General features: G+C 31.7%; 5 protein-coding genes across 6 annotated transcripts; 4 read left to right on the plus strand and 1 right to left on the minus strand.

The window, feature by feature from the left end:
• The first annotated feature begins 3,030 nt into the window (after nt 1-3,030).
• Nucleotides 3,031-3,725, plus strand: LOC108325251 (40S ribosomal protein S17-like). The gene has a single exon (XM_017558289.2). The coding sequence runs from the start codon at nt 3,130-3,132 to the stop codon at nt 3,550-3,552; it is 423 nt and encodes a 140-aa protein (XP_017413778.1). The 5' UTR covers nt 3,031-3,129; the 3' UTR covers nt 3,553-3,725.
• A 5,637-nt stretch (nt 3,726-9,362) lies between these two features.
• LOC108324500 (uncharacterized) lies at nt 9,363-13,339 on the plus strand. Its single transcript, XM_017557446.1, has 4 exons — nt 9,363-10,029; nt 11,399-11,680; nt 11,799-12,448; nt 12,503-13,339. The coding sequence occupies exons 1-4, from the start codon at nt 9,363-9,365 to the stop codon at nt 13,337-13,339; spliced, it is 2,436 nt and encodes an 811-aa protein (XP_017412935.1).
• A 23,765-nt stretch (nt 13,340-37,104) lies between these two features.
• Nucleotides 37,105-37,844, minus strand: LOC108325099 (40S ribosomal protein S17). Its single transcript, XM_017558104.2, has one exon. The coding sequence runs from the start codon at nt 37,729-37,731 to the stop codon at nt 37,309-37,311; it is 423 nt and encodes a 140-aa protein (XP_017413593.1). The 5' UTR covers nt 37,732-37,844; the 3' UTR covers nt 37,105-37,308.
• A 5,140-nt stretch (nt 37,845-42,984) lies between these two features.
• Nucleotides 42,985-44,936, plus strand: LOC108324923 (40S ribosomal protein S3-3). The gene is made up of 6 exons (XM_017557875.2): nt 42,985-43,138; nt 43,258-43,405; nt 43,493-43,664; nt 44,180-44,234; nt 44,320-44,451; nt 44,561-44,936. Exons 1-6 carry the CDS (start codon nt 43,109-43,111, stop codon nt 44,729-44,731), a joined length of 708 nt encoding a protein of 235 aa, XP_017413364.1. The 5' UTR covers nt 42,985-43,108; the 3' UTR covers nt 44,732-44,936.
• A 19,219-nt stretch (nt 44,937-64,155) lies between these two features.
• On the plus strand, nt 64,156-66,301 carry LOC108325181 (plasmodesmata-located protein 2). 2 transcript variants are annotated; one of them, XM_017558204.2, is made up of 3 exons: nt 64,159-65,268; nt 65,751-65,858; nt 65,995-66,301. In XM_017558204.2, the coding sequence occupies exons 1-3, from the start codon at nt 64,494-64,496 to the stop codon at nt 66,000-66,002; spliced, it is 891 nt and encodes a 296-aa protein (XP_017413693.1). In that variant the 5' UTR covers nt 64,159-64,493; the 3' UTR covers nt 66,003-66,301. The 2 variants fall into 2 exon arrangements, with proteins under 2 accessions (XP_017413692.1, XP_017413693.1); XM_017558203.2 differs by lacking the exon at nt 65,995-66,301 and having other exon boundaries at nt 64,156-65,268; nt 65,751-65,881.
• The last annotated feature ends 5,788 nt before the right edge of the window (nt 66,302-72,089 follow it).

The raw sequence follows: 72,089 nt of genomic DNA on the forward strand, positions 1-72,089 counted from the left end.
TTAATTAGTCTATTGGTGTATAAAAGTTACAAATTAAATTGCTTCAATTTTAGTTTCCCGTGACTTAAAATTCTAATGTGAAATATTGTACATATATAATTAAAATAAAAAAGTTATTAACCTTCAAAAATTTCAAAATTAATAGCATTTCAGAAAATTACACGGATTTAAATAATACATAAATTTTTACTACAATTTATAATTTTATGCAACTTGAATTTATTTTGTTAATATTTGTTTTAAAAGGAAATAAAATCAAAATCATTAATATCAAATTAGCATTTTAACCTCACTAGTTTTGGTATTGATTATTTTGGATACTTGTACTTCAGTTTAACAATAAAAATATATTCAAAATATAATATGCTGGAGTTATGGGAGAACCAAAGCATGAAACCATGAATAAATAGTAGAACATTAACAAACAATTAGGCTTCAATTATTTTAGATCAAAGCATAAAGTCATAAATAAATAATGAAAAATGAAAAAAAAAAGATTCAGTTTCAGTTTTCATAATAACTGAAATCTAATCCTTTTTTAATTTAAAAAAATTGTTTAATTTTAAGAGTATTAGGTATCAGTTATTATCAAAATTCAAGCCAACTCATGTCTAATAACCATAAAATTAAATAATATTTTTAATGAAAAAGGGATTAGGCATTGGTTATTGTCAAAACTAAAGTCAGATATCCTTTTATACTTTGGTTTTTGTTATAACTCAAGCCTAATGTAGGCATTTTTTTAAACAATTATTTGTTATTCTTTCTGCCTACGTATTAAACCTACACATAATCAAACATAATTAGCACATCATATGTATCACATCTAGAATCAGTCAGAATCTAGATACAACCATATGTTATTCTTAGAACAAGTAAATGTGCTAAATATTAATGTACAATTGTATTAGATTTTGCACAAGCTATCCTAACATACTTTATGCATTTCTCGTGAATTGGGGCAAGACTATTGAATTTCTACATAAAAGAAAATAATTTCAATTAGTATTAAAAAGGACAAAGTTGCAAAGTATTCGTTTCAATGTAATTATTAAATTTTCCCAACTAGTTGTAATACGAGTACAAATAATGATTGTCATCCATTGCATTACATAGTAATCACACTCATATGAATCGATTTGTTTATTACACTACACTATATCAACACAAATAATTGAGGAAGAAAAGGAATATAAACCAAAATAGAAAACTTGGAGGACAACCATGCAACTTTTTTTTACATTAATAGTTGATATCCCTGACATGTTGTGTGCAACAAATGAAATATGAAAAATAGAATGTTTTAGGATGCATTTATAACACAAAGAAATTTCTTAACATTGAGGTTTTTACCAATCTATTACTTGTTTGAGATGGTTGAGAGATACTTGTGCAAATGAACAAAATCACACACAACAATGTTGTCTTTCAAGGAAACCACAAGTAGCTTCCAATGACACCTGAATTAAAAATAACTTTATTATTATACCTTAAAATTATTGATTATAATTACAAGTCAACAAACTACACTTCTTGACAATATATGAGACAAAATATATTTGTTTACCGTTCAAAACATTTGGTGATGTATGCTTGGATGTCATCAAAATTATTGTCTTCATGAGTGAGTTGGGGGTCTATGAATCCATATACATTCCTAAACTCCATATTGTTACTAACACCAAATATATATCTGAACAAAAAAACATTTATTTGATATAAGTAACTACATAAATCAATTAAATATAAAGAATGGTTCAGAGACTTACATATTCAATAACTAAATAAGGGTAATATTCAATTCTTATGTGTTCGATGCAAACTCTAAAACATCTAGCTTATGTAAGTATAATGGGATATCAACAAGTTGGTGTAATCAAAAGGATCATCCACAGATAAAGGAATCTTCTTGGATTTAAGACTTTCCTCTCGATGCGACTGCAATTACATGGAAAAATATTTAAGTATGAACACAAATAACATGTAAACTTAAAAATAGAATAGTGCATGTTAGGTTTAAAAGTTTCTACCGAAGGGTCAGAAAAGGAACCAACCAAATCTCTAGGCCACGCGAGGAAAAATTAAAATTTTTGTGTTTATGAGTTTACGGGTCTTTGAACTCATTTGTATCCGATGTGAGAATTTGGACTCACCTTAAACTCCTACCAATCTCACCGTCTATTTTTTTTTCTTCTCTTTTGACCATTTTAACTCATTCAACCCCTCTTCTTGTTTCTTTTCTTCCACAACTACAAACATCACAATTCCAACTTCATCACTACTCAACTTATACTAACCAATTAATCTATCCCTAAATGTAATTTTATTTAATTTATAAAAAATTAATGTAACTTAATCGACAATTATATAAAATAATTTTGGGTACAATTTCAAACACCTGGGAGTGTGTCACATAAGTTACTCTCAAACTCTCCTAGAAAGTTGTTTTTTAAAAAAACAACAAAATCAGAACAATATATCTTAATATCATACACACAAAATTTAGAATTTAATACAAATATTTCTATATATAAGAAAACATTTCAGTAGAGTAGAAATGAAATGAAATCAAGGTAAAATCTATGTGTGTACCTTTAGTAGAAAAAAATAGAAATGTCTCGGAAAATAAGGTGAAAAAAACGAATATGAAGTGTATTTAATAGGATTTAAGGTTTCCCCTACCAGTATATTTGATAATAAAAGTCAGAAAGTTAAATAACTTTTTTATATCTTCAAAATCAATATATATATTAAAAAATATTTAAAAAAAAACTCTACTTTAACTATCTAACATGTAATAAATACCCTAATATTACATGTCAATACATAAGTAAAAACGTTGCTATGATAACCAAATCAATATATTTATTAAATGTTGGATAATCAGGAGTAAATTTTGAATTACCGAAAATGGCTTATTAAAAAAAATGAAATAAAGGAAATGGGTCTGTTGGTCAAAAATGGGCTTGGGCTGGTTACACGAAAGGCCCATGATTAGGATAGGATTTACAAAACCCTAATTTGCCTCCATTGGCGCTACATCAGTTCTTGCCTCTCTCTCTCTCTCTCTGCTGCGTCTGTGTGTGTAGCGTTGTGTGGTTGACTGAGAGAAGCAGTTGAATTAGCAGAATGGGGCGTGTTAGGACGAAGACAGTGAAGAAGTCGTCAAGGCAAGTGATAGAGAGGTATTACTCTCGCATGACGCTGGACTTCCACACCAACAAGAAGGTTCTGGAAGAGGTGGCCATCATTCCGTCAAAGAGGCTCCGTAACAAAATCGCCGGCTTCTCCACCCACCTTATGAAGCGCATCCAGAAGGGACCAGTGCGCGGCATCTCCCTCAAGCTGCAGGAGGAGGAGCGCGAGCGCCGCATGGACTTCGTCCCTGAAGTCTCTGCCATCCGGACCGACCAGATCGAGGTCGACAAGGAGACCATCGACATGCTCGCCGCCCTCGGAATGTCCGATGTCCCCGGCGTCGTAAAGGTCGATCCGGTTGCCGTTCAAGCACCGCCCGCATTCGGTCGCGGCGCCGGCGGAAGGAGGTATTAACCACCGCCGCCTTGTTTTCGGTTTTGGTCATGTTGTTAATCAGAGGACTAATTGTTATGTTTTGTGATTTGGATTATTATATATCTTAGGGATTACATTGCTTTGGCTCAGTTTTGGATGGTCAGATTTGTTAAACTGGTTAATGAAATTTATTTGGTGTTGCTTATGATTTATATGTTTATAATGTTACTCTGTGTGAAGTGGTGTGCTAATTACACAGTTTGATTACTGCACTAAAACTAAAACTAAAACCATGTTAGTTAGATTTTTTCATATTAATTTATTGATTGTCTGAGCTTATGAGTTGCTCTTAGTCGGATTTTGATTCTCTTGTGATGGTCAGCTGTTCTACTGCTATATCAGGGTTTGAACTTTCTACTAGTTCTCCAAAATTAACTTCCTAACATCCCTAACATATCAATAGAGAACTGCTGGGTTTTTCTTACGTAATAATATGTAACTATGTGGTTGCATTTTCTAATGGAGTGTAAAATAGTTTGAGCATTTCCCTTCTAGTTAGGAATGTTCTATATGTGTTATTCTACAACTTGAACTATATAAAAAGTAATTATTTTACCAATATTAGTCACGTTAATTATATTCTCATTACCTCTGTTGGTTGGTTACTAATGGGATTTCGTAGCATTTCATATTTCTAACTTGAAGAGGTGATCTATTCAAGTTACTTATACCACCTAGATTTATATTTTGGAGTCCTATAATTAACCTAAAGATTAATACCTGAAATATTTTCTCCATTTGAAGTATTATCTTCATTTACAACATGAAAATTTTTATACAGCTATATTTGCATAATTTTATGCCATATTTAACAGAAGTTTAACATGAATAATTATTGGACATGATCAGGATGATACAGATGACAATAAAATCTAAATTATTTTTGGAGTAGATCTGTTTCTGCTATTTGATTTCTAATAGTCATAAATTTGAGAAGAAAATAAGAATTTATAAATTAAAGATAATTCATGCATTAAAATTGTTTTTCTATTGAAATACTCACAAAAGAAGAGTGAATAATGAAGAAAATAATGATTAAATTACACATGTTTGTATAAATTATAATTTTATTGTTATTTAACAATTTTAATTTTATTATTATATTTTTATGATTATTTTGACTTTGTAAAGGTTAGACTCATTTTCTGAATCTGAATTTGAAGCTTACTGTGGGAGAGTTGATTTGAAGGAAAAATTTGTAAAAATTAATGTAGGATTTTATTGATTATATATATGAAAAAATAGTTTAATTAATAAATATTAAAAATTATTAAAATATCTTTAGTTGTAAAAGTAATATAAAGAGATAATTGTTAATATTATATATAATTGTAAAAATTATTAAAGAAATGAAAATTACTTTTTAAAATGGAAAAAGTTACATTTAAATAAAATGAAATAATTATTTTTAAAATATAATATTTTCTGAATATAAATTACTGTTAAGTGGTATAATTTTTTGTTATTGAAGTAAAATTGGATATTTATGATGATACAGATAATTAAATCTAATTACAATATTACATGACCTAAAAAATATCCTAAGGTTCAACATATTTATCATAGTTTATATGTTTAATTATTTTTGTGATCTTTATTTATATTGTGTTTTCTTAAATATGTCTCTTATTTTGTTTCAGTTGAGTTTCTAAAATTGAAAAATTGAAGTATTCTCTATTTTTAAATTGGGTTAACGGGTTAACTTTGAGATGACTTGTTAGTGTGAGGTGAAATATTTTAATAATCTGTAGCCTCTTAAGTGAAAAATGTGTAATTAAAAAGAAATATCATCTTCCATTCTTGCATCAAATCATTCAAAACACTAATGCGCCACCACATATCTCATCACCGCTAGCCTAATCTTCATCACGTGAACTTCACCTGTGTCCTTCAATCGCAACATCCTCGTCTAAACACCATTAACCTCGTGCAATTAAGCACCACCAGAAATCTTCTTTCTTATGCATCAAGCCTACAAAAAGGAAATCCAAAAATCAACTCCAAATTACGACGAATCGCGTCTCAACAGATTTGTAGAGAAATTCCAAATTTCACAAACTTGGGAACCTTAATCGTAATTTGGCCCAAATTGCTTAATTCAAACCTTATTGGCCACCATTGCAAAACCTAGATGCGAGTCACTTGCGATTTGCCCAACAGAAAACCTAAATTCACCACAATGTGTGTTGTTGTGTGAGACAAGTTAGGGTTTCTCCGTCACAGTTGTGTGATTTGAGATTCCTCTTTTGATGGAGCGATTAGAGCCGATGAAGGGGTTTCTCCAATGGTTCTTCTGTTTTGTTTCACAATTTTAGCTCAGTTCGAGATTCTGCTTTGATTGGGTTGATGTTCACTACATCTAGTTTCTTCGTTTTCCTCTTTGCAAGTTTGTTAGTGGTTGGCCGAAAGTTGGGTTCGAATATGGTGGAGGAGGCACATCTTAAGGTTTCTGGAAATTTGGGGATTTAGGGTTTGCTTGTGGTGGTTGGTCCTAGTTTTGTGAATTTGGGTTTCTCCAAGTTGCAATTCGAGTTTTTGCGATGGACAACGGTGGAGATGATCGATGATGAAAGTTGAATGAAGGCGTGGAGCTTCATTGTTGAGATTGGAGAACGAAGGATGTGACGCGATGAAGATGGTTCACAATGAGGAAGCGTTGTAAAACCTAAAATAAATACGATAAGATGTTTCCATTTTTATGTTGCTTCGTAAGTAATGTAAAATTCTGTGTGAATACCGTTAATGAAAAACATATGTGCTTGTTATATAGCTATACATATTTGAATTTATTTGTTAATATTGTTAATAAAAAAACTATGTTGTTATTTTGGATCTGTAAATAAGAAATTTGTTAAAAAAAACTAGTTGAGGAACACTTTGGCCAGGAAAGACTTAGTACTTAAGTTGTCCGTTGTGACTCACCTCTCTTTCCTAAAAGTCTACTCAATGAATTTTTAACCAAATTCTTATCAGACAGATTAGGTTCTGTTAAATTAATTTGTACTATATTCAATTGTATGATTTCTATGATGAATGTATTTTATTATGTTGGATATAAAATTATGCATAGTATGAATATTTGGAAATTTTTTTGTAGTGGTTCAATACATAGAAATGAGTTTGGTATAATAGTATATTTTTCCAGATAAACAAAAATAGTAAGAAAAATTAAAATTTGATGATAGAAAATTATAGAATTTTTAGAAGAGGTTCAAAAATTTTGAGAACATATTTTAGAAGATTTTGTTAAAAAAGTGAATAGTAAAAAAAAGTAAATAGTAAAAAAAATATGAATAGTGGAAGGGATACGTGTTCCATGTTACATTAGGTCATGAATGATCAGATTTTATCAACTTATGATTAAAATATTAATTTTTTGAATAGTAAAATGAAGGCTTAATACCCTATTTTATCCCCAGTTTCGCTCGAAAATGTCAAATTAGTTCATCCTTTAAAAAGTGCGTCAATTACGTCCTTACTTAATAAAATTTATATAAATGAAATCCCTTCCGTTAAATCCGTACAAACGGCGTTAATTATTTTTCTCTCTCTTCTACTTTAATTATTAACGCCGTTTGTACGGATTTAACGGAAGGGATTTCATTGATATAAATTTTATTAAGTAAGGACATAATTGACGCACTTTTTAAAGGATGGACTAATTTGACATTTTCGAGCGAAACTGGGGACAAAATAGGGTATTAAGCCTAAAATGAATTGTAAAAATGAATAGTAAATTTTTTTTTGGCTATAAATAGCCCAGGGGAGGGAAATTTTGTTCCAAGAAGGAGAAAATAAGGAGAGAGAAATTTTAGAAAAGAGAGAAGAAAGAGTTGGGAAGAAAGTTTTGGTTGCAAATAGAGTAGAGATTCTGGAAGATTTTCGTGGGAACTACTTATGAGCAAGAGAAAAATTCTGGAAAAGAGGTAAAGGGAGCTAACCTTGAGTCTTTTGTTTTTGTGTGATCTGAAATCTTGAATATGTTTAGAATTTTGATTCTCTTTATGGATTTAGAATGATATTCTACTTCTGTTGCATCTTTTTGGAAGGATAAGAAGATGTCTAACTGGCTATGCCATATTCAACTTTTTGGTTCCCCAGAATGTTTATTCTTTTTCTTTTTCTCTTACATCTTTCTGGAAGGATAAGAATGTGTCTAACATGCTATGTTAGATTCAACTTCTTGGTTCCCCAGAACGTTTATTGTATTTTTCTTCTTCTTCTTTTTCTCTTGTGCCTTAGTGTGGAAGGATAAGAAGATGTCTAACTGGCTTTGCCAGATTCAACTTCTTGGTTCTCTAGAACATTTATATTAAGGTTATTTTTGTTATTGTAGGATAGAGGAATCTTAAAAACCGGCGTTGGTACATCCCTGATCATAGACGAGCCCTGGTCTGATCCAGTAAGTTGTGACTAGTCATATGTGCTGGCGTTTATAGTGAGTTTGATTCGTCAAACATTTGATTCTTCTCCGATGACCATTTATAGTGATATATTATTAGCGTATACGTTGATGTTGAGGGTCCTGTTGGGATTCGATATAATAATCTTTGATGATTCTCTAGTATTATCATGTATAAAAAGAAATATTTATGTTTTATCTCGGTAATTAAAATGATACTTCCTTTTGCCTGTGTAAGGCGATAGATGGATTCAAGTCCTGTCATTTTCCTCTTTCGAGGGAATATAGATATCTCGCCGTAGGTTTCTGACTCGTGCTAGGTATGGTGCTTGGCGAACAGTTGTTACTCATCAATGTTTTTAGTGATAAGACCTTGGAGAACATGAGAGATATGTCTGAAGCTGAGTGTGGAGGCTGACTCTTATTTGTGGTCCATATGAGGGACTGGTTTTAATATATGTTTATCAAATGTATGAGTATGATAGAACCGAGATAGGTGCAATAGCTACGTGTGAAGGACAAAAATCGATAAATCTAATATCTAAGTGTAAGGGATGGAAAACGAAGGGAGACTCATGTTCATTTATTTTGATTATCTAGTGTTACCCGATACATTATCAGAGAATAAAAGGAACTTCAATTCATTTAAGAATTTAATTTTCAAAATAGACTAACTAATTACACTTATAGTCTTAGATTGTTTTCATTAGAGGTAATACAACCTGGTTGGCAGTTAATGTTACTGATAAATGATTGAAATGTGTAAGTAAATTTATTGTACCTTATTTCTTCTTTGTATTTGGTAACTCACCCTACTTGTATGACTACGACGATCGTATAACTCGTGTCGTTATACGGGAGTAGATGATGTTTCAGGTGATGCTAGAGAAGTTTAGAGCGAGGATGCATTGGAAAAAAAAACTCTATGGGATTTTCAAATATGTAATTTTAAGTTGGGAAATGTTTTAGCTTGTAACTTTAAACAGATTTTTAAGATTCGGTCTGTATTTTAATTATTACTCTTGACAACTGTGATGCATTATTGCGAAATAAAAATAAACATTGTGTCCTTAAATGTAAGTGAATAATTTTTTTAACCCTCTAAAAAAGGGGCGTTACACTTATTGGTATCAGAGCAAAGATCTTAAAAAAATGTCTTGGGGTTGGGTAGTGTGAAATTCTATCATGCATTCTTGTGTATTTATTGTTTGTTTATGAAATTGATTTGGTTATTATTATACGTGTATAGAACATCATGTCTAGGGAACTGAGAACGACAATTCTCACTTTATGACTGAAAAGAATCGAAAGAATTGTTGGCGCTATCGAGAGGGTAGTTGATATCCTGCACCACAATGTTGCGAATGGGCCGAAAGATCAATCTAGTATGACCCATTTCATGCGCCACAATCCCTCTAAGTTTGATGGGAGTGCAACTCCTAATGAAGCAGAGTATTGGATCCATGAGATTGAGAAAGTCTTCAAGGCTATCTTTTGTTCAAAAGACAAGAAGGTGGTTTTTGTGACCTTTCTACTGATCGGAGAAGCGGAATACTGGTGGAGAGGAGTTAAGCGACTGATGGAGGCTAACAAGGAAACTATCACCTGGGAGAATTTCAAAGTCAAATTCCTGGAGAAATATTTTCCTAGCAGTGCGAAGTTTGCGAAGGAGCTTGAATTTCTGAGTTTAAGCCAGGGAAGGATGTCGGTACATGAGTATGCGGTAAGCTTTGACCAGCTTTCAAGGTACTACTTGCAATCCCTTCCAAATGAATGGAAGTGTCAGAAGTTTGAAGAGGGTCTACGGCATGACCTGAAGAAGGCAGTTATACCACTGAAAATCCGACAATTTTTTACTATGATTGAGACTGCTAAGTGGGTGGAGATGCTAGAGACAGACCCAGATAGGGTAGTGAGGCCTCAGAAAGGAAGTTCATTCAGGGTAGGATTTCAAAAGAAGCCTTATTTGAAACGTCAGCAACCTGTTCCAGGATCTGTGAAGTGTTATGAGTGCAGGGGTGCGCACTACAGAAGAGAATGCCCAAAACTCTTGGGTAAGCAGAATAATGTGAAGAAGTGTTTTTCCTACAATAAGCTAGGACATTTTGATATTAAAAACACCCTTTTTGACTTAGAAGCTTGCTTGAACTCATGTTTTTGCTTGAGTTTTGTGAATAAGAGAATTGAAGGTGAATTTAATGGTTTTGTGCTAGATTCCCTTGATTTTGTAGGCTATTGGAATGATTTGAAAGAAGAGTTAAAGTACCGAATGCTTGGAATGCAGAAAAGTGAACCAGAATGCAGAAAAGTGAACCAGAGTGTAGAAAAGTCAATCAGAATGCAGAAAAGTCAACCAGTCAACCAGTCAACTAGAATGCAGAAAAGTCAACCAGAGTGTAGAAAAAGTTGCGTTGAGCGCCAGTTTTGAGTGTCGCAGCTACCGCTGAGCGCCATTTTGGAGCTGAGCGTCGATGATGTGAGCTTGGACCTATTTTCTGTTATTTTTATTTTCTATTTAAGGACTTGCACGTCCTAGGGATTGTATCTTTTGATGGCTTGAGCATAGAAACACATTTTTCACCCCTTGGGGGTAGATTTGGAGATGGTGATGGCTCTCATCTTCTCTTTCTAGGGTTTTTCTATCTCTTCCATTCTTTCATTCCATTATTCATCTAGTTCTTCCATGACGATGGAGAACTAAACCTTATTTGTTGTTGGGAAAGATGTAACCTCTTAAACTCTCATGTATTGAATTGATTCTTGATTATATATGCTTTACTTCATTAATTGTTAGGGTTTTTTCTCTACACTCTATGCATGCTTTGTTTAACTCATTCAATTGCATGATCTTTGATTTTGTCGATATGGACACATACGGAGAAATATAGAACTGTGGAAATTATCCCGGAAGCAATATTACCTAGACATAGGAATAGGAGGATCGGTTGCCTTTAAGCTTCTGTGCGAATGTAATGCATGATTAATTGCTAGGGAGACAAGACATTGTGAACTAGTAATTAGAAGTAGGCTTTCTTCACCGAGACATCTGGTTTAAGATAAATTAAAAAGTGACATTAACATTAATGAAGAAGATGAATTCATATATGCATGAGAGTAAATTAGGTGAAATCTAAACCCAACAACAATATCATCAACTTCATCCATTCATTCTTGTGTTTAGCCTCAATTGATCAAATTGCATTCATGTTTATTTTATTGCATTTGCATTAAAAAACCCCAAAATTTGTTCTTTAGAGTCTTAATTAGTTGAGTAATCACATAACATTTTAGTGTCGTGAGTCTCTTGGGAAATGATACTTGGTCTTACCATTTATTATTACTTGATACTATTCAGTACACTTGCCGAGGTCTTAACAAGTTTTTGACTTCGTTTTTGGAGATTAAAAATTTGTTTATCAGCAGGATTTCAAAAGAAACCTTATTTGAAACGTCAACAACCTGTTCCAGGATCTGTGAAGTGTTATGAGTGCGGTGGTGCGCACTACAGAAGAGAATGCCCAAAACTCTTGGGTAAGCAGAATAATGTGAAGAAGTGTTTTTCCTACAATAAGCGAGGACATTTTGCTTTCAACTGTCTTGAAAATAATGTAAAGATTGGACCACAACAGCCCAGTCCTTTTGGAGAAAAGCCCAAGGCAACGGGAAGGGTTTTTGCCATCACTGGAGAAGAAGCAGCAAAGCCAGGTAACCTTATCTTAGACACGTGCCTATTGTTTGGAAAATGTATGCGTATTTTGTTTGATTTCGGAGCTACACACTCCTGTGAGTGACCTTGGGTGTGTTCTAATGGTTTCTACAACAGCATCGAGTCAGATCTCGACCAGTTTAGTCTGTGTCGGATGCCCGATTATAGAAGCAAGACGCAAGTTCAAAGTGAATTTGATCTCTTTGCCTTTAAGAGATCTTGATATCATTCTAGGGATGGATTGGTTATCCACCAATCACATCCTAATTGACTATGGACAACACAAGTTGATTTTCCAAGAAATAGACGGTTTAGAGTTTGTCTCAACTAAAGAACTTTTAAAGGATTTTAAAGGCGGTGCTACATGTTTCATGGTTATAGCTCATGATAAGACGAAAGGTTCTGAACAACATACAATGGTTATTTCAGTGGTGGAAGAATACGCTGATGTTTTTCTAGATGAGATACCTGGGTTACCACCAACGAGAGAAGTTGAGTTCTCCATCGACTTGATTCCTGGTGCAGGACCAATATTTATAGCTCCTTACAGCATGACTCCTGTAGAGTTGGCAGAACTAAAGAAGCAGATAGAAGAATTGTTAGAGAAACAGTTTATCAGACCTAGTGTATCACCATGGGGAGTTCCAGTGTTACTTGTGAAAAAGAAAGACGGAAGTTCGAGGTTGTGTGTTGACTACCGGCAGTTGAACAAACTGACAATAAAGAATAAGTATCCACTGTCAAGGATTGAGGACCTATTGGATCAGGTACGAGGAGCAAGTATATTCTCTAACATTGATTTGAGATCTGGTTATCACTAGATTTTAGTCAAACTTGAGGATGTTCAGAAGACAGCTTTTAGATCACGCTATGGGCACTATGAGTATGTAGTGATGCCATTTGGAGTTTCAAATGCTCCTGCAATTTTTATGGACTATATGAATCGAATTTTTAGATCCTACCTAGATAAGTTTGTCGTTGTGTTTATTGATGACATTCTCATCTATTCTAAAAGTCGAGAAGAACATGCAGGACATTTTAGACTAGTGTTGGATATTTTGAGGGAACGTCAATTGTATGGGAAGTTGTCTAAGTGTGAGTTTTGGTTAGATGAAAATCAATTTTTGGATCACGTGATTTCGTCACAAGGGATTATTGTCGATCTAGCGAAAGTTGAAGCAGTGCTTAAGTGGGAACGCCCAAAGAGTATGACTGAAGTAAGAATTTTTGTGGGCTTTGTCGGTTATTACAGAAGATTTGTAGAAGGTTTCTCCAAGATTGTAGGTCCTTTAACCCAGTTAACTCGTAAAGACCAACCTTTCTCATGGACGAACAAGTGCAAAGCAAGTTTTGAGGAAATGAAGAGAAGATTGACGAGTGCTCTAGTCCTGGCCATTCCGGATACTACTAAGAGTTTGGAAGTGTTCTATGACGCTTCATACCAAGGACTTGGATGTGTGTTAATCAATCAAAGGACATCCTTGGATAAGTTGGCAGAACTTTATGTCAGAGAAGTTGTCAAATTGCATGGTGTACCATCAAATATCATTTCTGATCGTGATCCAAGATTTACGTCAAGATTTTGGAAGAAATTACAAGAGGCTTTCGGTACGAAGCTTAGGATGAGTTCAGAATCTCATCCTCACACGGATGGATAGTCCAAAAGGACTATTCAATCTCTCGAAGACTTGTTGAGGACGTGTGTTTTTTATCATATGGGAAGTTGGAGCGAAATTCTATCTTTGGTAGAATTCACTTACAACAACAACTTTCATTCCAGCATAGGGATGGCGCCATATGAAGCCTTGTATGGGAGAAGATGTAGGACACCTCTATGTTGGTACCAAGATGGAGAAGCAGTTGCGTTAGGTCCCGAGATGTTACAACAAACGACAAACAAAGTTAAGTTGATACAAGAGAGAATGTGTGCAACTCAAAGCAGACAGAAGTCTTATGCAGATAAGAGAAGAAGACCTCTTGAGTTCGAAGTAGGAGACCATGTGTTCCTTCGTGTGTCTTAGATGACAAGCATAAGAAGAGCTATCAAATCGAAGAAGTTGTCTCCCAAGTTTCTTGGACCATTTGAAATCATCAAGAGGATCGGGCCAGTAGCATATAAAATCGCGTTGCCTCCATAATTAGAGAATTTACACGACATGTTTCATGTATCAAACCTAAGAAAGTACGTTTCAAGACCAGATCATGTGCTTGAGATGGATGAGATTCAAGTCAAAGGAGATTTATCTTTAAACGTCAAACCTGCGAATTTTGGATCATCAAACTAAACAACTCAGAGGAAAGAGCATCCACACGGTGAAAGAGCTGTGGAATGAGAGCACACAAGAGATGACTTGGGAATTAGAAGAGGATATGAGAAACACCTACCCTTATCTATTCTCATGATAACCATAATTTTCGAGGACAAAAAATTTTGTGAATGGGGAGAATGTAAGACTAAAATAAATACGATAAGATGTTTCCATTTTTTTGTTGCTTCGCAAGTAATGTAAAATTTTGTGTGAATACCATTAATGAAAAACATATGTGCTTGTTGTATAACTATACATATTTGAATTTATGTGTTAATATTGTTAATAAAAAAAACTATATTGCTATTTTGGATCTGTAAATAAGAAATTTGTTAAAAAAAACTAGTTGAGGAACACTTTGGCTAGGAAAGACTTGGTAGTTAAGTTGTCCATTGTGACGCATCTCTCATTCCTGGAAGTCTACTCAATGAATTTTTAACCAAATTCTTATCAGACCGATTATGTACTGTTAAACTAATTTGTAATATATTCAATTGTATGTTGGATATAAAATTATGCATAGTATGAATATTTGGAGAAAACTTTGTAGTGGTTCAATACATAGAAAGGAGTTTAGTACAATAGTATATTTTTCCAGATAAATAAAAATAGTAAGAAAAATTAAAATTTGATGATAGAAAATTATAGAATTTTTGGAAAGAGGGGTTCAAAATTTTGAGAACATATTTTAGAAGATTTTGTTAAAAAAAAGTGAATAGTAAACAAAATGAAAAGTGGAAGGGATAAGTCCATGTTGCATTGAGTCATGAGGGGTCAGATTTTATCAACTTGTGATTAAAATATTATTTTTAAATAGTAAAATGAAAAGTAAATTTTTTTCTGCTATAAAAAGCCAAGGGGAGGGAAATTTTGTTCCAAGAAGGAGGAAATAAGGAGAGAGAAATTTTAGAAAAGAGAGAAAAAAGAGTTAGGAAGAAAGTTTTGGTTGTAAAGAGAGTAGAGATTCTGGAAGACTTTCGGGGGAACTACTTCTGAGCAAGAGAAAAATTCTTGAAAGAGGTAAGGGGAGCTAACCTTGAGTCTTTTATTTTTGTATGATCGAAAATCTTGAATATGTTTAGAATTTTGATTCTCTTTACTGATTTAGAATTATATTCTACTTCTTTTGCATCTTTCTGGAAGGATAAGAAGATGTCTAACCGGCTATGTCAGATTCAACTTTTTGGTTCCCCATAATGTTTATTGTTTTTCTTCTTCTCTTGTAACTTTCTGGAAAGATAAGAAGGTGTGTAATCGGCTATGCCAGATTCAACTTCTTGGTTCCCCAGAACGTTTATTGTATTTTTCTTCTTCTTTTTCTCTTGTGTATTTCTGGAAGGATAAGAAGGTGTCTAATGGGCTTTGCCAGATTCAACTTCTTGGTTCCCCAAAACATTTATATTAAGGTTATTTTTTTGATGGTAGGATAAAGGAATGTTAAAAACCGGAGTTGGTACATCCATGATCATAGAGCAGCCCTGGTATGATCCAGTAAGTTGTGACTAGTCATATGTACTGGCGTTTATGGTGAGTTTGATTCGTCAAACATTTGATTCTTCTCCGGTGACCATTTATAGTGATATATTATTAGTGTATACGTTGATGTTGAGGGTCCTGTTGGGATTCAATAGAATAGTCTTTGGTGATTCTTTAGTATTATCATGTATAAACGGAAAGATTTATGTTTTATCTTGGTAGTTAAAATGATAATTCCTTTTGTCTGTGTAAGGCGATAGATGGATTCAAGTCCTGTCATTTTCCTCTATCGAGGGAATATAGATATCTCGGTGTAGGTTTTTGACTCGTGCTGAGTATGGTGCTTGGTGAACGGATGTTACTCACCAATGTTTTTACTCATAAGACCTTAGATAACAAGGGAGATATGTCTAGAGGTGAGTGTGGAGGACGACTCTTATCTGTGGTCCATATGAGGGACTGGTTTTGATATATGTTTATCAAATGTATGAGTATGATAGAACCGAGATAGGGACAATAGCTGTGTGTGAAGGATCAGTGTCCAGTAGCTGCGTGTGAAGGACACAAATCGATAAATCTAATATCTAAGTGTGAGGGATGGAAAACAAAGGGAGACTCATGTTCATTTATTTTGATTATATAGTTTACCTGATACATTATCAGAGAATAAAATGAACTTCAATTCATTTAAGAATTTAATTTTCATAATAGACTAACTAATTACAGTTATAGTCTTAGATTGTTTTCGTTAGAGGTAATACAGCCTGGTTGGCAGTTAATGTTACTGATGAATGACTGAATTGTGTAAGTAAATTTATTGTAGCAACTTATTTCTTCTATATATTTGGTTAGCTCACCTTACTTGTATGAGTACGATGATCGCATAACTCGTGTCGTTATACGGGAATAGATGATGTTTCAGGTGATGCTGGAGAAGTTTAGAGCAAGGATGCATTGGGGAAAAAAACTCTATGGGATTTTCAAATGTGTAATTTTAAGTTGTGAAATGTTTTGGCTTGTAACTCTAAACAAATTTTTAAGATTCAATCTGTATTTTAATTATTAATCTTGACAATTGTGATGTATTAATGTGAAATAAAAATAAATATTGTGTCCTTAAATATAAGTGAATGATTTTTTTTAACCCTCAAAAAAGGGGGCATTACAAGCGCGATTGCTTCGCTCACGGTGGTGGATGGAAGAGAGCGTGGTGGCTGCCATGGTTGTGTGAGGAAAGGCATTCACATTTCAGAAACACTATTTTTTTAATTTTTTAATTACACATTTTTCACGTAAGAGGCTCTGTATATGTCACGTCATTAAGTTAACATTGTAATTAAGGTTAGGAAATTGTCAGTTCATGTCTAGAGATAAGTTGGTCATGTTATCTTCAATTCCCTCAACATGCCTCGTGCATTTGTTCCATATCTCGCATTTTGGTTTGCAAGTCTTGTACCCCTCCCACATTTGAGTCATCATATGAGGATTTGATGGATAAGGAGGAGGTTGCACAGGGATGCCATGTTGAGGACTTTGATGTTGTGGTTGTTCTTCGTCTTCATCATTACTGACTTTATGCTGCCAAATATCATTGACGTTAACAATATTCAACTTCTTCAAAGAATTAGTCAAAAAATGTTGTCTGGTCCCAGTCTGGTGTTGGCATCGGCATCAAAATCTACTTCATTATATTGCATGATTTTGGTGATTAAGACATAGAGATATCTCATTGGCCTTACATTTAAGCATATTTTGCATGATATGATGAGACTAATTGATAGATATACTATTTTTAAGCACCCATAACATAAAGATATCTTTGGGCAACAATTTTGCGAAATTTCCAGGTTGTGGAGTCAACATATACATGACAAGCTAATGCAGAAGTCTATCATTAATGTTTAAACAACCAACCATTTTAACATATTGACCCTGCATTTCTAGTTTACCATAGTAGCTAATGTCATCTAGCAGTTATAGGAAAATTCATTTGATATATTTGTGAAGGACAATTTCTGACCCTCGTACTTGAGATAGCAACATTCAACCAATCAGCTAGTTTCAATTTAATTCTTTTCTTGATGACCTTATTCTAAAGATATCCATTTGCAAAAATCCTTAGATTTGAATAGAAGACTTTGATCAAATCCGGATAGAAGGGTCGTTCCAATCTCACAAAATCTGATACTCCTTGAAAAACAAGGTGATGATGAAAATATAGGTTTGAGGTCGCAATTGATTCAAAATTCATAATTTTTGGAACCACGACATTTCTTGTATAGAAATCAGTAGCATAGTGTTCCATCTGATGACCATCATTGAAGAAACGATGTTGATCTAATACTTCTTCAACATATGGCCTCATATATGCAGGAGCGTCTATCTTAGTTGCCGGTTCTTTTTCCTTACGACTTTTTCGTGTCCTTTTTTACGATGATGATGTCATTAAAAAAATAACTTGAACAAAACAAAAAAAAAATAACACATCAAATGTCATAAGAATAATTTAATATTAAAAGTAACAATTGAAGTGACAAAATGTCATAAGCATTAACCAACATTGTTAAGTATTAATAGCAACAATATCATATTACAATAGAAGGATGAGACAAAACCTTACAATATAAATGAACCTAAGACTATATTATACACATAGATGGACTCGACTACCACCCACCATCATGTTACACAACTTATTCCCTCTACAATGTGAGAGCATTCCCATTAACCTTTTTGTGCATGCAGGATTTGTACAGAGGAAATCATAACATTGCTCCACAAGTGTTTTGTCTTGTTTGTTTATCGCAATCAACATTTCTGTATGTTGCCCTTTGTGTATTAGAATATAGGGGTGCGACGCAGGATTTCATTTTTCTCGACCATGTTTGATATATTCTCAAAATGAACATTACTGGATCCCATTACGTCCATGAAGCCATCGAGCTTGGTTATCAACTTATCAAATTGTGAATCCATTATGTCCACCATAAGTGTCTTCCTCTTTAAACCACTTGAGGATGAAGTGCCTCCAGAATGGATGGAAGGCACAAAATGAGTTGTCCCTGGACTGTACTCGTCAATAGTTGGAGAGGATGGTGGAATTAGGGTTGTAAACTGAGTAACAAAATATCGTCCTCTGGATTGAATGAGTTGAGTACTAGATTACTGATTAACATAATTTTGAGCAACAGAAAATCAAGTGAAACAATGAACATAAACAATTAATGAGAATTCAATTAATATAAACAATGTTAGAGGATTAATTTCATACGTTTTCATATAAATTCCTCCCCTTTCCAATTGATGTGCGAATTATAATTATCCACTTGAGTTTATTAAGAGCTTGTTTACCCCTAATTCCGTAGATAAGCAAATTTATCCATTGAATTCAAACCCCTAATCCCTTAGGCCAGTTACAAAATTCAATAAAATCATGAAGAACAATTCTTATCTCAATTACAAACTAATTAGCTATGCCCAATTTACCAATTGTGAAAATATCTAATATGTTCTATTTATAATAATAAACAATCCTTAATTTCCCAATTGTAAAATTACTCATAGAATAGACATTAGAACATAAATAGAACACTGGAATAATTAAAACTAACTAAACATCAATTGAAAAGGTTCAGAAATTATAGTCAAAAGTATTACATCAATCCTCTAACAAAAAGGAAAATTAGTTCTAAATAATGTAAAATTCATAAGAAATTAAAGGAAGAAGAAGTGTAGCCTCCATCAGTGCTTCTTCATCTACATTTTTTCCCCTAAAAATCATGTCCCAATTGTTAATTCCCCTTTCTTTCCTCTAATTCCCTTTTTTTAGGAGACTGATTACTCCGTTCTAGTAACTATCCTTAATTTCTCTAGTTCTTTTAATCTTTTTAAATCCACATAATGAGATGTTAGTAACTTCTTCGAACAATTCCATTGCTCATGGAAAAAATCCACAATCTCCTTGTGCTTTTCTCTGGTTTCAATTTCGCACTCCTAAAATAAATCCACGAGTTGTGAAAAAATCACAACTCAATTGTTGAACTTGCTGGTTTGGATTTTATTTCTCTCGAGACAAATCTACAGCTCTTGGAAACTTTCACAACTCAGTTGTGGAACTCTCTAGTTTCAACTCTACATTTTTTAGCAAAATCCACAGGTTGTGAAAACGTTCACAACTAAGTTGTGGAACTCCTTGGTTTCAACTCTGCATCTTGGACAAAGTTGTGATTTTAACACTTAGAAACACCTACCTAAAAGAAAAACATAGATCCCAAATGTATGATCCGAAACAAAGATAATGCATGATGAAATCATTCAATTAATTCAATTATGTATGCAAATGGCCTAAACTAAGATATGAATGCAATTACATTTTATTCACACATCAAAATACCCCAAGCTTAGACTTTTGTTTGTCCTCAAGCAAAGAGAATTCAACTAACACAGAATGATAATGCAAATAGAATAATGAATTAATTTAAATGGTCCTATAAAGAAACAACTTATTTCTGCTCCTATAATTACAGCACCTAATTGGTCTTTACCATTTGAATTGATGTGTGATGCTAGTGATTATGCTATGGGTACTGTATTAGGACAAAGAAAAGAAAAAACGTTTCATGTTATATATTATGTCAGTCGTGTATTGAATGAAGCTCAAAAGAATTATGCCACGACTAAAAAAGAATTGCTTGCAATAGTGTTTGTTTTTTATAAATTCAAATCTTATCTTTTTGGGTCTAATGTTATTGTTTACATTGATCATGTTGCTTTGAGATATTTGCTTTCTAAGCAGGATGTCAAACCAAGTTTAATTCGTTGGATTCTCTTATTACAATTGTTTAACCTGGAAATTCGAGATAAGCAAGGAAAGCAAAATTTAGTAGCATATCACCTTTCAAGATTGAAGTTTGATGAAGGGAACCAGGATATCAAGCCTATTTCAGAGGAGTTTCCATATGAGAAGTTACTGGCCATTACTTCCTTGCTATGGTTTGCATATTTTGTCAATTTTAAAGCAAGTGGTATAATTCCTCATGACCGTACTTTTCAGCAAAGAAAAAAATTTCTACACGTTAAATGTTACTTTTGGGATGATCCTATGTTGTTCAAAAGATGTAGTGATGGTGTATCATTAGAAGATGTGTTCTTGAAAATGAATTTGAGAGTATTCTTTGGCATTGTCATGGGTAGAGCTGTCAAAACGGGTAACCCGGCCCGACCCACCACGAGTTGACCATTTAGTGAGTCAACCCAACTCGGCTCATTAATTAGCGAGCCAAAAAAATTCGAACCCGACCCGACCCACCACGGGTTGGTGGGTTAAACGGGTTGGCTCATTGGCTCACTTAATTAACTTTTTTTTGTACCTTCTTCTTCTCAGATTCTTATAACATGTTACTTTGATCGATCAAATTGAAACAGTAATAATTGAATCAATTGATATAAAAGAAAATGAAACAAAAGAAATATATTGTTATATATATTCTAAGCTATCAAGCGTAAAATTTTGCCAATTTAATTTAGTGAGGCATACAAAAAACTACATATAAACGTTAACAAAAATATATAGCACAAGATAAATTTTCATGCTTGTAGATAGGTCTAAAAACAAGATAAAACAAATGATATATTCCCGAATTATCTAATCTATAATATTATCCATCTATTAAATTGGAGTCCTGAATGGATAAATCCACAGTATTATGCTCTCTTGAAACATCTTCTTCTTTATCTCCATCTATAATATTATCCAATCTATAATCTTAGGGTTTTATTTGCGAAGGGGAACTTTTGGAAAGACAGGAACGCGAAATGCTTTATTTCTAAGTAAAGGTTGTGCATTTTGAATAATTAATTTAATTAATTTGATTTCAATAAAAAAAATAAGATTTGAATAATTAATTTAATTAAAAAAATAGGTGGGTTGGTGAGCCAACCCGACCCACCACGGGTTCAACCCGTGTGAGCCGGGTTCTTAGTGAGCCGGGTCAAAATTGGCTCGCATAAAAAAAATTCATTTTTTTCCAACCCAACCCGGCTCAAACCCGTGGTGAGCCGGGTTGGCTCACGGGTTTCAACCCATTTTGACGGCACTAGTCATGGGTCAGATTATGGGAGGCATTTTAGTGTTGAAAGAACAAATTATAAAGTTTTACAACGTGGATTTTATTGGCCTACCCTCTTTAAGGATGCCCATAGTTTAGTGAAGCACTGTTATAGATGTCAAAGAGTAGGAAATATTTCAAAAAGAAATGAGATGCCCTTAAAAAACAACATACTTGAAGTGGAAATTTTTGATGTTTGGGATATAGATTTTATGGGGCCCTTTCCTCTTTCTTTCTCAAACCAATACATTTTGGTTGTTGTGGATTGTGTGTTTAAATGTGTAGAGGCCAGTGCATTACCAACAAATGATGCTAAGGTGGTGGTTTCTTTCATTAAGAAACAATTTTTTTCTAGATTTGGGGTACCCAAAGCAATCATTAGTGATGGAGGTTTACATTTTCATAACAAAAATTTTGCATCACTTTTGGGACAATATGGTGTCAAACACAAGATAGTTACCCCTTGCGGTCCACAAACCAATGGAAATTTCAATAAGGAGTTGAAGAGAATTTTGGAAAAAGTTGTGAGCTCGTCTAGAAAAGATCGGTCAAGAAAATTAGATGATGTAGTTTGGGCTTATCGTACAGCTTTTAAAACTCCAATTGGAATGTCACCATATCAGTTGGTGTATGGGAAATCATGTCATTTACCAGTAAAATTAGAGCATAAATCATTTTGTGCTATTAAATTGCTAAATTTTGATTTAAAGAATGCAGGTGAGAAAGGGCTACTGCAATTGGATGAGTTAAAGGAATTTAGAATGCAAGCCTATGAAAATGCTCAGATTTATAAAGAAAGAACAAAAAAATGGCATGATAAAAAAAATCTGCTTAAAGAATTTTCCCAAAGACAACATGTGTTATTGTATAATTTCAGGCTTAAACTATTTCCTGGCAAACTCAAATCTAGGTGGTCAAGTCTGTTGTTGTTAAGAAAATCTTTCCTTTTTGTACAATTGAAGTCTCAGACCCTAATTTAGAAAGAAGTTTTAGAGTAAATGGTCAAAGATTAAAGTTGTATTTAGGAGGTAATTTTGAAAAAAAAAATACGACCAGTGTTTCAATCACATCACCACATGGTGCCTGTGAAAATGAATATCACTAGTTTTCTGGTTTTTTTTTAAAAAAATTATATAAATAAATAAAAAAAGAGGCAAAAGTGTAACATTTTGCGAGTTCTCCTCATTCATCCACATCAACGTCCCAGTCGCAACTCCACACCAACGACCTAGTTCGCAACTCCACACGGACAAGATTCAACGTGTGCGCCGCCATTGTCGTAAACCTCCACAGACCATCACACCCTCCAAGTGGTAGAAGACTACGACACAATGTCGCTTTAGTTGGCGTAATCCAGTCCTGGTCACCGACTCCTCCAACCAGCGGACGCCCTCCCCATGACCCAGGCCACCGCAACGCACCATCTTCTTCACCATCATAACACCCAATCACTATCATTGAATTTGTGTGTCATGTTTCAGTACCACCAGTAGTTGAACAATGTCCAGGAAAACGGGTTCGTTCTTCTATTAACAACTCAATTGGTATTAATTTTCAAAATGAAGAACAAAGGTTGAGGTACGCTTCAATGATTAAGAGAGTTATTTTGCCTAGACAATATTTAGATGAAAATACTTTAAGCACATTGGGCATGTTAAAGGAATTCTCTTGGATGATTGATAAACTTGGTTGGAGTTCCTTTGCCACTCTCAAATATCCTGCTTATGAGAAAATTACAATTGAGTTTCTAAGTTCTGTGAAGGCTAAAATTTTGCAAGGAAAGAAGTGTGAAGATGGTTAATTACATTTAGATTGCACAATACTAATTACAATTTCACTTTAGCTGAGTTTAATGCAAACCTTGGATTTCCCCATGGAGGTGAAACGAATTACCCTAGAGAGTTTGATGCGCATTCATTTTGGTACAAATTATCTCGATCTCGTGCTTTTGTTTCATTTGAATCTAAAGAATCTCATATTCATAACCCTTGTTTTCGATATGTTCACCACCTCATGCCTCATACTATATTTGCTCGGGGTGATAGCATTATTGTAGTTAAAAAATCTAAATTGTTATTTTTATGGTGTATGGTTAATGATGTTCAGTTAGATTCAAGCGCTAGGTTAGTAGGCCAGTTCCTGAAGGTAGGGAAGGCTTCACCTGAACAAATAACAATTGGTGGGTTGATCACTACTATTATTGCTTTACATGTGAACATTCCTTTGGAGGGTGACAAGCCAATATTAGGAACTTCTCGAATTAATCTATAAATGTTGATGAATAATGAAATGTTGGTTAAAAGGGATGATCGTTATTGATTGGTCATGAGTGATATTATAATGCAAAATATGGAACAAATGCAAGGGTATGTTCAACGAATTGAAGATAACTTGGCCAACTTATCTTTGGACATGAACCGACAATTCACTAACCTCAGTTATAATGTTAACTTAATTCTACACAAATTAGATGACTAAGCCTTATAATATTGCATGGGTGTATTAAATTACATTATGGATTTGCTTTGTTATATTAATTTATGTCTTTCATTTGTTACATTACATCAACATCATTTCTATTTTATTTCACAAAAGTTATCATACTTGTTTTAGTTAATGTCACCTTAATAAACTTCAAATCATATGGATTCTCAAATAATTGCCAAATTGGAAAAAACAAATATTGAAACAAAAAGACTATATGTTATTGTTCACCGACAACTACATGTTGAAAAAAGCTGACAAAACAGTATTTCCTGAGGCATGTAGTTTCACTATCCTTAAGGACTTATCCGCGGTGTATTGCGCAAGTCCCCCAGGATACAATAGGAACTTCCCAAAATATTTTTGAGGATCTCAGAACTAGCAAGGATCTCTAAAAAGAGTATAAAATAACCCAAAATAATTTTCGAAGAAGAAAAGAGCTAAAGAATGAAACTCAGAAGAGAGGAGAATGAGAAAACTAAATTTGGTGTGTTTTTGAATGGGGAATAACCCTTTATTTATAGAGCTAGGAAAAAATAAAATAAATAAAAGAAATTAAAAATAATAAATGATTTTAACGTTGGAGCATTAACATTTTTTATCGTTGCTCTATAAATATTTTTGAACGTTGCAACCATCAAATCATTTATGAACGTTGCAAAGAACATTACAAACCTACGTTCTTTTGCAATAATTATAATATATTATAACAATCCCACACATATTGCAAAAGAAGTTGAAAGAAAAAGTCTTTGACTCAAATAGTTCAAACAATAAAAGAAATATAAGAAACTTTTATCCTAGGTCTCACAGGATGTAATGCATCAGAGCTGGTATAGCAAGCTATATGAACCAGTCTTAGATTGAGATACTTAACACACAGTGTAGTTGGTATAGCAAGCTATATGAACCAAAGACACTTGACGTGTGTTAGAGGTTTATCAATCACAATACACTCTCATAATCTTTGTTGTTATCGTTGTGTTGCGCTTACTAGGCCATGCGCGAGCCCGGTATTCATGAGTGCTCTAGAGATCATGCCAAGATCTCATGCAAGCGGCCCCACTCGACACTCATATAGGTGATTTCATCAAGTGTATGCTACAAATCATACATCACCCATAAAGGATATGAAAATCATTAAAAAATTTGTTTAAAATAAAATTCTATCACCATATAGAATTTTAATGACAAAGTTTAGCCTCTCAATAATGCAGTCTCTAGCACTTTCACACACACACACCATAGGAATTGACATAATTGATTAAAATCAATTTAGTGCTATCAGAACTAACAAGTGACTTGTTTTTACCCATATGAACCTTATTCATGGGATCTTCAATCACAAAGGTTGGGTTACCATCACTTGTTTGTTTGCAAGTGGCTTAAGTCCCATTCCCATCGATGGAAATGGTTACATTTGTCTTCCTAGGGGTTTTGTCAGAGGATCTGCTAGATTTCGTTCTGACTTCACATAGTCAATGGAAATAGATCCACTCTTTAGCAGTTGCTTCATCAAATTGTGTCTCAATTGAATATGTCTATTCTTTCCATTGTAATTTTTGTTTTTAGCTATAGCTATTGTCGATTGGCAATCACAATGTATTGATACCGATGGGGTTGGTTTCATTCCCAGTGGAATGTTCGCTAAGAAGTTTTTCAACCACTCAGCCTCATTATCAGTCATCTCAAGAGCAACAAACTCAGATTCCATTGTTGATCTTGCAATAATTGTTTGTCTGGCTCATCTCCATGTAATCGCACCACCCCCAAGAGTGAATACATAACCACTAGTGGATTTTGTCTCATTTGAATCAGATATCTAGTTAGCATCATTGTACCCTTCTAGTACAGCGGGAAATCCACTATATTCAATGGCATAATCCATTGAACCTCTTAAGTATCTCATAAGCCTAGCAAGTGCATTCCAATGTTCCTAATTTGGACATTGAGTGTACCTACTCAGTCTACCTACTACATAAGCAATATCAGGTCTAGAAAAGCTCATGAAGTGTAGTAAGCTCTCAATTATTTGGGCATATTGAGACTGAGATAATGATTATCCTCTATTTTTCATTAATTTAAAATTAGTATTATAAGAGGTACTCACTGGTTTTAAGTCATAAAACCCAAACTTCTTAAGAAGTTTCTCAATATATTGTTCTTGAGATAGCAATATATTATCTCCCTTCCTTATGATTCTAATACCTAAAATCACATTGGTTTCACCCATGTCTTTCATTTCAAATTTTGATCCTAGAAACAATTTAGTTCTAGCGACAATCTCATTGCATGTACCAAAGATTAACATGTCATCCACATACAATCATATAATGACACAATCACCATTTTTAAACTTAGAGTACACACATTTATCAACATCATTAGGTGAAAAACCATCACAAAGCAACACATTATTAAGTTTTTCATGTCATTGTTTTGGTGCTTGTTTCAACCCATACAAGGATTTTAAGAGTTTACGTACTTTATCCTCTTAACCAAGTACAACACACCCTTTAGGTTGAGTCATATAAATTTCCTCCTCTAAATCACCATTCAAAAAGGTTGTTTTAACATCCATCTGATGTATCACTAGTTTATGGATAGCTGCTACAACTAACAACACTCGAATACAGGAAATCCTAGTCACTGGAGTAAAAGTATCAAAGTAATCTATGTTGAGTTTTTGAGTAAAACCTTTTGCTACTAATCTTGCCTTATATTTCTTTATGGATCCATCAAGGTGCTACTTTTTCTTAAAGATCCACTTACAACCAATGGGTTTTGCTCCTTTAGGCAAATCTACTAAAGTCCAAGTATTGTTTTTCTGAATTGATTCAATTTCAGTCCTAATGACCTTATCCCACTGTTTTGCATCAGGAGCACTAGTAGCTTCTATAAAGCTTATTGGATCATTATCAACAAGATAAGTATAAAAGTCATCTCCAAAGAAAGTTTCCTTTCTCTGTCGTTTACTTCTTCTCAAATCCTCATTCATGGTATTACTATTATCATTATCATCAACAGGTTGAGACATCTCAATAACTTTTAAGGGAAACACATGTTCAAAAAAACTCAGCATTTTTCGTCTCCATTATAGAATTTCTCTCAAGTAAGTTACTTTTAACAACTAGAAATCTATAAGCAGCACTATGTTCAACATAACCTAAGAACATACAATCAGAGGTTTTAGATCTTATTTTCCTTTTCGTAGGATCGGGTAACATGACCTTAGCTAAGCACCCGCACACTCTTAGATATTTAAGGTTAGGTTGGTAACATTTCCACAACTCATAAGAAGTTTTACCGGTTTTCTTATGGGGTATTTTATTTTGTAAAAAACATGCAGTAAGCAAGGTTTCTCCCCAAAGGTTATCAGGTGCACCACAGCTAACAAGCATAACATTCATCATTTCCTTAAGGGTTCTATTTTTTCTCTCAGCTACTGCATTAGACTCAGGTGAATATGGTGAGGTCACTTCATGGATAATTCTTTCTTTAACACAAAAGTCATTAAAGAGCACATACTCACCAACTCTATCTGATCTAATCATTTTAATTTTCTTATTCAATTGATTTTCTACTTCTGCTTTATAGGTTAAAAACACATCAAAGGCTTCATCTTTATGTTTGATTAAGTAAACTTTGGTGTATCTAGAATAATCATCTATAAAGGTCACAAAATAATTTTTACCTCCTCTATACATGGTTTGTTTTAAGTCAGCTAGATCAGTATGAATTAATCCTAACAGTTCAGTTTGGCATTCTACAGAAAAACATGTTTTCTTTGTTAATTTAGATTCTACACATATATCACATTTATTACTCTGTTTATCATGCATATTAATCAATCCTAGTCGTTGTAATTTCAAAACATACGAGAAATTCACATGACCTAATCTAGCATGCCATATATCATACGAGTCAACAATATAAGCAGAAGAACTTGATTCATTAATATTTTCAGAAACATTTAGAATGAAGAGTCCTTGATCACAATATCCCTTCCCCACGAAAACATTATTTTTTGTCATAATGATCTTGTCAAACTCAAATGACACTTTAACCCATACCTTTCCCAATAGTGTTACAAAGATTAAATTAACTCTGATTGATGGCACATGTAACACATCACTCAAGGCCAGAGTCTTTCCAGATGTGAGTTTGAGAAGAACTTTTCCTCTTCTCATAACAGGAGTGGTCCTGGAATCACCGAGGTAGACGTGTTCTTCTCCATCCTACACTAGAGTAAGAGGTAAAGGCACTTATGTTTGCACAGATATGTCTGGTAGCACCAAAGACTACCACCCACTTGCTTACATTGGTCATGAGATTTACTTTAGAAACGACCACAACAATAATGTCATCTCCTTCGGCTATATTGGCCCTAGGAGGATTGTCGTTTCTCGCTCTGCGCCTACACTGTGGTGCATGATGGCCCGACTTCCCACATACGAAGCAATTTCCTTTCTTCTTAAAGGTGGGTTTAGATTCATTGGGACGGGATTTAAGAAAATTATTTTTCTTTTTGTAATCAGGTTTGTATTCATACCTTTTAGGAGCAGGTTTTACTTCTACCATATCTACTTTCGTAGATAAAGCTTTGGCCCTTGCAGTACTAGACTCCTTCCTGTTGGTATCTTCAATTATTATGTGTGTAATGAGTTCTGGTAGAGACATTTGTTTGCGCATGTGTTTCAACTGTTGTTTGTAATATGTCCAGGATGCCAGCAATTTCTCGATCAGAAGTTCTAAAACAAATTCATCCGGTAGCAGAATATTTTCTGCTTTGATATCTTCCAGCAGCTTGTGGTACTCATTGATTTGAGTTTTTATGTCCTTGTCTTCAATCATCTCCCAACGGTAATAGTTTCCTATGACCAATCTTTGTTTGATGACATCTTCGGCAGTGTATTTGAGAATCAACGAGTCTCAAATGTCTTTTGCTTCCTTATAGAAAGAGTACACATCGAACAAATCATTAGAAAGTGCACTAAGCAGAGTGTGTCGGCATACCTTGTTCACGTAAGTTCACTCTTCAATTAGTTTTGAGTTTGAAGGAATAATGGAGTCGGGCTTCGGAGATGAAAGAGCAACAGATTGTTATAAAAAGCTGACAAAACAATATTTCCTGAGGTGTGTAGTTTCACTGTCCTTAAGGACTTATCCGCAATGTATTACACAAGCTCCCTAGGATACAACAGGAATTTCCCAAAATATTTCTAAGAATCTCAGAACCAGCAAAGATCTTTAAAAAGAGTAAAATAACCTAGAATAATTTTAAAAGAAGAAAAGAGCTAAAAAATGAAACTCAGAAGAGAGAGGAAAATGAAAAAACTAAATTTGATGTGTTTTGAAATGGAAAATAACCCTCTATTTATAAAAGTAGGAAAGAATAAAATAAATAAAAGAAATTAAAAGATTGTAACGTTGGAGCATTAAATTTTTTATCGTTGCTCTATAAATATTTTTGAATGTTGCAACCATAAAATCATTTTCTTGAACATTACAAAAAACGTTACAAACCTATGTTCTTTTACAATAATTATAATATATTATAACACTACAAGCCATGAATAATAACCTATATTATAACCTATATTTTATATATATATATATATATATATATTCTCATTTTATTTTATTTTAAAATTAAAAAAAAGAAAAAAGTTATATTTAAATATAAAAGAAACTATAATCAATACCAATACTATATAACATATGTTTACATAATTGTGAACTACTTGACTAATAATAATTAAAATAAAATTGTACATACGCCTAATCATTGGTTAATCACAAGCAAATACAGTATTAGTTATTGAGAATGTTAAAAATTCCAACAAAAAGAATTTCCATAGGAATGGAACAAAATTGAGGAAAATGCAAAAACTAAGCCTACGAGAGAAGAACAACAGAACGTTTTAATTCAAGAATCTTCCAGAAACAAGGCGTAACAAAAAAAGAACCTGCATAGGCGTCAATCTCCGAATCGCTTCTTAAGATAATTTCTCATTACTTCCCGGCGAGCCTTCAAGCGCTCCTGTTGAGGAGCCACGTTAACAAACGAGTAATAAGCTCCGACGCCGAAGCACAAACCACCGACGATAAATACGCCGCCAGTCACCACCATCTGCCTTGCCGTCGGCGGATACAACCACACCATCATTGAATTCACTAATTTTTTTTGGTAGTTAATGGAAGACATTCTTCTATGCCTAAAAATATAAAAAGATAAGACTTTCAAGTATGGGCTAAGACCCAATTCAAAACAGGCCGAATCTGGACGATTAAAAACGACCAAGTTTATTTATTGAGTTACGAGTAATTAATGAAATTATCTCTTCAAGATTAATAAAAAAAAAAGCCATATATAGATTGCTTATTTGAATTTGTAATACCCTTTGGGTAATACTATCTTAATTTTTAATTATTTTAAAAAGTTTTACCTTTTCTATTGGTAAGTTTTTTAAGAGTAATTCTAAAAACATTAATCCTTTCATCCTCACTTTTCCTTTTCTCTTAATCTAATGTTTAATTATAAATAGTTTATTCAAACATTTTATTATTAAAAACATGAAATGACTAGATTGATAAAATAATTAAGTGAAAGAATGAGGAGTAATTCATTTACAATTGTCAAAAGAGTAATTTAAACCCTTCCCCCCTCTCCATATATTTGTCGGTCTATTTATGTATTTATTCATTTATTTATCTATATTTTATATATATATATATATATATATATATATATATATATATATATATATATATATATATATATATATATATATATATATATATATATATAGTCTTGAGCTTTAGTAAAATTACATAAGCTTTCATTTCTTTGTTAACATTTACAGTAATTTTTTTTTCTTTTTGTAGAAGTATCTTGTGCTATGATTTTCAATAATCAATAAGCTTAGTATAATTTCTAAAAGGAGATGGTGTAATATTTTTTAAACAATTACAGAATGTGAGTATAGCAATAGAAAAAATGGTGTAACTCATCAAACTTTATAAGTATATGTATAATAACTCTAAAATAAATTAGCTTAATTAGATATTTTATTTTAATATGTTCATTACTACAATAGTTAAAATATTTCCGAGTATGACCATATAATAAAATAAATAAATAATAGTATATTGGTTAAAATAAATAATGTGGAAGAAAAAAAAACAGAAATTAATAATAAAAATGTACATTGTGCCTAAAAGAAGACATTACGGCTTCATTATAATTTTGAAGGGGAAAAAAAATTGCTTCATAATTTGTTTACGTCCTCTTGTATTAGTTATAATGAAGAACAAATCTTAGGAAAAAACCCTTGTATTAGTTATACCAGGTTGAAGGTCAAATTTATACTTTTTATACTTTCCATTCTTTTCACATGATAATAATATATGCATTCTTTTAAGATTGACCATAAGTTGTATCAGATGTCAATACATCGCACCCACTTAATAACTCATCACGTGTAGAAAATAGTTCATTAGTTATAAAATTTCTAATATAATCACCATTAGTCATTTTACGTCTAGGGACAAAGATGGAAAATCTTTCATGTTTAAGTTTTGATTTACTTATTCATCTGACTACCTAAAGCCTCAAACGAAAATTATAACCACCTACGACCAACACAAATTAATAAATGCATAATTGTTAGGGCTGGAAAAAAATAATTGTACAACTATAGTTAATTGTATTGTATTATACTTAAAATAAACTAATCTATGTTTACTAAAAACTAAATACTCTATTTTTGGTTCAGTTTAAATAAACTAAACCTATTATATTTTTAGTACAATTAACTGGTGTGAATTGTGTTTTTATTTTTTTAAGTTTCTTGAGTCTTCATTTCCACTTTGTCCCAACGAAAATCCTACGCAATTTAACACCTCCTTAATCTAATCTCCTCCAAGAAAACCCTACGCAGTTCAACACCTCCTTAATCTGATCTCTTCCAAGAAAACTCTACGCAGTTCAACACCTTCTGCTTGCAAACTAACCAATGACCGGTTTCGATCGGGAAGTGCCCTGCACAGTGTACCGGCGTGGCGTTCAGCGTAGCAACTGTGTTGCTTGGTGCTTGTAATCCCAAGATTGGGGCTAGGATCATTGCTTTGGTTGGTGGTCCCTGCATTGAAGGACCTGATTCGGTAAATGAATTTGTGTTCTGCGCTATACTGTTTTCAAATGGAGTCGAAGGAATTTATGTTTTTGTGGGGGATTATGAAGTCTGTTCGTTTTCATCTTCTTCTGTTTGATGGACATTATTGTTTTGAAATTTGAATCAATAGGTTGGAGTAGCAGAAATCAAAGTTGCAGTTGAAAAAATTGGTGGCCTTGTTGTCCTGTCTGAATTTTTGGGTCATTCGGTCTTCAAGTACTCTTTTAAGCGTGTTTTTTGTCTGAAATTCTGAACTGTTTTCACAATTCAGAAGCATGTATATTCACTGAACTCTGAACTGCACAATAAATAGTTAACTGAACTGTGAATTAAAAAACAGTTTACTGAATTATATTGCAGTTAGCTGAACTAAAAAATAGTTCAGTTTAAATTTTTTTGAACTATTTTTTAGTTTAATTCAGTTTATTTGAACTATTTTATAGTTAACTATAATTGGTTCAGTTTATCCATCCTAATAATTACATAATTTTACATCGGTGCATATTAATTTTCGGATTGCAGAATCTGTATTGTGTACTGGATTATAAAATCCGATTTGACTTACCAAATTCTAGAAAAAGAAAATTAGATTATCTAATTCGGGCAAAGTAATCAGATCATGACATCAAGAGCATTTGATATGGACCAAATTATGAAATCCAATTAGGAATTTTAGAGTTTAATCACCTTATTTAAAAATTCGATATGCATCACCAGTTTTGAGAAAAGTATACTGAATTTCAATATTCAATCAATTTTTCTCAATTATTGTGCACTAAGATTTTGAAATAGGTAATTACACCTTCCTATGCTATTGGAATATAGTTTTTGGAAACACTTCTAAATATTTTCTTGAATGTTTTGTTATTTAAAATTTTAATGCAAGTGCATTCTAATCTTATCAATGTGCTTTTATGGATAGTAGGTTTGAAAAGCAATTTTGTTTTCTAGAAAATATACTATAAAGAAGTAAATTACTAGTAAAATCACTGAAATAATTTTTCTAGATTCAATTATAAAGGTTTACTTTGAGTATATTCTGCCTTGACTAAAATTCACATTAATATTAAAAGTTGTTTTTCTTATATCAAGAATGTTACATCAAAATTAAAAATTTTCCTTGAGATAATATATATATATATATATAATTTTATTTTCAACTATGGATATATCCTTTTGAAATAATATTGATAACATCTCCATTAAACTATTATACCTTTCAAAACTATTAAGAGGTTCATAAAACACAGTTCTCGACAGATTTAAATGTTTTTAATACGGTTACTCTAATTTATAAAGTATTATTTGTTTCTTCTAAATTTTATCATATTCTGAGAAACAGAGAAGCAAAGTTATTTAAAAAATAATTCTTCAAGATTTTATTTCTATCTCCATGTTTAGGTCATGTTAAGAAACATGGTTTAAAAAACTTGCGATTAGAACACATGGCGTTGAATTAGCAACAGTAGTGCTGTCAAAAAAGACTATCGGATCAATCCAACCCAATTAGTGAACCAATCTAATCTACTGTGAATTAGTGAATTAAATAGATTAGCTCATTCACTCACTTAATTTTAACCTTAATAAATACTTTTTTTACTTACTTTTTATTTAAAGTAAGGGTGTTTCATTCTGCACCTCCAATACTACGTTTCAACTTTTTCAAAAATTTCTTTTTAATTTTATTAAATATTTTTTTTATTTTTTTTCTTTCTATTTAAAGTAATCCTACACTTCTTTAACTTGCACCTTTTTAACAAAATTTTTAAAACTTTATCTTTTATTTATAATTTAATAACTATTTAATTTAATTTCAAAATTTAATATTATTTAATTTTTTTTTCATATTTTAATAATTATTAGAATATAATTTGTATTATTATAATAATAATATTACAAAAATTAAAATTAAAATTAAAATAATTAAAATAAAAATAAAAATAATTATATAAAATATGATTTAATATATATTAAATTATATTAAAATATTAAATTAATAAAGTAAATCATATATTATTTAATATATATAATAATATATCTTTTATTTATAATTTAATAACTATTTAATTTAATTTAAAAACCTAATATTATTTAATATTTTTTCATATTTTAATAAATATTAAAATTTAATTTTTTCATATTTAGATTAAATTTTTAGAAAAGTTTTAGAAATTTATTTTTTATTTATGCTTTATTAGTTATTTGATATAATTTAAAAAATTAATGTTATTTAATATATTTTATATTTAATAACTATTAAAATATAATTTATATTATATTAAAAAAAATAAAAATAATAATAATTAAGAAATCTAAAAATTGCGAAATCTTATTTTTTTATTTTAATATAATTTAATATAAATTTATATATCAAATTAAATTTCATGTAATTATTTTTATTTTTATTACTTTTAATAAATTTTTATAATAAAATTATTATATGAAAAACTAAATTATTATTAAATTTTTTATATAATATAAAATTTAGAAAAAGTCATCTGATATTGCTATCCGATAACTATGTTAAAAGTAAATTTTTTAAATAATTCAAAGTGCAGAACGAAGTGTTAGAGGTGCAGATGAAACACCCCCAATTAATAACAACTTTTCTCTAAATCCAAAAAAACTACAATTTCTTTTGTAATTCAAATTTGAAAAACTATACTCTAAGATGATGTTATATTTCAAAACCAATTCAAAATAAAAAAATAACATATAACTCAAATATAATTTAAAAACAAATTCAAAAAACAAAAATATAATTTAAAAAGAAATTCAAAAAACAAATAAATAAATTTATAATATTAATAATTTTTGTATCACTTATATATTTAAAAGATTAAAGTTTTGAATAAATACATTTATAATTCTTTACTCTTTTAAAAGGTTTTTTTATTCTTATTTACAATTCAATAAAAAAATATTAACCAAATATTACACAAAATAAATATTTAAATAAATAATAAATATTTATATTGAAATAAGTGATTTGACAATCCACACATAAACCAAACTCTAAACTCTTTTGAAAGATTTTTTTATTCTTATTTAAGATTCAATAAAAAAATATAAACCAAATATTAAAATACAAAATAATAAATATTTAAATAAATAATAAATATTTAAATTAAAATAAGTAATTTGACAATCTACAAATAAACCAAATTCTAAGTAAGCCAGATTAAAAGATTGACTCAAACCTAGCTCAAACCTGTTTAACAAATACGTCAATTTGAAATTGCAATTATTGCTTAGAAAATCATGTGGTAAGATGGAAGGACAAAATATAAACAAGTAAATCTATATGATATTATAACACAAATTTAACCTTAACCCAATGATTTAGGATAAGCTAATTGGAACTCCAAGATTAAAATAAGTATGAAAATCAACTCTAATTTATTGATGAATTTATAGCTTAATTTTGTCTCACCACCATTTTTTAAAACCAAATTAGTGTATTTTGTCAACGAACCACCGTTGTAATCAATTTAACAAAAAAAGGAAAACCTACATTAACCTTTTAAAGAAGTGAAGTCAAATTAAAATATTTAAAATAATGAAACAAAATTAAGAAAAATCATCTCAAAGAGGAAAAAAATTCCTTAACAAAATTTATCCAAGCATCAAGGGAACGTAAGTACAAATCTCAAAAAAGAACACCTACACCTGACCCAATATGAAATGAAGACAACAAAACTCATGAGAAATATTTGATCTTCAAGATTTTGATTATGGGAGAACAACTATTTTTAACAGCCAAGTTGATCAAACGAGTAAAGTATCTCAAGCTATAAAACTAATAAATAGTGAGACAGAAAATCACTCTCCCTTGCACTTTCATATTGAATTAAGGTTGAAAATGCCCATGAATTCAATGACCCAATATGAAATGAAGACAACAAAAATCATGAGAAATATTGGATCTTCAAGATTTTGATTATGGGAGAACAACTATTTTTAACAGCCAAGTTGATCAAACGAGCAAAGTATCTCAAGCTATAAAACTAATAAATAGGGAGACAGAAAATCACTCTCCCTTGCACTTTCATATTGAATTAAGGTTGAAAATGCCCATGAATTCAATGCAAAACCAATATTACCGAATTGAAAATGCCCATGATTGTAGTAGTCCTTATCTAAATCAATCTTGATAGCAACCCAACCATTTTCTTCTCATTAAATTTATTCAGTAAGAAAAAGCATTATATTTGATTGTCCATCTATATGAATAGAATTCTTACAAAAATGTATTATGAAAACTTTCAAATCACTAGCGGTCTAGTTTGACTAGCAAAAAAAGAAATCATCAACATTACATTTTGCACCCAAAATATTGATTGCAGAGAAAAGTTGTTCCCTGCAGGTCAGATGCCTGAATCTATCGGCAAATAGAAGATGTAATTTAAAAGAGAGAAGGCAAATGGAAGACTTCGAATGAGGCAAATGAAGACAATACGAAGTCTGACAATTTTCGCTACAGGTAAAATAATAACATGTGTAGAATTATCACTCATTCCCCAACAATTTTAGTTTCAAGTTAGAATACTTCTAATCAGAAGCTGTGGTTGCATCCCCTATTGGTTTCTTGCAGCAGCTCAATAAAGCCATTATATTTAATTAGAAGGGAAATACTAGTGACATTCTCACAGTAATCAGGACGCTACAGAAAAACCTAGCAATTCTCTATTGAAAAGCAAGAAATGAATTTTGGAGACAGTTAAAACACTTTTATAACATTCAGGTGACTATCAGAAGAGAATCCAAATCCGCCTAAAACCAACTCATAAGCTCGAAAAAGCAATTAACTGACATGACAGATTCTATCATCGTTTTAACGCAGTAATAAACTATGTAATTAGCACACCACTTCAAACAAGAATAGAATTTTAAACGTATAAATCATAAGCAACACCAAATAAATCCCATTAACAGATTAACAAATCCGACCATCCAAAACTCAGCCACAGAAATGTAAACCCTAATAAGATATATAATAATCCAAATCACAAAAACATAACAATTAGTCCTCTATTTAACAACATGACCAAAACCGAAAACAAGGCGGGGTTGGCTAATACCTCCGTCCGCCGGCGCCGCGACCGAATGCGGGCGGTGCTTGTACGGCAACCGGATCGACCTTGACGACGCCGGGAACATCGGACATTCCGAGGGCGGCGAGCATGTCGATGGTCTCCTTGTCGACCTCGATCTGGTCGGTCCGGATGGCAGAGACTTCAGGGACGAAGTCCATGCGGCGCTCGCGCTCCTCCTCCTGCAGCTTGAGGGAGATGCCGCGCACTGGTCCCTTCTGGATGCGCTTCATAAGGTGGGTGGAGAAGCCGGCGATTTTGTTACGGAGCCTCTTTGACGGAATGATGGCCACCTCTTCCAGAACCTTCTTGTTGGTGTGGAAGTCCAGCGTCATGCGAGAGTAATACCTCTCTATCACTTGCCTTGACGACTTCTTCACTGTCTTCGTCCTAACACGCCCCATTCTGCTAATTCAACTGCTTCTCTCAATCAACCACACAAAGCTACACACACAGATGCAGACAGAGAGAGAGAGAGAGAGAGAGAGAGAGAGAGAGGCAATAACTGAGGTAGTGCCGATGGAGGCAAATTAGGGTTTTGTAAAAATCCTATCCGAATCATTGGGCCTGTTTTGCAATCAGCCCAAGCCCATATTTGACAAACACTTCCATTTCGCTTGTTTCAATTTTTTTTATTAAATTTCAAAATTTAGTCCTGTTGTTAAATTTCAAAATTTACTAAACCCTAATACCTCTAAATTCTTTTAATATCTTAAATTATATTCTTTAATAATTCTCCATCTTTTTTAACAGATTTCTATTTTTTATATTATAGATACGTAAATTTTACCACAGTTTCATACTCGAAATGTAACTTATGAGACACTCCTGTATTTTTTTAATTGTACTCGAAATTATTTTATATAATTATCCTGCTGAGACGATTAAGTTATATTTATTTTCCAAAAAAAATGTAGAGATGGATTGATGGGCTGATATAACTTATGTGTAAGGAATAGAGATAAAGTTGGAATAGTATTTTTCAGTAATAAAGAGTTGGAATTGTGTGTGTATGGTTGTGGAATAAGAGCAACAAAAAGGGATTGATGAGGGGAGGAAAATGACAAAAGGAAACGAGGGGAAAGGTGTGAACGTATATATAATGAATATTTGAAGAAAAAAATATAAATTAAGTAACTTTACACAATTTTTTGAAAAGGGGGTGAAGAAGTTAAGAAGAAGTGTAAATAGAAAAGCGCGACAAAACTATATTTTTAAGATTATATGTGCTGTTTCAGATCATCTATATGTGAAAATAATAACATAAGATGTCTGATATCTGTATTATAAAACATACAAAAGTTATTAAAAAATATGATAAATACATTGTTATTATCTACATCCAAATTAAAATAATTTGTATTAAGGTTAAAATAAAAATTTTAAAATTATCATCATAAAAATATTATTATTTTATAGATTAAATACTTCATGTATAAAATATTGATAAAATATCTTAAAATATTTAATACGGTCATTTAAATTAAAGTATCGGTTCCCAAAAATTTTAATTGTTATTTCTTGTAATAGACTTTCGATGATCAGCAAAAAAAGGGTGAGCCAAAAAAGGGTGAGGATGACATTAAGTTATTGTGTATCTTTTATATTTTAGGTCACACACGTGTTACAATACACGAGACAAAATATTGCGATCTTACGAGAGTGAACTAATTTCAAATACTCGTCCTTAATTAGGATTATAAGTTGCAACTCGTTTGTATGAAGTTGTAATGGCTAGTAATTATTGGTTAGCCATACATCGGTGAATTTGTTTCCACACCTTGTATATATTGCCTGTCACATTATTAAAGTTGATCATGTCCAAAGTCATTACCTACCTTAACTTCAAATAAGAATAAACTAGAGATTTATTAAAATAAAAAAAAATGTAAAAAGAATTTTTCTGATAAACTAAATTTAATTTATTTATAAATTAAAAAAAATTAAAAATTTAATAAGATAGTTTTTTATATTTTTTTTATCATTTTTCCACTCAAAAGTATTTATCTAAAAGTTAGTGATTATTTAAAAGTTTATGAAAACGAACTTTTTCTTCTTTATAAAAAAAATTAAATAAAAGTCTTCAAGGTGATTTGACTTCCTATAGTTTGCCAAATTCTCATTTTTTTTCTTTTTATTTTTTAATTTAATTCCTTAATTGTTAATTATTTGTAATTTTATTTTTTTGTTAACATTAATGTTAACACATACTAATTAATTGTATTTGGCTTAATAATTTTAAAAGTGAAATTAAAACAAAAATATACAATAAATATGTGTTTCACTTCTTTTTATCCTACACCTTCCTTCATTTTCCTTCACATTTTTTTCACCTCTAACCACGTCATTCTTCCAAATTTTGGTAATAATCAGTGCAATACCAACTAATATATCCAACTTTAACCCACGTTTAAACAACAATCAATAAATAAAAATCCTAAAAAAGGAAGAAATGAAAAAAAAGGTGGTGGAGAAAAGATGAAGAAAGTGAAAAGGGATCGTGGAAGGTTAATGGTAGAGAAAATATGGAGAAAGGGAAATAGGTGATGAAAAATAGAGGAATAAAGAGGAAAATGGTTGTGGAAGGTGATGGTGGAAAAAAATAGGGAGAAATGAAAAGGGTGATGAAAGGTGGTGGGAGGTGGAGAGTAGAAACAAAATAAAAATAAATAAAGAGGTTATGGAGATAGAAGATAATTTATATTTTGACATATAATATCTTTCAAATGATGTTAATGTCGATTTAATATAAAGACTACATTGAGCTTTTTTTAAAATAAAGACTGAATTGAGTAAAAAATAAATATGGGAAAACAATTGAATGAGAATCTCAAATATATAAACTAAAATACTAATTTTAAGTTTAACTTATTCTTAAAAGATGAGGTATGTTTAAGCCTTACAAAACTAATAGAAGAAGACCTAAGTCTAGGTACCTAAAATTAAAATTTATTATTGTAAATGTACATAGTCATAAAAAAGAGACCCTTGTCATGGTACCTAAAGAGTGGGTGCTGAGAAAATATGATGAGAAAAAAGTTTATATTCATAAACATGAAGAAGTTAATAGGTCACAGGACATTTAGAGAAAAAATGAAGGACACATTTATAATAATGTTTTACTTAAAATGAAGTTTTATTCATGTGTTTGTTGTTGAAGTTACAAATGAGCTTTGTCAAACATATATCTTAAGAGAAAACAACATTAAACTTCATTTGTTCATGTTTTTCAAGATGAAAATTTATGAAATGTTTTTTAAAATATCATAATACAATTCAACCCTCCCTTATTGTGTTTTTTTTTCTTGTTTTAAGAAGCATGGATGACTCATCAACATATGTATTAATCACCTTTTTATCTTTGTAAAACTTGAATGGTAAGCATGATGAAGGATGATCAACAACCAACACATGAGACATTTTAGGTGTGATGCAATGTTAGACATAGTCGAAGGTAATGAATTTGACAAACAAGATTGATCCAAAGACCAAGTTCATATGACACTTTGATTAAGCATCAATGTCATCATTTACAACTCAAAGAAATCTTCTTAATCCTCAATGCAGTCATTTCGTTCCATTTTTTTAATTTTTTGCAAGGTTTGATCATGGTTGAAAATAAAATAATAGAGAAGGGCATTAGAGACATCCAAATTTTGCTTAAGATGTATATTCGCAAAGTATTTGAAGATATACATGACTTAGGGAATAACACTAAAAACAAATGTAGGAAACACCATAGTGAAAGAAGTCTAAAATGCAACAATATAAAAGTAAAGATGTTGCTTAGTGTTAACCTTTATTGAAGAGAGATTGAAGCAAATTTCAACAACTACAATGAAATATGATAAAGGAATGCTTGTAGCATAAAAGTGAGGTTTTTCTTATGGTAGAAGTCCATTGGTGTGAGCACTCGTGAACTTGAATTTGGGGAGCAAATGCAATTTGTATGAAGTTTAGGTTTCTAGAACTTTTTTGCCTAAGGAACTTGACTTACTTTCAAGTTGGTTATATATATATATATATATATATATATATATATATATATATATATATATATATATATATATATATATATATATATATATATGAGGATCTTAAAAGAGTAAGATGACTTATCGACATTTACGTTGGTCACCTTTTTTCCTTTGTAAAACTTGAATGATAGTCATGATTGGGGATTATAAGTAGCCAACACATAAGAATTTTTAGTTGTGATGTAGTGTTGGACAGACCATAGTCAAAAAGCTTGTCATCTAAATGAGACTTGTATTGCTTCAAAAAGCAAGTGCATTTGACACCTTATTAATGAAGCATCTTGGTCATCATTTGCAACTTAAAGGCATATTCATAAAGCTTTTAATCTTTAAACCAATCTCTTAATTAGTAGTCTAGTGAATCAATCTCAAAGAATGGTAGAGCAAAAAGGTCTAGTGGTTTCACCTTTGTCTGTTGAAAAAGGTAAAAGAGGATTAACTAATTATTCTTTATCACATGGTCTTCGAACTCAATGAGTGGCAACATTATATTGAATATGATATTGTGAACCATCCTACCCAAGGGTACCAAATTTGAAGCCTTAAAGAATCTTCATATCTTTAAGTTTAAGTCATACTCTAGTTGTGACTTTCTGTACAACATCAAAGTTGTGATCCTCATCACACACTGAGAATACGAACCCTTTGTTGTCAAGATGCCCAACAAATTTAAGCATATGATATTCACCAAAACATATTCAAGGAGATTAAAGACACCAAATCAATTCTTCAAAAACAACATAGGTTTCATTCTAAAACTATAACCTTGAGAAATTTGACTTTGAAAGTGATGAAAAATTATGGTTGGTTATTCCAAAACTTTACAGACTTAAAGTCTCGAACTCTAATGAATTATCAAAGGTTAATTATGCATTTACATCTTGAAAATATACAATTGAAGATATATATACTTAACGAATAAATGATATTGAAAATGTGTTTAATCTATGAAGGATTTAGTTAAAAGATGAGAGTTAACTAAAAAGAAGATTAAGACAGAGAGAAATCATTCGCTTGAAGTTGTTCTTAAAAATCCAAGATAGTAAAAATAAGATACATCTTTTTTTACGAAAATTCAAGATTTATATTTGAAATAGAGCTCACACATTCCATAAACATGATAATACTCCATTGAATATTTAAAAAAAATATTAGAATATTCTAAATCCATACATTCATAACGAAAAAAAAGTACATGAATGAAATAACATTTTAAAAAATAGAATAAATTAGTAGTCCAAATTAAATAAAAACATTAACTATGAATAAAAATTTACATCCATATCAAAATACTTGGATCATGGGATCTTCACAAAATTTTTCCAAATTGCAAATTTTAATAAAAATATAGCATTAAACTTATGAATAAATATTTGTCTTTCATCGTTAAATTTTAATTTAGAAAATGAAAATAGTAATTTTATCTCTTAGTTTGAATTTAAATTAATTCCATAATCTGAAACATAAATATCTTAATATAAAAATATTTTTCTATTTTTCACCTATTTTTTTATTTTTATAATTTTTTATTCATATTCTCTTTCAACAACAGAAAGACAACTGTCAATTTTTTTTTTTAATTTTACAATTATTTTCAGTTTAACCTGTATTTCTTTTTGCACATATTAGGGTTTCAAGTATCCCCTCTACCTATATATTCCACTCTCTACCCAGAAATTAGGGTTTATTGTCACACCCCAGCCGTAGCTGCCCATTGGTTTCTGCATCACTTCGATTCTTGACAATGGCGACCCAAATGAGCAAGAAGAGAAAGGTGAGTTTCTCATTTCTCAACTGTCACCAATTTCAATTGCCGATAACATCATCAGCAACTAAACATTTGCCCATAATAAAATCAATAATCTATCACTAAAACATTTGCGTGCGTTGCAGTTCGTGGCTGATGGAGTGTTTTTCGCGGAACTAAATGAGGTTTTGACACGAGAGCTGGCGGAGGATGGTTACTCTGGTGTGGAAGTGAGGGTTACGCCGATGCGCACTGAAATCATCATCAGAGCTACAAGAACCCAAGCCGTACTCGGTGAGTGTGCCTCCGTATAGTTCTGGAACCTTCTATTACTTTTTGTTGGAATTGAGTATTGAAGGTTTTCTCTTTGTATATGTGTAGGTGAGAAGGGAAGGAGAATCAGGGAACTTACCTCGGTGGTTCAGAAGAGATTCAAGTTTCCAGAGAACAGCGTTGAACTCTACGCTGAGAAAGTCAACAACAGGGGACTTTGCGCCATAGCTCAGGCTGAGTCTCTTCGCTACAAGCTCCTCGGGGGACTTGCTGTACGCAGGTACAAATAGTCACAAATACAAATAGTCACATTTACATATACATTGTGATCCTCTATATCGTGATCCTCTATATTTCGTACAATTATGACATTGGTGTGAAGTATTCACCATCGCCACCGGGATTCTGTCTTTCCATTTATAGGTGGACCTCTCTTCCTTATGAAACCTTTTTCCAGTAGTACAAAATTATAGATTTATTGTGATCCTTGATATTGAGAATTATTGTTGACGAAGATTGTTCTGCTGTAATTCCGATTGTGGTGATTCCAGGATCCTTGATGTTCTTGTTGTAATTGCAGTTGTGTACTTCATAACTTGATTGATAAATATCAATTTTATTTCGACAAGCAAAATGTTACCCTTTAGACCTACTTTGTTTCTGTAAGAAACATAATTTTTGATTAGTTTGCAAATTTGTTTATTTTCTAATCTCGGAATGTTATTTTTACTCCAGTGGGCACCTGCAATTTTTCATTGGATTTGTGGTAATGTTATTCGATTGTGTTTATTTCAGGGCTTGCTATGGTGTTTTGAGGTTTGTCATGGAGAGTGGTGCCAAGGGATGTGAGGTTTGTTTTCCAAATGCTTTTATATGAGGTATTACTATTGTGGTTTGTTGCTTTGTCTGATGGTTTGCTTGTTTGATTTGAGCAGGTGATTGTGAGTGGTAAATTGAGAGCCCAGAGGGCAAAATCCATGAAGTTTAAGGATGGCTACATGATTTCTTCTGGGCAACCTGTCAAGGATTACATTGACTCTGCAGTGAGACACGTCCTCCTCAGACAGGTTATTTATTTCAATCTTTAATGGATTGTTTATAAAGTTTCTCTTTGGTTATTGATTCACTGTTTTACTTTTGTCATAATACTATTTTTATGCCTTGGTGTCTCCATAGGGTGTTCTTGGCATTAAGGTGAAGATTATGCTTGATTGGGATCCTAAAGGGAAGCAGGGTCCTGTAACTCCTCTCCCTGATATTGTCACAATTCATACTCCAAAAGAGGAAGAGGAATACATCCGGCCTGCTCCAGTTCTGGCCAATGATATCGAGGTCCCTGTGGCTTGAAAATACATGGAGCAGTACTTTATATTATTAGCAAATGCCTTGTTTTTCTTGTATTCAATGTTTTTGGTCAAGGACATATTCAAAATTTTGTAGTTTCTTAAAGAATTGAAGTCATTTGTTTTATCTTTTTTATACCTTTATGCTATGTAGTTTGGATCTTGTACTTGTGATTCATGGCATCGATACATTGTGTTATTTTCCTAAACCTTAATTTTTTAAGTGCAGGTGAATTTCAGAAACTAAAAATAAAGTATTTTTGTCGTTGGAAAGTACATGAATGCCTTTTGTAAAATAACGATGATCTTGTAGCCGAATTAACTCAATTTTTTGTACTTTTTTTTATGTTTACCTCTAGAGGTCAGATTGACGATTGAGCAAGTAACGTGTTGTAAGGTACATTAAGATTGATGTCTACCATAGCCATCAACAAAAGCATTTTACTGTACTTATACCTTTTGGTTTATGTATTGCCCTGCTGCCATCGACATTGTACATGGAATGCGGTGTATAATGAGCTTGTTTTGATGGTTTAATCATTTTTTTTCTTAATTAGATCTTATTTTTCGAAATTTTGATACAAATAATTTCAAATTTTTTAATTAAGAAATTGGGGAAATTTTAATTTAACCAAGTCCTCTTATTGAATTGACATTTGCAAAAAGAAATTGAAAAAAACCTCTTACGAGTCCATGGAATTAGGGTTCATGTGGTTTTTCATGGTGGTGGAGGATTTAAGATTGATGATGTTTAACCCCTTTGTCTTTATGGAGAGCAATTAGATTTAAGAACTTCTTGAACGGTTAAGAACATTGGTGTATTTCTTTTACAAATTGAAAATGTAGGTGGTTGCAATTTCTTCAAATGGTGTTGTGATCATGATATTGAGGAAGAGGATACGAATCTGAAGTGGAAAACAAAGTATTTGTCGAACAGAGAAGAAATGAGAGGTGGCACAAAGATGATGACTGATTTGTAGAAATCACTTAAGGATGTGAAAAAATGGATAAAGGTGTTGATAGGGGTGGTTTGTTTGATTTGTGTGCTTAATATATTTATAATTTCAATATAGATGAGAAATCCATAATGTAGCATTGATTTTCATTGTATTAGGATGCATTAGATGTATGTTGAAATGAGTTTTTATGAATGAATGAACCTTTGTTGTATTTAATATAATGAATATGGTAATAATTAATAAACCTGTTTGGCAAAAGAAGTAAAACCTGGTTCATGCAAAAAAGTCAGAATTTTCCTTTTAAAGGGTTATTGAGGAAAGATTATTTATTTCACTTACAAACACTACAATACAATGTTTTCATTTTTTAAATTGAGGTAGTTGCAAGAGTTGACAAAGTACTATGATTGAGCAATAACAAAAACTTCCTTCGCCTGCACAATAATTCCCTCATTGACAAAATCCTCAACAATTTGAATCAAGCAATGAAGAGGATCCAAAGTCAGAAACCTTGGTTGTGTATTTGTCATCTTCACTGACATTGCTTGCTAATACTACTATGACCAGTGACACTACTTTCTCATTTAAGAATATGTCATTTAATAAAAATATATGATATAACAACAATATCTATTTAATTATTACCCAATAACCATTACATGACAACATTGTTTTGTCAAATTGAAACAACACACTGAAAGACCATTATTTTCAAACAACACATTGAAACATTGAAACAACACATAAATAACCAAATGTACATCTTAAAAACATAAACATTGTTATGTCAAATTTAAGTATTACATAATAACATCCTAAAAGTTGGTATAATCATTCCTACAACCTTCTACGGTTCAGGTTCATGGTGATGAGATACTTTAGAAAATTGTGATGATGGGATGAGTGGTTGTAATGATGGAGTAACTTCTTAAGTGGCCTGTTAGGTGACTTCTTGGGTTGCTTTGGGGCAACGACTTCTGTTGTGCCCAAGGTCCCTACATAGCCCACATCGTTTGCGCAAACCACCTTCGTTGAGTCGAGAATCATCCTTTCTGATCTTCAATTGTTCCAGTCTTCTTTTCTTTTTAGGTCTTCCTGACAATATTCTTTTCCTAGGAGGCATCACATCCAGATATGGTGTTATCTCCCACATGTTGTTGCCGTTGATGGAGTATATAATTAATGTATATATTTCTTCATAGGTGGACTTCATAAAGCAAGATGAAATGAACCGCTCTTCATCCATATTCAGAAACTTTATTGCAGCCAAGAGTGACAACATGACATTTCAGTGATGCTTCATCTCCTACATGTGCATGAAAACTCGTCTATCTTGAGGACAAACTTGTCTCCACTATGGGATACATGTCTCACTTCAAACAATTTATTGGCTGACCAATTGTCAAAAAAGTACAACAATAATATTTAAGAACCAAGTAAATAATTCAACACAATTCAGAAGTAATAAATGGGGTTTACATAGGAATCTAGTGTTTGGTTAATTGTGATTCCTTTCGAAATCTGGTATGGATCTTAGAACAAATTGATTATGCAAAGGACTGTATGTTAGACCTGTTTCTTGGCCATCTTTGCATGATGTAAACCCGATTGTCCTCCAACATGGTAATGATTGGTTTACTCCTGGTATGAACCAAAATACTGTTGAATGTCTCACTCATGTTGTTCACCAAGGTGTCACATTTAGTTGTTGTAGTGAATTTAGACCTTGACCAATATCTACAACATATGATGTAAACAAATGGTAACAATAAAGAAATACAAAATATGGAGTTAGGTTATGAAGATAAACCTTGGAGGAATGACTATCAAATGCTTGAATGCCTCTTTATTTAGCTCTTTAATGTTTCTCATCTCCATCTCCTATGTTTGTGGGTGTGTGACTATAGTTTCCCTCCACATTAGACGCTTAAGGTTTTTGCCAGGATATTTCTTCCTAAAGTTCGCATACAAGTACCTAGCACATAATCTTTGCTCAACTTCAAGAAGTAATTCTTGTATAGTTGGAAGTAGGTCCTGTGGTTTTAAAACAATAAATAGCAGTTAACAACACTTATAATTAATGAATCCATGTACGAAAATACCAAATTATAGATCACTATTACCTTTTGTTGGTCTGACATAAAAGTTATTGATGAACATACTTCTGCACCACCAAGGTCATCAATCAATAGCTCAAGAAACCAGGTCTATGAATACTTGTTTTCCACTTCAACCACAACATATGCAATAGGCAACATTTGGTCATTGACATCTTGTCCAACAATCGTTAACAACTCCCCACCATACTTCCCTTTCAAGAAAGCTCCATCTAATCCAATTATTGGCCTACAAGACACAAAAATGTCTTTGCATGCCTTAAGACAAGAGTAAAATCTTTGAAAATTACGTCACCCTCATTATCCTCAACATGTACCTTAACTGTTGATCCTGGATTTCTTGTCAGCAACTCATAGGCATAATCATATATCCTTTTTATATTGTTCCTTAAAGGACCCATCAATCTGATCAGAAGCAATAGTTTTGGCTCTATAAGCCATACACCTAGATATAGCAATGTTCCACTTTCTTTGAACTTTTTCATGAATATCTACACCCTTCACTTTTAGATTTTCTATGACTGTTTTCTCTAATTTCTTGCTCAACTACTTGGCATCAAGTAACCTCAGGTTGAACTCTCTGCTACAGATATGCTTGTCTACAATAGTTCTTAGTTGCCATGTTTTGACAACCTCCATATAAGCATAATATATGGTCCAAGGGAATTTTCCTTTTGCACCCACACACTTCAGCCTCAATCTTGCTTTATCATTTTTTACAAATTTAATATTCCTCCAATTTTCCAAGGCATACCCGTTGATAACTTCTAAAATATCTTGCTTTTCAGCAATATATGTCCCAACTTCCCATGTAAAGATAACCATACTTTTTGGCATACAAAAGATTGCAAACCTCCCATAACCCTTATTGTCATTAACCTCTTTATCGCTATTTTCTCCACTAACTAATTCCTCAGATTGTCACTCATCATCTGACAAACCTCTCTCATCATCATTAAAGTTGTTGCGTGAAGTGTCAGTAGAACTAGACCATTCTGCATCTATATCACCATGTATATGACATTCAACATTAACATCAACTAGCCCCTCCAAGCACCGACTATTTCCATGTAGACTACCATGGTCACTAGATGAACTCCAACTATGAACATGAACTTCCTCCTTCATAGCTCCTTCACACTCATCACCTCTTGCTCTACGTCACCATCACCTTCAACTTCACCATCAAAATGAACTGGATTTTCTGACACACCATCACCTTCTTCACCCTCATGCACCTCTTGTTGTACGTCACCATCACCTTCAACTTCAACACCATCATCTCTTCTTCACCCTCATGGACTTTTTTCCTGTATTAGAGGGTCACCTTCCAATTCACCAACACAAATCACCTCTCTCTTGTGTTGCACTATGACCTTCACATTGAACACCAACTTTACCTACACACTCATGCAACACAGGTCCCACTTGTCCTTCATCACCATTATTATATTCAAGCATGTGTATCAGTTGGGGCTCAAAAACAACATGTGCAGCGTACACATGAACCTAACCATTAAGCCTAGCTAAGTTAACCAGATGCATGGCACCAATGTCATCAATCAATGGCTCCAACCTATCTTCTAACACTGAACCCCCTCCTACAAAGTACCATAAATCTTTAAAACCTACATATCCCAAAACTTTGACTACACTAACAACCACAAAATAACTCCACATATCAGGGTCAAAGGACAAAGTTGTTGTCTCCCCTTCATACTTCAGGGTACCATCATGAACAAATTTCCCTCCATGGTGGAAAACAATCTCAATATCCTCGTCCGTCACGCATAACACAATATAAATATATCTACACTTATTATGTAAACATATGACGACAAAACAAAATGTATTAAAACAATAACAAAAATGCACTCAAACACAGACTGTAAAATAACTTTAAACATACATGGGGGATCACCATATCACAATCAACAATGCAAAGCAGAACATTGAAACCATGGGGGACCACCACTCAATAGTCTGGTTTCCAAACCATAAAAAACCACAAAATAAAGCACAATCACTGATGTTGCTTCAGATTCACCTCAATTGACCACGTGCTTTAGCCTCGCGCTTCCAACGACACAAGGTCTTACACCTCACCTCATGCTTCAGCCCTAAATTCTTTCAAACCCCACAATTTCAAACTGCTGTAAACCCTATTTTCCATTTGGAATAAACACTCACTTTCTTTTCGCCTAGTTCGAAACATCCTCATAGTTTTCCCCAATTTGTTTTTGCAAATATCAATTCGAACAAAAGGCTAGGTTGAATTAAAATTTTCCCAATTTCTTAATTAAAAATTTTGAAATTACACGTCACATTAACCTTATTACCATATCAACTATGTCATGTCATTAAACAAAACTATCAGCAAGCCACATACACAAAAATAGGATCCAATTGAGAAAAAATAATAAGTAGGGAACCTATTTGATATTCCGACCCAAAAAATGGACCTGCCAAATGATTAAACCTATTTTGATTTATGTACTGTTTAGGATTACACATCCTTGAAAAAAATTAGTGAATAAGGATGACAACGAGTTAGACATGGATAATGTTTATTTGTTATCTAACCTGCAAAATATTTGTTCGCTACTTGTGTAAATATCTATTTAAAAAATATTTGGAGATATTTTAAAATATATTGATACAAGTAAATATTTGTAAATATTTTAAAAAATATATTTTATAAATTTTTAAAATTTTTAAAATAAAATTAAAAATAAATATAAAATATTGTATAAATTAAATTAAATATAAATTAAAATTTAATTTTAATTAAATTTAACTTGATAAAATATAAATTAATTTTAACTAAATTTAATGTAATAAAATATCCGCTACACATGTAATAAATACCTCTCAGTATTCATTATTGATAGTAGATTTTATGTGCATATACGTATGAATTTTACTGCCATTCTTAAATATAAGTGTATCAACTTGTTGCACATAATATAAAAATGCATTTTTTGTATCTCTATCGCTTACTGTGCTTTCAAATCATACAATGTTCCAAAATGTCACTCGAAAACATTGTAACGTGTTCTCATTTTTGGAATCCATATTGAAATGCTTGTGGATTCTCAAGTACTAATAGAAAGTGACCGAGTGGATCAATCAAGTATCTGTTCATTGACGACGAAGTGCTTTATTTGGTTGGTAGAGTGTTGTGCATACAGTGTCTTGACCTGGAAAATCTTGTCTTGGATGCAACTTGGACTGCCTCCATGGACTTGTTCAGGAAATCGGTTCAATATTATTATCAGGTTCTCAACTAGAAATAGGTAAGTAATGACAATAAAATCACTTTTGGCATTCTATATCATTACATAGGCTACTCAAGCAGTCATACGCTCACTGCATCCGTTTGATTCTTTACTTTTAATTTAATTTCTCTTTGATTTGTTTTTGTATATGTTTGTCTTTGTATTGTTTATTATTTATGATTTTGGTTTAGTCAAGAAATACGAATGATTTTTATTATTTCTTTAATTGTATGAGAGAGATTCTTATCAAGAGATCTTATTTTTGAGAACTTAAAATTTTTCTTTTAGATTTTCTTAAAATAAGAATTCTTATTTTTGAATGAAGCTTGTACGTGAATTGAATGAAGTGTTGAAAGCTGAATATATAGTTTCGAACAACTGCACCCCATTTCATCTCTTTCCTTGAGTGTTCTACGTTTCATTTCTGAAAGCTAAGGAAACAAAACAAATAGAAGGGATTTATGGCCGCATGGGTGATTTAGGTGCTATTGTTCGTGAGGTTATCCTATAAAACTTTTAGTTTCATGAAGTTCCAAGCCTTCCAAATTATGACACTCGAATGCTGCAAAATTTTAGGAATGTGATTTCGGATGCTCTGGTTTGTATCAAAGATTAAAATTTATGTTCAAACTCAGCACAACATAACATTGAAAAGAAAAACATATCTTATTCAACGTGACGATGTTTTGAACTACTGGTTAAATGCTAGTATTGTGCTTTGCCAATTCGTTATTTGGTTCTTGTTTGAAAGGAAATAAGCACATGATAAGGACCAACCTCACATCTAAAACGTAATAACTTAAAAACCTATCTCAAAAACCAAACTTGATAAGCGTGTGTAAATTAATGGAATATATTGATAATATACTTGTAATTAATATTCAACGTTCCAAATAAAACCTATTACTTGTCTTATGTTTTCTGAAGCATTCTTTCTAGTCATGGGAGAATGATTATTTTTCTTGATGGTCTTGATCATAGCCATCAAGTATGTTGGGTACAAACAAAGTCTCACATCGGATAAAATAAGAGATGAACTGAGTTTATATACACATAACATACCTCCATTAATAAGAGATCTTTTGGAGTGATACCAAAAGTAAATCCGTGACCCAAAGCGGACAATCTGATTTTCTTAGTACAATATTCTTCATGGAAACATGGATTGTGATTTCTTCTAGATTTATTATTTGTTGGTAACATAATTCTAATTTTCTTTGTACACTGGTTTTGCATATTACAATAGATTAATACTTTTAAATTTATTTTTATCATATGTGACATTCTGCTCTGTATGTAATCAATGAATGTCATTGAATTAACTTCTTATACATTCTTGCAGCAAAATATGATGTTGTCAACAACATGTGATTATATTGTGGTGAAAACAACAAATGCAACTAAGCATGAGTTGCTTCGCAGGGAGAATATTGGTGTTGCTACTTTTATGATATTAGTATTTTTTTTTATATTATTCAATTTGTTGTACTGTTTAATATTTAAAAGGCTTAAATTAAATTTCTTAGAGGATGTTTTGGAAAGTTGGTCTTTAATTTTTAAATTATTTTAAATTCCCTTATGCACTCCACATCAGTGAGTTAAACCACGTAAAAGAAAGAAATATACGTATGGAAAAGAATTTAATGTGATTTTAGTTATAAATTTTTAGTTATTTATAATAAAATTTAAATTAATACTAACATAAAAATAATATAGAAAATTAAACTTTATTTATTATTTCTATTATTTATTTTATATGGTGAGGGTTTTCTTTGGCATTTTGAAGCATCTTTTGGTCCGTCTCGCCTCCCTTATTACATAAATGTCCTCTAATTAATGAGGTGGTTCTATTTTAATTTTTTGTTGTTGAGGTGCATGAATTGAATGTGTAACATCCCAAAAATACAGTAATAAACCATATAATAGAATTAATTACATTTAACAATATATCAGTTCAGTCTTACACTAAACAACGAGCGCGCATGGCCGAACGGCCTTACAAAGAGAGAGAGAGTTACAAAAGATATAAACAAAACATAAGTACACGTCTGACCGAACGGCTTACAAAAGCCCACTACCGATCGGTCATACATACGAAGATGGGAAAGAGGTGAACGACCACCTCACTACGAAAACTACCCTACTGACCGAACGTTCTACTGTTCGGTCTTAACTTCGACTTCTACCAAGTTTTCCTCTTCCAGCGCTTCTTCAAGTAGCTCGTCTCCTTCTGCTCACATTCACACGGATGATCATTGTAATGACAAGGACGGACGTACAACAAGACAACACAAGGAAAACACAGGGTAAGCTTATGTAATTTAATTCAAGTAATAACATACGTTTATCAAATTCAAACACATCAAGTACATTTCAACATACGATTCAAACAAGGCCTACTACTAGACTGACTATCCGGACGGTATGAATTCTGTGTAGCTACGACGTTCGTGCACCCGGGTGATGTAGTAACTGGAATACTCTCATCAGCTGCCACCCGAGGTTAGTCCGTTCCGTCCAAAGTAACCCTAAGGACTAGGACCTCCTGCCGTTCCCACACATGACCTACCCTCCTCTACGTGAGGACGAGTACTCACGGAACATCAGGATGAACCGCCAGCTAAGCATTACCACATTCATACTTTACAATTTCAAGAGTCATACATGAGTCGTTCCTCCCCGGAACGCTCGTTCATTTTACACAACGTTTCCTCCATCTCATAAACTCTTCATCATTTATTATCCACCATTTTACTTTCATCCTTATCATAAATGTTAAGACCATCAAATACCGAACGTTCAGTCCTCACTAAGAACGAGGATGAACACTGTGGACAAGACCAAGAAGTCGCCCGTTCCAGATCAGAATAAGACCGAGATAGTTACTATTAGGTTTAGGAATGAACCGAGTACAATCATATACCATATGACGAACGTTATTTACCACGTGAATCAGTTGAAAGAACTGACTCTCGTAAGTTCAAACCAATACTCAAAGAATAAATCAAGTACGGAGGCTCTAGGCCGGATCCAATGATTATAGACACATCAAGACGTTAAAGAACCATATTTAGAATAATTCATATACAGAAACCGAATGTCAGTCAATGACCGAACAAGGTAAAGGAAATTCTACTGAAATTGGACGAACGCTATTTCATCAAGGTTGATTATACAAGAAATGAGTACGAGCGCTTGGTATAAGACCGAGCACTACTCAGTATGAGCGCTAGGTGTAAGACCGAGTACTAATAAACTTCTAATAAAAGGTTTGGTAAATATATTAAGTTACTATTGACGTGGTGTTTACGAACAACAATAATATACAATTATATATATATATATATATATATATATATATATATATATATATATATATATATATATTGGGTTTATCACATTAGACTCAGGCACAACTATGCTTGGCCGAACGCTCAAGCATAGTATTACCACACGAGGGCGCTCGTCCTATACTAGGATTCTCTCCAAATGAAAGAATCTCCTTTTTAACTATGTTCACCAGGAAAACCGAACGGTCAATGACCGTTCAGTAACGAACATACTTTATCATAGTGAAATTTGATATCCAGAATCCATTTACATTCAAACTCATTTTCTTAACTTATAACTTCATAACTTCATAACTTTATAAAATTCATATCATAATCAATTTGCATACTTCGCACAACTCATATCATACTAATAAATCATATTCCACATAAACATTCATATAAGCATTTATACTTCATATACATTTAATCACTCAGCAACATGCATTCATTTTCAGCGAACGTGCAAACGAGCATATAATTAAAATAGATAAGCTTCCCTTACCTCTTAAGATAGCCGAACGTTCACAAGTACAGACTAGGGTTCTCCTTTTAACAGAAGCCTTAACGTTCTACATCACGTTCTAAGAGCTATAACCAACATAAAGACCAGAAAAATACTCAGAATGATAGGATCAACTCATGCAACCAGGAATCTGGGTTTGCATGTTACAGAAAACACACGAATGGAGGAAAGATGAACTTACCAGTTCAGAATCCTAAACTGATCGGTTCAAACGATCGTCCTCTACGCCGGAAGAGTAGAACTGGTGCCTGAACGGAGATTGGAGTAGAGAATAGGTGAGTTTCGGTAGAGAGAATGAAGAACTTTTAGAGAGAAGAAGGAGAATTCGAAAGATCAGGATTTTGGAGAAGATGAGTGCATGCAGAGAGTGTGACGCGGTTTTCAGAGAAATCAGTTTTGTTTAAAACGAATGTCCGCTAGTCTGCTGACACCTGCATTCCACTATCTGATTTTTGAATCTTCGTTGATTGACACCTGGCGTTCGCGCAGAGGGTTTTGGGTGCATTTTTAATGAGTCTGAGTAGAGGGTTTTGGGGTGAATTTAACGAGGCCTAACAAATTTTTACTTTTTATAATATAAACAATGCATATTTATAGTTATTTAGATTTTTTTTAAGTTTATTATATTATTTATAAATGTATTTTTCATTGTATTAATTTATAATTTTATAAATAATTAATTTTATTGTATTAGTTTATAATTGTTTATTATGTTTATAATATAAAAAATGCATATTTATAGTTATTGTATTATTTATAATTGTTTATTATATTAATAATTTTATTGTATTAGTTTATAATTTTAAGTTTATAATTTTTTATTGCATTTGTTTATAAATGTTTAATTTTTTATTGTAGTAATTTTCAATTTATATTTATTTATAATTTAATTATAAATGTTTAATTTATTGTATTAGTTTTTTATTTTGTTAAATTTTTGTATAAAATAAATTGTATAACTTTTTTTAATTTAGTAAAAAGTTTTGTATTTAAAATTCATATGAAAATTTTAAATAATTTTTAGGTAGTTTTAAGTATTATTATTTTGATGCTTTTTTAAAATTTTATTACATTATTTATAAATTTATAATTTATTGTATTAATTTATGATTTTATAATTTAATTATAAATGTTGAATTTATTGTATTATTTTTTATTTTGTTATAAGTGATTATACTCTAAATGGACAAATATCTTTATTAGATGAATTCTTAAATAAATTCTAGCATTCCATCAAATTTTTCGTCTTTTATAAGTGAAGTTGTCAAGGGAGATCTGACGAATCATTTAACAACAAATGAAATACTTTTGTCTCGTGAAAACTTAATTGAATGTGTTAGAGGGATTACATATGATCTAGGTATTGTTGTGGTGACTATAGATCCGATAAAACTACTGATCAACTTCGAAGAAGATGTTTGTGTTGCTAGAATGTGAAAGAGGTGAAAAATATAGAAAATACAAACCCGATGTCCAACCTAGTACATATGACACCCGAAAATGTAAGTGTCCTTTCAAGTTAAGGGGCAAGCTATCTCGTAATGACGATTGGTGGGTATTGTAGGTGATATGTGGATACCACAACCACGATTTAGCAGAAACTTTAGTGGGGCATCCTTATGCTTGTAGGTTAAATCCTATTGAACAAACAATACTTGTTTATATGACTAAAACCCAAGTAACACCTACATCACAGATAATAATATTTTCAACCGTTAACAGTTATCAGCTGTTGCAAGAGATGATAATGACCAAATGCTTCCTTTGGCATACGACATTGTTGAAGTTGAGAATAAGGAAACATGGACTTGGTTTTTAGAGTGGTTGATTGACAATCTTAGTGAGGTTGAATTATGCTCAAAATTTACATTTATTTCAGAACAACAGAAAGTGAGTTGTATATTTGTTTTTAGTTTTATTATACATTTTTTTTCTTAATCTTTCATACCTGAACCGTTATATTGTCAACAACTTCCATAGGGACTTTTGCAATCATTATAACAACTTTTACTTAGTGTGGATCAAAGGTTTTATGTTTGTCATATATATGTATTTTTTAGGAAGAAATTCCCTAGAAAAAAAGTTGAAATGTCAATTATGGGAGGCAACATCATCCACACACCCTTAAGCATGGGAGGCAACTATGAGAGACATTAAAGAGTTGAATGAAGACGCCTTTAAACATTTGGTAACTATTTCCCCAAGGTATGAATTCAAAACACAAAAGCATGTTCATTATTTCAATTTTGTTGTTGTTGTTTTTAATGTTTCATTTCTTCTGAAGTAGATTTTGGTTAAAGCCAAGGTCAAGGTTCAAAGCAACAACTACTTGTGACACACTTGTGAATAATATGTCAGAGGCTTTTACAGTGAAATCATGACAACAAGGAGTAAGCCCATCATAACAATGATTGAAGACATTCGACTTTACCTCATGAAGAGATGGACAACAAATATAAACAAGATAAATGCATGTGAAGATTCCCTTTGCCCGTGAATTAAAAAAAAATACTACAAAAGGAATTACAGAAGACTAAATATTAGATACCTAGGTATGATTGTGGCTTGATATATTTATTCATGATTAGTTATGCATTGCCCTATTATAATTTCAATTCATTTTATAGTTGGGCAGGACAAAAATTGATTAAGGTTAGGCACACGTACATGATTGGTGAGAAGTTTGTGGTAAACATCGATAAACTCGATTGTAGCTACAGGAAATGGACTATAACAGGAATGTCTTATTGTCACGCACTGACTACAATGAGAGTCTTAAACATCAATGGAGAATATTATATCATACACTGGTTTACCAGGTCAACCAATGAAGAAATAACCTTTCAATGATATACCTTGTCAACAGTCCTCATCTATATGGGAAATAACTTGTAACAATGATGTTTTACCTCCACCTAAAAGAGTATTGCCTGGAAGACCGAAAAAGAAAAGAAGACTAGAGTTTTGGGAGTTGAAGAAAGATGATACACAACTAAGACCACCAACAAAAAAATAGTTAACCACAAGCTCCTCAAACACAACACCATTGAAGACCACCAACAACACACCCAACAACCACACTAACTCCTACACCAACTACAACACTCATAATTACATAGAAATTGCCATGTAGGAGGGGTCCAATTCCAAAATCATGAAACATTATTTATGTATATATTTTTATTGCCAACTTATTTGCGTTTCCAAACATAGCTATATATCTTAACACGTTACGTTTTTTTGAAGAACAATGTTATGTATTCAAATGTATTTTGAATTAATATGAACTGTATTCACAGTACAATTTATGGTTATTAGAAGGTTATGTGTTTTAAAGATGAATGTTTTTTACTCTAATATTTTTTGGAATTTATAACATGTCTATTTGTTGCCTAATTTATCTTTATTACCAGGTTATGTGTATTAAAGATGAATGCCTTTTACTCCAATGTTTTTGGAATTTATAACATGTCTATTAGATGCACCAACTACAACACCCTTAAGAATCTTCATTTCCACTTTGTTGTTCAAAAAAATCGATGAGAATCAAACATTTAACTAACATCAAACAATTATTAACATGAATAAAATATATCCCAAATCAAACCTTGTAGTTAGGGTAACCCCAAAATTGTCTGCTACTATTCTTAATAGTTCTAGCCACTCTCAACCCTACAACCTCTCCACAATGACAAAATGGTAGTCCACCAGATCCCCTAGATGAACCACCATAAGATGACATGTTGTGGTTTTGTGACCCCTAAGAGCAAGACGAACAACCGTGATTGCGAGACATTGCACCCTTCATGAACCATTAACTATTCAAAACCAAAGTTAACCAACAAGCTCGCACAAATAGAACACCAGACAAGAAATAGAAGAAGACAATGGATACAGAAGAACACAGTGCACAGAGAAGAACTAGGACAAACCTCGAACTTCAAAATTCACCTTTAAAATCACACCTCAACAACTCAATTTGCACTGTGCATTTATAAATGGTTACACATAGATCTTCTGCTTTGCCACATCACCAACTAGTTAACACCATATATGAAAAACTAATGATAATGACTTGATTGATGCACATTAAACCGTTTGGGGACAAGATTGAAACTATTTTAAAAGCAGGTATGAAGTACACACATTGCCCCGAAAGTGGGTACCAAATGACCAATTAAGCCATAATTTTAAGCTTCACTGTTTTATTAAGTGTAAACTTAAACGTTTCCTTTTTTTACGTTGTTTGTTGAACATTTTCTATTAAATGATATATGCTAGAAAATGTTGTTTTCACAAAACGTTATTTAATAAATGATTTATATTGATAAACGCTTATTTCGTTCAACATTGTTTGTTAAACTTCAAAACAGGAAATGCTAGACGATCTCGTTTTTTTAGACGATCTTGTCTTAACTTGTGACAGTATTATCGGAACACTACTCAATGTTCAAGGGAAGGCGAAAGATGGACTCAATGCTTGCTTGGACCTGATTGAAATGGATATAAGAGAACAATTAGCTCCAATATGACATGGAAAGCGAACATACTTGCCTACAACATGTCACACATTGTGTAAACAAGAGAAGATAAGTTTTTGTGAGTTTTTACAAGATGTTAAACTTCCACTGTGTTACTCTTTTAATTTTAAACGAGTTGTATCCATGAAAGATTATAAATTACTTGGTTAAAATTCCATGATTATCATGTATTAATGCAACAACTTCTATTAGTGACTATTCGAGATATATTGTCTAAGAATGTTAGATACACATCAACTGGTGTGCTTCTTTTTCAATGGAATATGTAGTAAAGTTATCGACATTGACAAGTTAGATCACCTAGAAAAAGAGGTTGTAGTCATATTATGTCAGTTGGATATGTACTTTCCTCCATCATTCTTTGATATTATGGTGCACTTGATTATTCATCTAATAAGAGAAGTTACACTTTTTATACTTGTTAGAGCCATAACCGATATAAAAGTGAGACTTTGTATACTTGTTCTGGCAATAACCGATATAAATAGTATGCCTCATACACAATTTTATCCCTCTTTAGTGAAGTTTTTATATCGGTTTCAAAACAAGGATAAAAATTGAAACTTTTATATTTGTTTTAAAACCGATATAAAAAGTCGAATATTTTCTATACTCCTTTTTCTATATTGTTTCAAAAATCGATATTAAAAGATTTTTTTAACCGACATAAAAAGTATTTTCTGACATAAATACTTATATAGTTTTAAAAAAACACTGATTTTTAAGTTTCAAAGAAGTAATATAAATTATATTTTATTTTCTTTGAGATTAGGGAACATATGTGTACATAATTATATATTTTTATTTTTGTTAAATGATTTTACATAGTAGATGATCCTATAGTCTAAATTATTATTTAATTGGACTCCTCAACACCATTCATTTTAATTTGATGGGTTATATTTAAAAGTAAAATTGTGGACTATTATTTATAATAAAGTGTTTCTCCTTACACCTCACCACTTTCTCCCTACACCTCAAACTTTTTAAATATTTATTAAATTATCCCTATGATAGTTTGACCAAGGTAAAAGTTATTTGACAAAGTAAATTTTTTTTACTTTTCACCGTGCATTCAAATTCGCATTCAATTTCAAACCCTAGGTATGCACCTGATCCCTTTATTCCTTTCCCTTTGCTTGTGCGTTCTGTTTGCTCTCTTCTCCTCTACCATTGCGTTCTTCCTACCTCTCATCCATTGTGATGTTGTTCCTGACTCTCCTCCCATTTGTTTACTTCGTTTACTACTTTCCTTCTCTCCTTTGTTCCCGACTCTCCATCCCTTTTATTCCTCCTTTGCATGTCGTTCTTTTCGTCCCAAGTAAGTGGATTTGGTTCATTGTTTGGGATTATGATTTATAAATAGTAGAGAATGATTAGAATAAAACATTGTTTATGGTTTATCTACATTGGATGTTGTTGTTATGGAAAAAGAACGTGAATTCAATACGTTCAAGACTCAATTGGTATTCGAAAATCGATTAAGGTTTTGCTGGTTTTCAGAAATTGGTTAAGGACTCGTCAGTTTTCGAAAATCAACGAAGTCTTAATTGATTTTCAAAAACTAGCAAAACCTTAATCATATTTTCAAAATCGATGAAACCTTAGCCAATTTCCAAAAGTCGATTAAGGACTCATCAAATTTCAAAACTCGTCGAGTCGTTAACCAACTTTTGAAACACGGTTTAGACTTTTCCAATTTTCAAAAATCGGTTAAGGAGTGGACGAATTTGAATTATTGTTATTTTAAATTTTATTTGTTTTTTCTTTCTTAATTTATGTATTTAGAAAATTTGTTTAGGTTTATTATTTTTTTTCTTATATTTTGAATAGGTTTTGTGGTTTTTTTTGGTTATATTTTGTTTAGGTTTTTAGATTAATATGTTTTGTCTTTTTTTTAAAATTTATTTTGTTTGTTTATTGTATATTGTTGCGAATAGGTTTTTCTATATTTTTTATACTTTGTATTTTTTTTTTAAATTTTGTTGCTTTTTAAAAATATATTTTATTTTTTTTGTTTTGCTAATTTCTATCTGGAAATGTTTTATAGATTTATTATTTATTGTTTTGTTATATTTTGTTGCTTTTTCTTCATATGTAATTTTTGTTGTTATATTTTTTTTGTTTTTTTAAAAATCTATTTTTTTTTATGTTTTGTTAATTTCTTTCTTGAGAAATGTTTTATGGATTTAGTATATTTTGTTGTTTTTTCTTCAAATTTTGTAATTTTTTTCTTACATTTGTTATTTTTTAAAATTTATTTTGTTTGTTATGTTTTGTTAATTTATGTGTTGAGAGTTTTTAAGTTTATTAATATATTTATCTTGTATTTTATTTTATTTTGAAATATTTAAATAGCTTATTATTTTTTGTTGTTTGGATATTTAAGTATTTAATATATTTTATTTTTGTATATTTTGGTGGTCATAGATATGGCTAGAACAATAGGTGCATCTACCTATTGTGGTGAGAGTTCATCACACAACATCAACTCATAAAAGACGAACTAAAGAAGCTGATGTTGATGTCATTGAGGAACATGATGTTACTAAAGAGCAACAGAAGCATGTTGTTAAGCAGGAGGATGTCGCTCAACAAGAAGAGGAAGTAGGTGGATTCTGAGAAGGTCGACGAGACACATCGTTGCTGACTCATTATACGCAACATGTTGCATTTGACTTATGACAAAGTTGTGTTAGTACACAACTTAAATTTTAATTAGTAATAAGTAGTTTGCATTATTATTTTTTTATATATTTTGTTATTGTATAGGATGGAGGGGAGATCAAGTTAATCTCCCATAGAAAAAAAAGTTATAAATTTGGCCTATATCATGAGACAATTGAGCCTTTTGTGATGAATTATGATTTATTGCCCTTGGTTAACTTATTGTATGATTACGCCGATAAGAGATTGATATTGGTGTATGTTGAGAGATTGATATTGGTATATGTTGAGAGATGGCATTTTGAGACCAATGATTTTCATCTTTCGGTGGGTGAGATGACTTTCACACTAGATGACGTGTCGTCGCTACTTCACCTACCTATTATAGGACAATTTTGTGAGATCGAACCGTTGAAATTTGAAAAAGCTTGGTTTGTTATTGTCGATCTTTTAACGTGGACCACACTAAGACTGAAGTTGAGATTTTACAGGCATGTGGTCTCAAAGTTAGGTTGAGCTGGTTGAGAAATGTCTATTGGGAGTGCACGAAACGAGCATACTTGTTGCAGATTACTTGAAACACCTAACCCTCTCCATTAGAATAGGGTTTACCCCTAAACTTAATGGGACACTCACATTTTCTTGTGCTGGATACAGTCGGTTGAACATCAGGTTTGTACTTTCTATTCTTCTCACTTCTTTCACAATCAAACAACATGAATGTTTTTCTTCTTGGTTCACCAATTGTTGTATATATTTTATAATAACAATAACAAATCCAAGATCGAATGCAATTCCTTGAACCCATTCAATTAACTCATCGCGTGAGGGAAATATTGTACCCATTGTAAAAGTATTTGTATAATCACACTCCACCACTTCATTTATGAAAGAAGAAAATTCTGATATAAAGTTCGAATTTATTTGTGAATCCATCAACTCAAAAAGATAATTGTTCATCTTAAAATATTACACCTAAAAATAATAATGACCCATATGATAAACATGTTGGTTACTCCATAAATCATTAAATACTAATAATAATATCAATAATGATAATAAAATGCTACAATATTAAAAACTAATTAACAAAAAAATAAAACTAAATCAAATAAAAAAGAATTAAAATAAATTTTTAACTTAACTTCGAAAATCGATAATTTCTTAATTGCCTTTCGAAAATTGGTGAGGTCTTAATCGACTTTCGAAAGTCGTTGAAAAGCATAATCGATTTTCGAAAAAACCGTTATATTCTTAAGTGATTTTCAAAAACCAGTTAAGAATATAACAGTTTTCAAAATACGTTATGCTCGACTTTCGAAATTCATTAAATTTTTAACTAGTTTTCTAAAATTGTTGACTTTCAAAAATTAGTTTAAAAAATTTACGATTTTTAAAATCCATTAATTTCTTAATTGGTTTTCAAAAACCAGGAAAGTCTTAATCGATTTTTGAATGCTGTTGAAGAGTTTTACCATAAGTGTTACCTCACACACACAACACCACAACAAGAGTCACCACGAGTACCACACTGCGAACGAGGATCACCATCATAACCACACTAGAAGGAGGAGCGGGATCACCATCAAATCAATGAACGAAACCACTAATGCAAACAAAGGAACCACGAATACGAAAAAGAATAAGAAGGCATGAAGAATGAAAACAAAAAGTGAATGTCTAATGAGAATATAGATAATATAGAAACATTATTTAATTTAGTAAAAATGGGTGAAAATTTATGACCATAACATTTAATTAGGTTTTTTTTTTCTTTTTTTTTAATTCGAAGGGCATAACAAACTTTTTAAAGGTTAAGAAAGAAAGTGGTGAGGTAGAGAAAGAAGCACTCTTTACAAAATCCCGTTATGCAGCCGCCGAGTATTAAACCATTCAAACACTCCAATTTTCATGCTCTTTAAATAATAATAAAAAAGACAAAAGAAAAAAAAAACTAACAAGCCATTTGCAAAACTATACAACATTTTCTTTTTCGTTTTGAAAACTATATACTATACACCCTTTATTTTTCCTTTTAACTTTCTACACTGTACTCATTGTAGAGAGAGAGAAATGGTAGATGCAGCTCACACATCTCCACATCTACTGAGGTTTTAGGATATCCAAGCGAAAGTGAATCCCAACTCCATCGAGAACCACAAAACCAGAATTCTTAGTCACTCAACAAAGAAAAAAGGCCAAATCTTTTGAGCTTTAGATGAGGCAAAAAGCAGAAGAAAAAGGCCAAAGAATCTACACCAAATCTTGATCTCTCGCGTACCCTTTGAGCATTGGAGAGGGTTTTCCTCAAATTGCCATGTTTTGATTCCTCAACTCCAGAGTCATGAAATGGATTTTTCTACTAAACTCATGTTATTTCCTTTTTTGTTGGTTTTGTTCACATGTTTTAAGGCACCCCATGTTGCAGAATCTGCTTCTGATTTCTCCACTTTGGTCTACAAGGGCTGCTCCAAGGATTCTTTCACAGATCCAAATGGGGTGTACTCGCAGGCTCTCTCTGCACTCTTTGGCTCATTGGTTTCACAATCCACCAAAACCAAGTTCTACAAGGCCACTTCTGGCTCTGGCCAGAACACCATAACTGGTCTCTTCCAATGCAGAGGGGATCTCACCAACTCTGACTGCTACAACTGTGTCAGCAGGCTCCCAGTTTTGTGTGACAAACTCTGCGGCAAAACCACCGCTGCAAGGGTTCAACTACTAGGTTGCTACGTTCTTTACGAGGTTGCAGGGTTCTCCCAAATCTCAGGTATGCAGATGCTGTACAAGACTTGTGGGGCAACAAATGCTGCTGGGAGAGGGTTTGAGGAGAGAAGGGACACTGCATTCTCTGTGATGGAAAATGGGGTTGTCAGTGGCCATGGCTTCTACACCACCAACTACCAGTCTTTGTATGTGATGGGGCAGTGTGAGGGAGATGTTGGTGATTCAGATTGTGGGGAGTGTGTGAAAAATGCTGTGCAGAGAGCTCAGGTTGAATGCGGAAGCTCTATTTCAGGACAAGTTTTTCTTCACAAATGCTTCATCAGTTATAGCTATTACCCAAATGGGGTTCCTTCTAGATCATCTTCATCATCCGCTTCGTTCTCTTCATCTTCTTCAGGTACTAGATGACGTGACTGTTAATGGCTAACCCCTACCCTACCTACTTACACAGACCAAACACATATCAATGTAACAAAAGTTGGGAGGCAAAAGAGAAGCCTCAAGTTTTAAGTTTTAACACCATTCTAAAATTTGAACAATCTGTCATTTTCAGTGTTTGTTTCATTAACTTGACTTCACTTTGTAATGCTGTGTGCATTTTAGTTTAATTATCTGTCAAAGTCGTGTTGAAATATTTGAATATATTATAGATAGATACTCACTTGTTTGCATAAACCATAACATTATTTATTACTTAATAAGGATTTATTTCACTTCAAAATCAATGCTAATCAGAATGACTTCTGTTTGATTTATGTTCAATTTTGCAAACACTCATCTAAACATACACTGAATTAGTTGTTCTGACTGAGGTTGATATGGTGCTGGTATGATCATACTTGGATCTTCTATTGTGATATGTTTTTGTTGGTGATGCAGGGCAAAATCCAGGGAAAACGGCTGCTATAATAGTAGGAGGAGTAGCTGCGGTGGCTTTTGTGGTTATATGTTTGTTATTTGCTAGAAGTTTGAAGAAGAAACATGATGGTATGAGTTATATGAGGCAATAAGAAATGATCGTATGATGAATTATATTATATGTTATACACTCTTTTGTTATTTTTATTGTTATGCATACTTTGTGCTCATTTTTCTGATAGTTTTTTGCTCTTATCTTACACAGATTATTGACAGAAGAATATGATTTCTGAGAGAAGGCAAAACTATTCTTTTTGGTGCATTGTTTTTGCATGTTTAGTTGATGGATGAAGGGGGAAAAGTTTGTGGTAAATAGAGCATGCTTGATACAGAAATAATACAGAATGGTTCACTGTTATAGTTATTGTAGTAAGATAATATTGTGTTGTTGGGAAGAGCAATGTGATTAGAACATGAAAGTTAGATTCTTTTTCACAAGGGTGTAACTGTAAATTACCCAACTCAATGAATGAATGTTTGTCATTCCAAGTGGATGAAAATTTTGGACTTTACCTTTAGTCATGTGAGAAATTTCTCTTTCTTCTTTTCAATTGTTCATTGACTTTATGCTTTTTAAAAGTTGCAAGTTGCAACCCTCCCATGCTCCCAAGAGTCTTGTTTCTCTATTCCAACAAAATACTTTAGTAAGTTTTTTTTTTTCTAAATTAATGTTATAGAAATATGAGTAAGTTAAAGTGGCAAAATTTACTATAGATATTATTATTATATTATATGTTACATTTGAATAACAAGGTAAAACTGTTCTGCTGTTCAACTACGTAAGCAAATGTATGTTTTCTATGTATGCTCTATATTCATTAATTCACGGAAACTAATTTTGTGTTTGTTATTTCTGTTTTATTACATCAAGATTACAAATGCAAAAATTGAAAAATATTGCCGTAGTGTGTAGTGAGTGATAACAAGTATTGAGTAGCAATGTTGCTATCTTTATTTGGGAATCGCCGGAAATATTTATAAATTAGTTAATATTTTAATAAGCTATTTTAATACTTATTTAAAGAATAACAATTCAAACATTACTTTATTATATGTTTATGGAAATTAATTTAATTAATTTTTGTTATTGTTTATTGAAATTCATTATTATATAGAGACTATAAATATATGTAAAAACATCTTTTAGAAAATGAAGTATATTTTACTACTAATATTTCTTTTTTATATATTTGTTTTTATTTTTTTATTAAAGAGTGTGGATTGATTTGGTACTAGGAACTAAGAAAAATAATGAGTGGAGTTGATGTTAGGCCTTTTTGGGTGATAATCTCCAAACTTCAACCATTAGTCAAAATTTAGTTTTCAATTCTCTTTTTATCATTCGATCAGGTTAGGTGCTACGTATTAAAAATAACTAACTACTTGGATACCAAACCTGTATTTATATATTTTAGGATAAACTTCTAATTAGTGCTGCCCTAGTTAAAGACCAATACAATAATAATTGGGATTAGGGTTAACATGATTATTCTTGTTATTAATCTTGTTTGTGGTTCAATCGTCCAGTATTGACCGCTCAGTTCATGGTTGACCGGGCGACTATACAATACACTGAGGAACAAACAAAACAACCCATAATGGTTGGCACTAAAGAGAAAGAGTCTCAACGATGAGTTGAGATTACAAAAGTCTTCATTGATGAAATCTAAAGAAGAAGAACCTTAGCTAAAAATAAGTTAGCTCTAGAAAGGGGTTGAATAGATCTTAAGTATGATGGTTAATAGATGGTCTATGATCTAGCATTTAATCACTTGAAGCAAATAATGCATGAAAATTATGTCAATATTTTGCATGATAAAACTTTATTTATTGACATCTTCAATAAGATAATTTAGATTTGCATGCAAGTCTTTTGTTCACTTGTAAGAGAAGTAGCAAAGGTTAATGGTGTTTTAGCTTACATAATTCTTTATTACACTCAACTTGTTGTTTCAAAGTATCTTTCATGTTAAACATCGCTTTACATCCCATTCTAGTGTCAATTTTAGAACACGTGTGTAAGAAACTTGGTATGCTATGTTAGTTGTTTTATTGGAATGTATGAGTCAACATGTTAATGGATTCTTGAGATGATGCAAAAAATTCAAACTAAATTTTTGTCTTGTAGTAAGCTTCACCTTGATCCTTTAGGGTGTGTTTACTTTGGAGGAAGGATTTAGAGAAGAGTGAGTGGATGAATTTGAGAAGATTGTGAATTAAGTGTTGTTTATTTGAGTGAATTTGGAGGTAAGGGAGAGTGATTTGGAACTTAAATTTGTAAGAACTAGTGTAGAATTTGATTGATGTGACAAATAAAAAAATTTGTTTAATTGGTAGAAATTAAAGATTACCAAAATGCCCCTAGTTATTAAAATAATATATAATGATAATTGTTGATGTTATATTTAATTGTAAAAATGTTTATAAAGGGAAAAAAAATTAAAATTAATTTTAAAAATGTAAAAAAATTGTAATTTAGTAAATTAAAATAATCTTTTTTAAAATATAATATTTTTTTAATATAAAAAGTGGTATGTTTTAGTGAGACTAGTAGTGATGAAATTTATTGGTGAAAGCCATTTAGTGTAATTTAGTGCCCATATCATATTATATGTTGAAACGTGCAAATAAAGGGTAGGTGGTAGTTTGTTTATTTTTATCCAATTGATATTGCATGTCAGTTCATGGTACTTAGTGTAAATATGTCAAGTTTTAGCTAGTTATTTTGTCCAACCGCGTAAAATATTTCAGTAGGAAGCATTACAATATATAAGGCAAGGCACACTAATAAATAGGGATATAATATGCTTATATCAAATATCAAGGAGACAACGTATTCGATTCCAAAAACGTGGAATCAGTTACAAGAGACCATGTATTCAATTCCAAAAATCATGGAATCAGTTACAAGACCATGTATTTCATTTCAAACAGTGGGAACCGGTTACACTTACAAGCATTATCCATTACATGTCCACATATGTATAGGTTTTCATGTTCTTTTGCTTTTATTGGAGGTTAAAATTGGATTTTGTACTTTGATACCTTCAAATCCAAGCATACAAGCGAGGAATGAAAATTCATCTAATCCCACAAATCATTGTTTTTCTTTCCTTTCAAATTCACTCAAGCGAACGTAATTTCAAGGTTCAATCCGTCTACACAAATGCACTTTTATAATATTTTCTTTTCAAGTGAACACAATATTAATCTTTTGTTAGATAAGCTTTTGTTAGTTGTACTTATAAGTTTGATGTTGATTTGATGGTTTCATAACCTATCAAAGATTAAGCTTGCTTTATATTCATGCTTTATAGTTTTCTCTAATGAAAAAAAACTCTTAATGTAAAAATATTAGTTAAAAAATATGATTTTTTTTAAAGATCAAACGTAAGAGTTGTCTTGACTATTTTGATCAATGAAGATTATATAATAATTAATCAAACTTTTGAGATTAAACTAATTAGATATTTTCGATCTAACCATCTCTCATTTTTTATTACTGACAAGTAATATATTTTGTGTAACAAAACTTGTTGAGCATCACTATTTGTTCTTTTTATTTTAATAAAATGTTCTTATGTCAAACTTTCAAAGCAATTAAACCAAGTGAACAAAGATAAAAGTGTTATTTTGATTTAAGAAAGGAGACTTTAATTGACATATGGTCTATGCTTGTTGATATAAAGCTATTAGATTAATACAATAATGAAAACTTTAAATAAATAAATAGGACAAACATGAACATACAAGATTTTATCAAATTAAGATGATGTACAAGAACATACAAGTAATCAAAACAAAATGTGAATTTAATGCTTTCAAATTTCACAAGCAACAATCATTGAAACGTGATGAGAATTTGGAATTGAAGAATTAATAAGCAACCAAGAAGTGGAACATCGAATATACATATATGGGTGGCTAACTTGGAATTGAAGAATTAATAAGCAACCAAGAAGTGGAACATCGAATATACATATATGGGTGGCTAACTTATGTAACCTGTTAAAGTTTATTAACTTATGTAACCTCTTAAAGTTTACTAAATTTTAGTTGACAAAAATACCTTCATATTTATTATGGATTATAAGTTTTTAGGTTAAGGGTATTTGAATAATTTCATATTTTTTTAATTTAATTAAAAATAAAAATTATTAAAATATTTCTATTTTTGTCAACTAAAATTTAGTACATTTTAAGAGGTTACATAAGTCAAAAACTCCATATATATATATATATATATATATATATATATATATATATATATATATATATATATATATATATATATATATATATATATATATATATATATATAATTTTATAACATTTTTTCCTTTTAGCTACATATTTTTGTCTCTTTTTCTTTTTTTAAGCTTACAATCAAATCAATTTACATATCCAAAATAATTACTCTTTTATATGTAATTAATGATGTTTAAATGATATATGTAAAATTAATATTTTTTTTTATGTTTCTTGAATATTTCTACTCCTTAACAATATTTTTATTTTTCATTTTTTCACATAAAAATGAAAATGTTTAACTCTTAATTTAAAAGTTTAATAGCATAAACTCTCATTTACTAGATAATATACAAAAATTCTCTTCTTTATTCTCTTACTCTTAATTTTTGTTTTGTTTAAAAAACTATTTTTGTTTTGCTAAAACAATTTTGATTGTTTCTCAACCATTCGACTAGCTTGATATTCGAACAAATTTCTTAAATCTCTAATGTATTTTTTTTTATCTTGTTGTACTTTTAATTATACATTTTTTTTCTTTGAATCATTTCATATATCAAATTGTTTTAAGACACATTTGATTACTTTTTACTTCTTTTTAGTATTTTTATTTGTTATCTATTTTTATGACGTAGAATATTGTTTTGATATTTTTCATATAATTATTTTTATTTTATAACTCATTATCATAATCGTTTCTATTCCTACAATTGTATAAAAAAAAATTCATTTACAATAATATTTCTAATTTAATGTCATTATCATAAATATTTTTTTGTCATCATATATTAAAGTTGAAAAGATGAAAAATCTGTTAAATTTTAATTATTATTAATTAAATTTTTATTCTTTATTCATGTATTACATTTTTTATTAATGTATAAAAAATAAATTTCATTAGCATTTATAGAATGGATACATAAAGATGTTTAAAATATTTTAAAATTTCAAGAGTTTTATTTTTGTAATTTTTTAAAGATATTTTTAAACTTTATCAATTTATTTCATTATCATTATAAATTTAATAAATGTTTTGATTTTTATGAAATTTTATTTGATACGTTATATAATTGTAATTTTTTACAAATATTTAATATTAAAAATACAAAAATATTTTTTTTTAATATTAAATATTTAATAATATTATGTTTTTTTATAAATTTTTTTATTAAAGTTAATTAATTACTATTAAAAAATAAAACAATATATTTGATTATATATAGAAATGTATATCTTTATTCAATGAATATAAAGATTCAATAAAAATAAAGATGAGACAAAAATTTGATATTATTAAATTTAGGGTTAAATATGTTTTTCTTCCCTTAAGTATTACACGATTTTGGGTTTAGTCCCTATTCGAAACTTTTGTTCCTTTTAGTCCTCTTAGTTTTGAAACTATTACAATTAGTCCTTAAAATTGAATGGCGTTAACTTTTGTTTGATGTGGCAAACGACGAGTCCACGTGTGAGGTCAACAATGTTAGCTTCTATGTTAGGTGTCTGCCACATATCTTTTCTTCTCTAAATCAGATTAGGGTTCTTCTATTCTGATTCATGATTTCACCGGAGCCGATGGATTCATCGTTAGATCCAAAGCAAGACCCAAAATCGCAAGCCCAAAAAAACCCACGAAGGCCAAGCCTGATTCTGGTTCCTCTCCTTGAAAGCAGTCTCCTCCTTCGACTGCTCCGCCTCTCCTCAGGCTCATCCCGTCTTCGCCAACACCATCGAGGGCTTGCCCTACCCCTTCCTCTTCTCCTTCTCCGATTTCGAAACCCTCCCCGACAAGCCTCACAAGAACATCGTAAGGATGCTCAAAGGGAAGCCCTTTCGCAAGTCCGAAATCTCCGTCACCATTTAGGACCTGCTCGATAAGGCCAAGAGCAAGGGTAAGGATGGGTTGGTCGTCGACGTTGGTGCCAACGTGGGTATGGCCACCTTCACCGCCTCTGCCATGGGGTTTCAGGTTTTTGCGTTTGAGCTCGTGTTAGAGAATTTGCAAAAGATCTGTGAAGGGATTTACTTCAATCGAGTTGCAGATTTGGTCAC

This window comes from Vigna angularis, chromosome 3 (genome assembly GCF_016808095.1).
Source record: "Vigna angularis cultivar LongXiaoDou No.4 chromosome 3, ASM1680809v1, whole genome shotgun sequence".
Classification (NCBI taxonomy): Eukaryota; Viridiplantae; Streptophyta; class Magnoliopsida; order Fabales; family Fabaceae; genus Vigna; species Vigna angularis.

Excerpts from the sequence above, each read along its gene's own strand:
- LOC108325099 (XM_017558104.2), bottom strand. The coding sequence starts at position 37,731 with ATGGGGCGTGTTAGGACGAAGACAGTGAAGAAGTCGTCAAGGCAAGTG.
- LOC108325181 (XM_017558203.2), top strand. The coding sequence starts at position 64,494 with ATGGATTTTTCTACTAAACTCATGTTATTTCCTTTTTTGTTGGTTTTG. Across the intron at positions 65,269-65,750 it reads GTTCTCTTCATCTTCTTCAG|GGCAAAATCCAGGGAAAACG; the intron begins GTACTAGATGAC and ends TTGGTGATGCAG.
- LOC108324500 (XM_017557446.1), top strand. The coding sequence starts at position 9,363 with ATGACCCATTTCATGCGCCACAATCCCTCTAAGTTTGATGGGAGTGCA. Across the intron at positions 10,030-11,398 it reads AGAATGCCCAAAACTCTTGG|GATTTCAAAAGAAACCTTAT; the intron begins GTAAGCAGAATA and ends GTTTATCAGCAG. Across the intron at positions 12,449-12,502 it reads TTGAGGACCTATTGGATCAG|ATTTTAGTCAAACTTGAGGA; the intron begins GTACGAGGAGCA and ends GGTTATCACTAG.
- LOC108325251 (XM_017558289.2), top strand. The coding sequence starts at position 3,130 with ATGGGGCGTGTTAGGACGAAGACAGTGAAGAAGTCGTCAAGGCAAGTG.
- LOC108324923 (XM_017557875.2), top strand. The coding sequence starts at position 43,109 with ATGGCGACCCAAATGAGCAAGAAGAGAAAG. Across the intron at positions 43,139-43,257 it reads AAATGAGCAAGAAGAGAAAG|TTCGTGGCTGATGGAGTGTT; the intron begins GTGAGTTTCTCA and ends CGTGCGTTGCAG. Across the intron at positions 44,452-44,560 it reads GACACGTCCTCCTCAGACAG|GGTGTTCTTGGCATTAAGGT; the intron begins GTTATTTATTTC and ends GTGTCTCCATAG.